The sequence below is a fragment of the Phalacrocorax aristotelis genome, chromosome 3 (genome assembly GCF_949628215.1).
Source record: "Phalacrocorax aristotelis chromosome 3, bGulAri2.1, whole genome shotgun sequence".
Taxonomy (NCBI): domain Eukaryota; kingdom Metazoa; phylum Chordata; class Aves; order Suliformes; family Phalacrocoracidae; genus Phalacrocorax; species Phalacrocorax aristotelis.
The window spans coordinates 117,692,158-117,752,081 of NC_134278.1; the positions used below are offsets into that span (position 1 = coordinate 117,692,158).

Here is a 59,924-nt window from a genome sequence, read left to right on the forward strand (position 1 = left end):
TCAGAAGCTGAAATGTTTTTTTCTTGTGAATTTAGCCAAGACCTAGCAGTGACATTTGTCTCCCAAAGAAAAAACAGCCAGGTCAATCAGTACTGTAGTTCACCAAATAGGTATCAGCTCCCCAGACATTGGTCTGACCTGCACTCCCAGTCTTCCAACCCATGAAAGCAAGTTGCAGGTCAAATATACCGTGCCACACCTCTGGTCCTTGCAGATGTTTGCATGCCTCAGTTAGATTGTGTCATCCCAGGAAAAAGTGAAAATGAGATAAGCATATCAATTTTACTGTCCTGGTAGCCCATTTTCTTTGTCCTTTTGTATGTTGCATGACCAATCCTAGTCCTTGACTTGCTAAGGTGTTCTTGTGCTTTGATAGTCATCCAGTGATCAGTGCCTTTCATGATGCTTGCCATGGTTTCAGCTAGGATAGAGTTAATTTTCTTCCTAGTAGCTGGTATAGTGCTGTGGTCTGGATTTAGTATGAGAATAATGTTGATAACACACTGATTTTTTTGTTGTTGTTGTTGCTAAGTAGTGCTTACATTAGTCAAGGACTTTTCAGCTTCTCATGCTCTGCCAGCGAGAATCTGGGAGGGGAGGGGACACAGCCGGGACAACTGACCCAGACGGGCCAAAGGGATATTCCGTACCTATGATATCATGCTCAGTGTATAAGCTGAGATGAGTTGGCCTGGGAGCAGTGATTGCTGCTCAGGGATGGGCTGGGCATTAGTCAGTGGGTGGTGAGCAGTTGCATTGTGCATCACCTCTTCCGTATATTCTATTATTATTATTAGTTCCTTTTCTGTCCTATTAAACTGTCTTTATCTCAACCCATGAATTTTACTTTTATTTTTTCCCCCAGTTCTCTCCCCCATCCCACTGTGTGAGGCAGGGGTGAGCAAATGGCTGTGTGGCGTTTAGTGGCTTACTGGGTTAAACCATAAAAATGCTCTACCCTCCCTCCTTTAGACTCCCTGTCCATGCCATCACATTAAGGTGTATTATCTGTCCAAGAACATGTATTTCCAAGAATGTCTAGCATCTTTTAAAGAATGTGTATCAGCTTTTCAAAAGTGAATGTTTTCCCCTGCCATGACTCCAAGGATGAGGAATGGTTTGGTAATAGCGCCTCGAAATTGTGGGGAGTTATGGGTCTCATCTCTGGAGCTAGGACTTAAACTTTCAAATTCCTCAACTGGTAGGACACATGATAATGCTGCTGTACTCGGCTGCCTTTCAGCAAAGGAAGCTGAGGGCTGGATAGTCAGGTAACATGGTATCAGTCAAGGATGAGCTAAATCCTGTTTTCCATTCCCTTTAAATCCACATATAGGCCACATGTTATCCCAGGAATTGGCTAGCTTGTTCTCAGAGAAGTTAGTTTTGTTCATTTCGTACAGCAGTTTACCAGTGGTACAAAGCATGCCAAGTGTTCACTAAGTTTCTCCCACTTCTCTGAATGTTATATGATATGAATCCATTTGAAATTTGTCTTTGGTGCATGGTAAGCCTTTGCCAGCTCACATCACCAAGACATGCTCGTACTCTCATTTTTGCTGCCAGACATTATTCTTGACTTCACGCTTCCTTTTGCAAATATTGTGGCACATGTGTCACACACTCAGGCGCCTCCTGCTTGGGCAGCTTCCACTGACCTTGTGCTGGACCCAGCAGATGTGCCTCCAGTCACATGCATGTCATCCAGGACCATCCCAGCTTTACTGCAGTGGTGGTTCTTTCCAGCAGCCAGCCTGGCTGGTGGACAGTGTCAACGGGTACTGGAGGCTGTCAAATATCATCGAGGGAGGGCATTCACTAAAGTGATTTCTGTAATGCCTTCCACTCCTGTTTTACTAGGTTACATCCTATTACATAATTAAATGCTGTGTGTTTTTTATCCCCAAAGGGCTTTTGTCTCATTCAATGAGCATTAAAGCTGATGGTTATTGGCACAGACAGCGGGTAGTTATTTTTTTAGTTTTATCATTCAGTGTGGTGCTGATTTTTGTATTAGTAATGGGATTATTACTTTCCATTTAGTAATTTTCTTGTGGTTCTGTGTTCTTATTGTGGTACTTTTCGGACGTCCTTTGAATCTTAAAATTATTCTTGTGCTTCTTCTGCACTTAAGAAGGAAGCAGTCTTGCTTCCCTTTTATGATGAACTATTGTTACATAGACAGATTGCAAAAAAACCCAAACCCAACCCAGAAAACAAACTTTCAGAAGTATGTATTAAACACGTATTTGTGTGCTCACAGCTGTAGACAAAAACATAGGCCCAGATGACAGGCTCCTGTTCTCTCCTGCAGTCAAAGCCATTCACTTAGCTACCTCTCTTGACCTGAATGTGGGTATATGAAGTTTTATAAGAGTCTTCCAGGCACAAAGCTTCTTGCAGGATCTGTGTATATGTGTATCCAGTTAGGACCTTTACTCTGTTCTTCTGAAGAAGATCCTGTTTTCAGCTTTTGGCCTGCTTCATTTGGAATTCTCTAACTGCCATCTTCCAGAAAGCAGGCGTATATACTAACCATGAGAACTTTGGAGGTGTTTTTCCAATTGCACAGACTGTAGTTTTCCATATTCCTAGATCATTGATGCAGGAAGGGATTGGAAGGCAGCTACTGTGGGGTCTTTGCTGCAGACAGATATTAGGCACTTCAGACCACATACCAGTCACAGACCCATTTGACCCTGCAGGTACCTTCACTTTGGTCTGCAGAGTTCCCAAAGTGCTTGCAAAAATCCTTCACATTTGTTGATGTACTGAGAAGGTTCAGACTCCAAGCCTTTAACATTTTGAGAGGTAGGCAGAGGGACACACACAGTATTGCAGGAGAACCTAGTTTGCCAGGCTGGTGTATCTCCAGGATAGTTGAAAATACAGACGTGGTAGTGTTACCCACCTTTTTGTTATTGCTGGGGTGAGAGCATTCACCAGGGTAGCAGGAGAACAATGTTCTTGTCCAGACCCACCCTCGGGAAGGGATTTTGTCTCCATCTCTCACTCTTGAGGGAAGTGCCAAACCATAGGCAATGCTTGGATGGGCATGCTCTGTATCTCTCTTATCTTGTCAGTCTGTGTAGCAAAGAATGAAGGCTTTGTAGGGGTGGGGAGCAAGCCTGCAAGGGGGTGCAATCCTGAGTAGTCCACACTGTAATAAAGTCACTGTCTTAAGGCGGGGTGGAGGGAGATTTCCTGTCTGGTCTCTGCTACAAAAAATACTTTTGCATAAGTCATTACATAAAAAGACATAATAGCATTGAGAACAGGGACCGGACTGCAGTAGGCTTATCCCACTCCCTCCAACTACACACTCAAGTTATTCATGTTACCATTAGAGGTGTCAAAGCTATTAAGAAATGTTGCTCTGTATTTCAGTGTGCTGACACCCTAAAGCAGAAGAATTGTGGGCCCACAAGATTTTCTTGGCATAAATGAACACATTTTTGCTATAACTCCCAGTCAGAGGAGCTTATATTTAAATGTGAAAATTGAACAGAAGTAAACCTGTGTTAACGTGATTGTTCGAACTGTGCAGCGCAAGTGAAAGGGTTGTGTCAGTGACAAGGTTGTTGGTAATCCACTTGCAAGGCTGAGTTGTACATGTGAGTATTAATAAATGCAGTGGTTATGGTATAATACTGATATGTTGATAATTATAAATAATATTGATACTAAGAAATAATCAAGTAAGAGCTGAGGAGATTTTGATACACATGTAACTACATGAATTGTGTAGCCATTTAGAACTCACCTGCTGACTGTTCCAATCAATAGCTGATCAAAACAGGAAATGTTTGGAAATGAATATGCAGAGTAGCTAAAGGCATATTTTCAAAGGTGACTTAAGGGCTTCAAGCCTTTTGCAGAGTAATTTTGCCTCGCTCAGGCATGTTATTTTTGCCAGTGTTTTAATAATGTCAACAAGGCTGTGAGTCCAGAAATGGTTAATGAACAGCCAGCAAGGTTTTTTTTGGCCAGGTTTCTTGCATATAGGGTAAAAGAGGGCTAACCTCTGTCTCAGATCCTGCTGGAACAAGCCAGCAAATGCTGAGCGCATCCTTTGGAACCAGTAGAGTTCCTCGGCCTACTGCCTTCTGCCAGATGATGCTACTTAGTTTTAGTGTATACACGAAACCAACCCCAACAATTGCAAAATCTCACAGTAACATCCAGGGCTGAGCAAGAGAGACAGAAGGACCCTACGTGCCAGAATTTCTACGCTAAAGGGAGGATGATCGGAATATTGTTCTCCTGCCTCATGACAAGAAACTATTTGGATGCCAGCAATAATAATGAGATCGCATTTGTACAGACTGGCACAAATTCACTCATTTCAAAACATACTGAAAAAGGCCCCTTATAGAGGTACTGGAAGAACGAGGCCCTATTAGCAAGCCCATGCTGCCTGCCTGCTGTGTGCCTGGCAGCACTAGGATGGGATGGCCTATCTCATGGAGATATGACATCTGGCCCTGCCTTTGGCACACCCATTGGCTTTTTGCATTAGAAAAATGTAAAAATATAGTGTTTCTAAAGAGAAAGCATTGGGAGCAGGTAGTCCTTTTCTTTGTCAAAGTAAGTGGGACCTCCCTCGTAAGCCTGTCTCAGGAGAGCAGTCAAAGCTGCGGTTTCCCAGAAAAGCATCCTTGTCACCAGAGTATGAGTCAGGACCACAGACTTCTTCCATCTCTGCTACTAAAACTCATTCAGTGTAAAAGAAAATCAGACACTGTGGGGAGCAGCAAGGTTACGGTGAGGAATAATTTGACTCCAGGACCCTCTACTTCATTCTTGCTAAGTAAAAAGCATAAAACCCCAACATCCCCCTTCAGCATAGCTAGGCCATTTCTATCTTTGCTGAGTGTCTCAAGCCCCCGAGCTCTTTGCTCCTCCCTGACTGGCAGTGTGGGCTCAGCAGGCAGAGGAGCCCATCTGTGGAGGAAGCAGCAGGGTTCAGCCCTGTCTGGGCGCGTGTGGGACCAGAGACAAGGGGAGGAAATGCAGGACACAGGCAGTGTTTTACGAATTCATTTGTGTTGCATCACATACTTGAAATACTGAAGCACATTTCCTTACCTACACTCAAGTGGTAATGGATTCTGGAACTTTTTTCTGCCTTCAGCCACTCGCTGGTGTTGTGGGTGCAGCTACAGGGCACTGTGCTTTGGGATTGGAAGCTTTTTAACCTGGGTAACTTCAGTGACAGATGTGCTCATGCTGTTACTGAATTTGGAGCACAGGTTGGTGCCTGTAAAGGCATCCATCCTCTTTTCCCCTGTGTAACTTGCAAAACCAGATATTCTGCTCTACATCTATGCAATCCCATGGTATTACTGTGTATCCACAAAGGACTGTAGCCGCAGGCCTTGCAGGAGGGAGGTCTGCCATGGTCCAGTCAAGGCTTTTTCTCTGTTGGCTGTTTCTAGTTGTCGTTCAGCAGGTATGCATCCTTTGGCTCCTAGACCCTCGCGCTCCTGCTTATCTGGTTCTCCCCTCTTATATTTTTCCTCTGCTCCTGTTTTGGTCCATTTTTACTGCTCCCTTCTCTTCCCCCAGTATAACCTCACTGTACATGCTCAGTGGTCTATGAACTAGTAGTGATTTCAGCTGGAGTTAGGGGGCACTTTTGGAAATGACCTTGTTGCTCTGCCTTCGCCCTTGCTCTTTTCACATCTTTCTACGTCAGAGTCTGAATCCTGCAGACCAACAGCATTGCTACAGTGCAGCAGGGCAAGAATTTTCCCTACCTATCCATAAATTACTGGAAATAGAGATTAAAAGCTAGCCTGGCATCTGTGGCCATGGAGGCTCTATAGGCAGGTGTCTAGCACCCCTTTGGTTGCAGGCACCTCTGAGAACCACTCTGATGGGGATGCATGGCACTCCTCTTTCTTTAGAGGAAAATCCAAGCACTCTCAGCAGTAAGAAGGTTCAGTCCAGCAGGGTTACCAAGGTGGATATTTTGCTACACCTAGAAGCTTTCAAAACTGCTCACTAACTTTGGCTAGACCAGCCTGGCTTCATCCAGCTGTGACAGGCTTTTGCCCTAAAAGATTTCATCTGTTTCTGCAGCCACAGCATGCACTTTTATCAGGAAACAAACTGTTTTCTTATTTGCTTTTAATTATTTATGGTAATGAAGTAGCACCCATATCTCAAAATTTTCCACAAAAATGAATACTCCTGTAGTTCAGCTCTGTGGCCATGAAAGAAAACACAGTTCCCCAGTGTTGCTTACAATGTTTATTTGTTTTTAACTTCAAAACACAGATGATTTTCTTAAAACAAATAGAGTAATGGGGGAAATGAAGGCAGGCTCTCTTTGTAACTTTCCCAAGAAACACATCTGGAAAAGCATACTTTTGCAAAACAACTACATTTTAGCACTCCTGGACAGTGAGATTCCAAAAAATCATAAATAGCAGTGAGGTTAGCAACCACTGTTGGCTGGGGGGTTTTCCTTCTTTTTTTTAATCCCTTCTTGTTTAACTTGCAAAGGGCAGTAAATGAACTCAGACTTTCCATGGCTGATACAGAGACATTTTAACCAAAGTTTCTGTGTATGCAGTTAATTTCCAAGATGAGGAATTATGAAGACATACCTCCTCACGTTGAATCTGTAAGATAAACTTGGTGGAATAATTGGGTATTATAACATCTGATAGTCTTGTTACTGATTTAAGCCTACCACTTAGCTATTTAAATCACTATCCTTAATTGCTACTTTTTGTTATGTTTACCAAAAAGTCATTTTTTACCCATAGGCAGGTACAAAAACTTTCTTTAGAAGCAGCAGTGATGTGTTGGATTATATTTTGTAAATAGCTCTGATGCCACAGTTCATTAGTACTCTTAAAACCTTAGTGTCATTTTTGGTTTCATTGTCTGTACATCATCTCTTGTTCCACCTTAATAGTCAGGTAGAAAAATAACGAGTTTGGAGACAGATCAGTAAAGTTAAAGGACAGCTTTCCTGAATCTGAATGCTACAGCCAGGCCCTGCTCACTGGGAAGGCTGGGGAAGAAGGAAATAATTCTGCAGACCAACGAGGAAAAGTATGAAGCCACTGTTCAGACTGCAGTGACTAGAAGATGCCAAGACCTACAACTCCTAGCACCTGCATAGACACACAGAGTGAGGCACAGAGGATCAGACACATACCCATGCACGCATTGGGCCTGGGAGCCCCACGGTGGGCACTCCTTGGTGCCCTGCAGGCACCACACAGTTTTGTCTACCAGCTCACAGCCATTGGAGCTGCAGCAGCTCCACAGCGATCTCAGCAAGGCGCATCTTCTCCTACAGCCTGGGCCGTGCAGCACCACAGAGCTCAAACGATCCTCTTTGGCTGGGACTGTTGAAGAGCAAATAACATATTTGGAAATGCAATCTCCTAATTAATAAAATTTGGATAGGAACATACTAGTTATTTTTGCCAGCTAATGCCTGCTCTTCACAAGTCAGTCTTCCTTTTCCTGCATGCATGTGAAAATCGAATGTTTCTGGCACTGGATGTGCTGCCCACGTTGTAATATGCTTCATAGCTTTTTGTACCTACATAGAAGGAAAATATCACTGTTCCATCTGATTTGCTTGAGTTGTAGAGTCGTCAGTGCTATAGCAAGGAACAGATGGACTGGGAATTAGGAAATCACTCAAGCGCTGATCTGCAGAGGGTCTTCCTGAACACAAAGTGGGTCCTTGTGTTAAGTGGCCACAAAACTTACAGTCTATCACATTCAATATCAGGGTTATTAGATGGTGTATCGAAAATACCAAAATATACTTCCCTGTTTGCTGGAGGTGGGGTATTGGTTGGACTTCCCACCCCAGAATCGGGACTTGGTGCAGGGTGCATTTCTCCTGCATACTTCACTTCTTTCTGAGAAGGCTCTTGTTGTTTTTGCTTGAGGTTTTTGAAACGTTTGAGCTTCACAGGGTCCTTGACTTCCTTGGCACAATGAAACAAAATGAAAATGTCCCTCCGAAATTTGGAGCTCATTCCGAAGTAAATAATGGGATTGTAGAAGCTGGCAGACTTAGCAAACAAACTGGCAAGGATGCTCGTAAGATTGGGCACGGGGTGACCGTAGGCAGACCATATAGAGATGACAGCATATGGTGACCATGCAATAATGAAGGCTGTGCAAATGACAATAGAAACCTAAAAGACAGAAGGATAGTCTTAAATCTATTCTGGAAGACTACATCAGGGAAGGAATACACTGGGAATAGTAACTTGGACACTTGGATGAAAGGGAAACATTCAGATTGTCCTGAGGGTATGGCTCACAGGACAGTAGAGGCAAGCAAAAGGCTAGCTTTGATGGAGCCAGGCAGACCAAGAAGCTATATATCTAATTTTGGCATGGTGGTGTGCTTGAGTAATGCCTCATCTAAAGAAATGAAAACAGCTACAGTCCCATGTATGTTTATATGAATTAAGAGGGTTTCGGGTAGACTTAAGTCAATGGTAAGTAAATTGAAAAATCCACTGTAACTTCTGTGTATGCTCAGAAGTAATGTAACTTCTAAAAGAAAAGAGCATATGCCAAGCCAAACTTTCATTTTTGTGCGGTATAACCTACTCCAATTATATTTAGATTTTTTTTTACATGGGATGTAGCACCAATATTTTAGCCAACTGATGGGGCAGGAGTTTTAAACAACCCTCCTATTCTTCGTTGATTTCAGACTCCATCACTAGAGATTAAAGAGAAATGAAATGTGACTGATTGTTTTGTACTGTTCTAGTTGGGACCAATTTCTGGAAAGACAGACTTCGTTGAGATAAATGCCACCCAACATGAAACGCAAGCTCACCCTGGTGACGTCCCGCTCCATTCTCCTCTGTCTGTCTGTGGGATCACCCAGTCCTGTTAATGCATGGCTTAGCTTGACAGTATTGATAATTGACACATATGAGAAGATCATCACTGTTACAGGTAGGAAAAAGCAGCAGATAAAAATGGACACAATGTAGGACTTGTAGATTGTAGAGAAGTTGGCTTTTGCCCAGTCTATCTCACATGTGCCGTACATGCGATCTGGAAAGCAAAAAATAAGTTGGTTAGCATTTTTAGAACATTTATATGTGACTAATTTATCAGTTCAAATGCTGTATTTTTCTCCTTTTAAGCACTAAAGAATGGATTGATCCTTCTCATTTAGTGAGCTGTGACATGATTTCTTATATAAACAGTTTTCCAGATCAACTAGACCATAACAAGTTTTAATGCATATTACAATTTTGCCCAGTTTAGATTTCAGTGTAAACCCATAATGCACAAACTGTTGCTTCAAAATAGGAAATTGTGATACTTTATTAGAAAAAAAAAAAGGGTATTCATTCAGTAGGTTTGATTTTTTTTGAGTGTTATCTACTCTTATTTGTCATAATCTTCTACATAGTAACTTCCTAAAATGAGCACTGTAACAGCACAACAAGCAATGGTAAAGAGACAACATGCCAAATCTAGAAAATCAATACTTACATAGGAAAGTAGGAAGTAAAAATACTGAGCTTTTTTAAATAAAACCAAAAAGGTAATGAGATTTTTACTGTAGTAAGAGCCATGAAAGCAAATTGATACAGCTAATGATAAAGATTATGGAAAGAGGAAACATATAAATACTTGGAAAGATATGGGACCTTTTGCTAAATGGGAAACACACAGTTCTGCAACTGCCAAAGAGCTGCAGGCTTCTAAAAATGAAGTTAGGCAGATTGCAGAATCTGCAGCTAGTGGGATTTACAAAAGGACATTAGCTGATCAGGTACTGAAGGGAAAGGCAGTGGGAATCAGGTGCAGTCTCTGCATAAATACTTTTATGAATAACAGTTGACTTCTTTAGACCCTCTGATGTGTTTGCAAATGTGTCCTGACATAAAACTTGAATGTGATATAGCATTAGAGGTTTTCTATAGACTATGAATTGTTGATTTTTCTTTTTAAGTGGAAAAAGCTGGTTTTTCTGACAGCTATGGCAGCAAATTGAATTATAAATAAATGACGCATGAACCAAAATTTTGTAAGTCAAGTATTAACAAGTCCTGGAGATAAAATACAGGAGAAGCCTGCATGATTTAACAACAGATCTCTCCCTGACATCCAGTGATAATTCTGAAGAAAAAAAAAAATCCCTTAATTCCTCACAGGTGATAGGAGGTTTGGACAGGATGAATTAAAGGAGTGAAGATTAAAATCTCTTTTATGATTCTCATCAAAAAGAGCTCTGTACTTTTAACACCAAAAGCTCTATGTGTTGCTGTCTGGATGTGTCAGTAATAGAAATAGTTTTTTGTCTCCTTTGCCTTTTTCATCAGTAGACCCCAAGATTCAAAAAGATAACCATAAAATCTGGCTTAATTCCAGGTTTCTGGTTTGTGAAAACTTTCGACTGAAAAAAGAAAGCAGCCTCCAGATGACATGAAAAGAAAATCGTGCAGATTTTCTGCAAGTCAGGATTCAGAGCTGCTTTTCACCCCTCCGCACACATACTGGCAAGTGGCATTTCCAAAAACCAGGAGGGTCCTGGGGACCCCTGCAGCTGCTGTGTAGAACTGAGACTTCCAAGGCAACCAGGTGTGATGTGCCATGGCCTGCTGTCGCCTGCTGCCTGCTCCCAGACTTGCCATTGCTAGGCTCCCAAATGTCCATGTGTGCCCTCAATGGTAATGTGTTTAGAGTCAGATAGCTCAGGAACCTGAAACCTCTGTCATTCTCAGTAAGTAAAAGTGCTCCTAGAAGTGGCCTTGAAGACCACTGTCAGGGAATTGAATCCAAAGTACAAATGGGATCCATGCGGGCACTTGGATGCCCTGACAAGGCAGTGATGCCCAAGAAGTTCCTGTCTCCAGTTTAAGGCCAAAAAAGGACATCAGAAATCCTTCTACAAATGAAGAGCTAATAAGATAAATGTGAAAATAAGATCACCAAAACATACACAGAAAATGGCCAGTCCAAACCCCAAAAGCTTATGACATATCCAGACTGCAAAAACATGACGTAAAATTACAGTTTCATTTTGTCTCAAACAAAAGATCCATTGAACCCAATATCCTGGTAACATTTTGGTTTGGGAAGGATAGAGGATTTAATTAATCATATAAATGGATGTTGTTCTCACACCCATACTTCAAGGGCCCAGAGGTACTTCAAAGCTTATGAATTTAACAAGTAAGTGGATATATTCACATAGCTGCTTTAATAAGTCTTCATAGATTTCATGACTGCTCAAAGAATGCAGATGCCTACAGGAGCCAGGCAGAAAACTGCTGGACAATTTCAGCCACATGATTTCAGTTGTTAAGACTCCTGGATCATTACTGTTTGTTCCTACAGATTTGTTTTATTGAATTTTTAGAAGCTAAATTTGAGACAATTTCTCCAACTTTTCCCTGCAAAGAAATCTTCTGGTGTAGGAATATCCCTTAGCCATTGAATTATCACAGCATTCACGATTAAAAAGTTTTCCTTTTTTCCCCCCTCCTTTTTTGCTATGGCCTTATCTTGTACCTTAATCGCTTCTTGGACGGACAAACTTTCTGACATCTTTTTCTTCTTCTGCTATGTTAGTTTTCGTATTTCCAACAAACTGTTTCACCAAATCTTTCTGGCTTGTCTTATTATAGTTTCAAGTTTAACTTGCTGGAACTTGTGTTCTTTTCTAGCTTCCTAATCTTGACAGTTTTTGAAGGATATCTTTTGACAGTTTCCTTTATCTCATTGCTTAACCATGCCAAATATTTCTGGCTTCTCTTTTTTCATAGGTAATGTGCACTTGGTCCAAGTCTTTCCTGTGATATCTTCAAAAAAATCTCTTTATAGCTGACACTAAAGCAGGCAACATTCTCTGCCTACGTCATGCATGATGAATGATTTTCTCAGTTGCACTGATAATCGGTCTGGTTTGTCACAAACAGCAAGAAAGGAAGGTAAGTATCTTTGTTCATTTAAGCGGAGAGGTGCCAAATAAATAAAACTGAAAGACACCTGTTACCTGTATAACTGCCCCAGCCAAGTAATGGAGCTGCTGACCAGAAGAAAGCTGCTATCCAAATGAGAACCAGAGCCACCGTCATACTGCTGTTGCTGATGCAGTGACCTGCAATGGCATCGTTTAGTCAGAAAATAATATCTAGAAAGGCAAACATATCTCTGAAATCTAAATGCACTCCTATACCAACAGCTAATAAGGAAAATACAACTATTTAAAAAAATATTAAGACAGAAAAGGCATATGCATAAGAAAAGCTGAAATTTGAAAACATTTGTCAGGCTTGTGTTCAAGACCATTTGTGAACAGTGGAAATGAATGGCTTTTAAGCAGAAGACAATGTGTTTGTTGAGCACTGCAGAATTAGCAAATTTTGTGTTAGACTTGTTCTGCAATTTTGTAAAAAGCAGGAAACAGGTTTTAAAATGAATTTTACATAGAAACAAACAAGATAAGTCTAAAGTCAGAGGATTTTCCCTGTTAAAAAGAAAATACATTAGATGCTCAGACTACATTAGCCATTCAATACAAAATATTAAATCTGTCCTGCTGTTGCCATACATTGTGGTTATTTCTTCATTTATGTGGGAAATATTTATATATACACCAATCTCTGTTCCTCAACACTTCTGTAAAGTTATACTGGGTACTTGCTCAGGTTTTCTCAGGAGGCAAACAGAAGTTATGCACACCCTCAGATGAACACGTGATACAACTTTGCAAAAGAGAAACGTGGGGTTTAAATATGACTTCATAATATGCAATGAATACAAGATGTAGAATACTTTACAGCAGTTTGTGTTGAAAATTAACTTCAACAAGTCTATCATTACAACAAACTGCAGAAGACCTTCCTGTGGAAATAAGGCCTCCCCACAGAAGTTCTTTTCACGATGAATGCTACTCATGCTGTTAGAAAGAAAAACTCCTATGATGCATCCAGTGTATTTATTAATGCTTTGCTTGCAGACATTAAGAGGTTCCTGCCTGAAAGATGGTGCAAGCCAGTCATAACAAAGGCATGAAAATTGACAATACATTATCTAAGGATGGGTGAAAGGAAGACTAGGGATAATTTATGGAAAGTGTAAGTATAAAGAGGAGAGATTACATAAGGCTTTCAGCGGAAGTCAAAGTTTGCAGCAGGCAGGAGGTCCAGGATGAATGGTAAGGAAAGGTTTCTACTGATCCTGTGAAAGTGAGTGCCTGGGGTGAGTGTGGTGATGTAAAGAGGCAGAAGGGGAAAGGGGTAGATGATGGTACATTTATATAGACTTGCTGATAAGGGCTTCACAGGGCAGGAAATGTGTAAAGGATTTCAGACCAGATTTGTACAGTGGGGCACTGATATGCTTTTACAGGGGCATTTATACCAAAGGTAAATAAAAAAAAGAAATTCAAAAAAACAGGAAAAGAGTGGTTAGTAAAAGGTTTCTAGCACTGGAGAGAGTAATCAACAGTGGTTGTCTGAGATATTCAGGTTACAGATCAACAGGGCAATAGAGAAGGAAGAAGTGTGTATGCAAGGCTGTGGTGATGAGGCTTTGCAGATCTGGGAGAGAGGCACCATCTAGTAGAGTCAGGTCATGGTCAGTTCTGGGGATGGTAGGCATAATTTTTGTCTCCCGTGGTGTGAAACTGTCCACTGAGGGGAGGCCGGAGAGGCATGTGGGGATGGTAGGCTGCACAGTGCTACGAAAGCCAGGGACAAGATGTGCAGACTGAATGCTCCCAGCACCACATAAAGCAGTCCATGATGCCCGCTGTGCACGAACCCTGGCAAAACACCCTGAAGACTGAAAATGTTTGTATGTAGGGCAGCCTTCTGAACAAGGGATCTTATCAATGACTGACAACTTCCCCAACATCGTCTCATAGAAGGTGAAATTTGTTGCTTACAGTATGATCCAGACAATGATGTGTGCTTCACTTAGGAATCATTTAAGTTGCATTTTGGCGAATACAGAGGGTCAGCAGGATCTGTGGTATCTTTAGTACAAGGGTAAATTTAACCCATGCTGACCAAAACATACTAGTAATAATTAGGCTGTTATTGGAGTTAACCCTGAAAGATTCTATGCAAACATGTTTGTAATGCAAACAGCTGAGTCATGTTCTGGTTTCCAATGCATCTAATTTGTATTTGATATAGCCTGTGCCTGAAAGAAATACAGATTTGCACCAGGTTCAACGAAGGCACAACTGGACTTGCCTTTATTCCCTACCTCTCTCAGGATGGCAGCCCTTGATGTAGCGAGTCACACTGATTACTGTAAGGGTATTAATGCTCGCCAGGCCAAAGAGAAGTGTCAGGAACCCATCAACCTGAAAAACAAAGCAGTGCAGGATGTTCTTTTACTGCAGAGAGATGAAGGGGAAAAGAACCACAGGGATTGCTCCTGTCATTTTCATGTTAATGCTATCAAAAGTTTTTCCAGAAACCCAGCTAGCAGGGAAATATAAACTGTCAGGTGCAGTTATCTTCTATAGGATCAGTGAGCAAGTAAATGTTCACAAATTATATAAGTGCTTTGTCATGTACATAAAATAAACAAGCAAACACACCCTTAACATCTCTGCTTCCCTGAAACGACTTGCCAAATGAAGGAGAAAAAATTGAACTGAAAAGAAAAGCCATGAATAGGCAAAAATGCTCTGGATGCAGCTGCCCTGCTTAGGCAGAACAAACTTGCAAACTGAACCCATGAAATTTACACCAAAGACGGAAGAACATAGGAGGTAATAGGCTTGACTGAGTGAAAAAAGCTTCTAAAAAAAATTAAAGAAAACCATCCAAAGCTAAATCGTTGATTGAATCTCAATGTTGGTGCTACTGATTGCCTGCTATTTATTAAGCCCTGATCCTCACCACCTCTGACTGACGCAGGCAGCGCCGTACGGCTGTGTAGGCGCCCACTGACATCACTGTCTCAGCGATACACGCACGGGACAGTTACAACTCTGCTAGCTTCTCTTATGGGTATAGGAAGGAAGTTGCTGCTGGCTGTAGTGGAGATGGATGTTGCCATCTGCTAGGGAGCATTATATGACTGGGAAATGATCCAGACAAAACACTGAAGGCAGTCCTTTTTTTGAAAGCCTGCAATGATATACCGAACTGGCCAGAGCAGAGGAGCTCTTGGAGGTGCCAGTTTTACACTGAGTGAAGCAGGAATATTAAGCAAGTGTCTCTGCACTGTAACTTGGCATTCAAGTGCTAAAATTATCGGCGGAAAGGCACATCATTATTCTATGGGAACAAACTCTGTCTTTGTGTGAATGGGCACAACTCCCGTGGAATTCAGTTTATCCCAGCACTGAATCTGGGGCTTTAAACCAGGCTTAAAGCTGAGACCATGGCAGATTGTATAAATTAAATTGGGTGAAGGCTTAAGAAAGAGCTGCTTCACCATTTCTTTCACTGGTGGTTTTTCTTGCTATCAATGCCCTTTTATTGACTCTATATACTTCTTAATGCCAACATTTACAGACCCACCACATTTTAAATGCATGCAAGACTTGCAGCTACAACAATCTATGTCCACCTGTGCTCCACTTCCAATCAACTCAGGCTTGGTGTATAAATACAATCATGTTTACATCAGAAAGCTGACTTCCTTGGATGTCTCAACTACTTGCTAGAAGCTGCACTTGGCTGAGTTTGGCCCCACTGTGTGCTGTGGAGATTGGTGAAATACCTGGATATGCAAATGTGCTCTGCATTTCATTAGCCTTATTGACGCAAACAGCTGCCACATCTCCATGTGCTCTAACAATGCTTCTTAGATGTGGAGAGCAGCGTGGCCAAGGACTACTGAGAAACCAGGTTGCATAAGCATAAGGTTGCATTAGTTATTAGATTAGAAAGGAGGCAGTATTTCAGCAACAATGCAAGTAAACTCTTTGAAATTAAGTCTAAAGATCTATGAGATTGAATACAAAAGCAGTGGGACAAGCTTCTTGGTGTGAATCATAGCCCTCCTATGCTGAAACTGGTTGAGTTTCTCTGAAATGCATCGGTGTATGTTTTATCACTTGCAGATGTGATCATTATTCTCCCACCCCCCTTCCCTGGCATCAGGCCAGAGAGACACAGTTATATTAAGAGATCAGTTCAAACAGCCCTTGAGTACACTTACAAGGGAGGAAAGAGGGTCTAAAAATATACTTTTGCCCATCACCATTTAAGATGAAACTCTATCAGTGTAAGAAAGAATAAGCCAAAATGTTTTCTTTGGAGTGGTGCCTTGCTAAAAAAAATGCAGTTTTACCTAAACCAGCGCAGTTCATAGGACCAAGCTATTGTCAGTGCCATGTCTTATTTTCATACTGCTTCGTAACACCATTTCAGCAGATCAAAATACTGTTGCTTCTTCTACTGTGGGGGCTATCATCAGAGATTTGACCAGGGCCATATGGTTAGTAAGTGGCTAAAGTAGCAGCAGTCTGCTGCGGTGGCTGTGCCTACTGCCCCCATGCTAGCCACGGGCTCGGCAGTTTAGGAACAGGTGACAGGGTGAAATGCCAAGGAGGAGAGGAAGCTCTGGGGATGTCAAGAGTGCCGGGATGAAATGAATAAAGGGGGTAAATGAGGTGGCTTTCAAGCTGTAGAACAGCCCATACAGAGGCCACGGCATCTGAAACATTAAAACACAAGAGAGCATCCAACAGGGTTAGGGCTGCTTTGGCATTAAGATCCTCAAACCTGTATTGTCCCTGCCAAACTTCTATCAGCGATGAGTTAACTCTGGAGGCTAGCTACGTATACGCCATTTCCTAGCAAGTCTATTGATTCTGCAGTACTTTTATATTGGTGTCACTTAGACATGTGCCTTCAGAAGAAAACGAGGGATCTTACTCCAGCTGTAGCCAACCTGCATACACCTACTGGATATGGAAGAAAAACCTCTGCCACTTTTTCTGCTCCTGAACAGACAACACTGACTGTAGGCAGCAATTCAAGTGACTGCTTGGAACCCAAAGTAGTTAGCAACAGAAAAACTGCTTTAGCATAATCCCGATTGCTATAGACAGAGATATTAATGTATGTAGGTAAAAAACCTCATATATTCTCAGTTTTCTGCATCCTTAAAGATATATAGAATGACAGCCAAGGAAATACTAGAATAGCATTTAGTAACATTTAGTTACTTTGGAACATTGATGCTCTTCTCTTCGCCCGGTTCTGGTTTTCCTTTTCTTTTATCCTACCCCCAGCCAGCTCCTTCCTTCCACAGTCATTGTATTTCCTCCATTTTCGGTAATGCAATTTTGTCCCTCCTATTACTAATTACAATCATATAGCAGCAGTGTTAAGAGGCAATAGTGAATTCTGACATAAATATAACTTTGCATGGTAATTTTAATCCACTAGGTTTCCTTTTTACCCACTAAGAAACAGGAGCAGATTATCAGATTTAAAAGCTTTTCTCTAAGCGCTATACCAATATTACTCCCTTGGCTATACAGTTACTCACAGAACTTGCTCATTATCTTTATGTTGCCTGGAAGCTAAGACACAACTGAAGAAACGGATGGGTTTTTTCTGCTTCATTCTTGTGCCTGATTTTAAATCTCACTAATGTTCTTGGTGTACTATTTACAACCCACAATATATAAAGCTCCTACTTCATGCAAATTAGTTTCTTAAGTTTTGCTTCAACACAGGGAGGGTCAGGAATCTCCAGCGCACTATCAAGTTTTTAGCTATGAGCTTGGGTGTGCCCCACTTTTACAACCTTCAATACTTATGCATCCCTCCTGAATTCATAAGGGTTATCTTCATTTAAAGCAGAGCAAAATATAACCTATTGTTCTTATTATTGGATTAATCAAGGTTTAATGGCACAAAAGCAGATTGCCAAAATAGTTATTACATTTCAGTTTAGGCTGAAACAATGATCTCACCAGCCAGAAAGGCTGCATCGCTCCCTCCTCTGGCCAATGGGTGAATCTGTTGCAATTTCCTGAAGTCCATTTGTTTCCCTTCAGAACCACAATACCCTGTCTTTCTCTTCTATTAAATATGAGATAATTAGCATACAAAGAGAAAGATAAACTTTAAACAGGGCTTATTTGTCCATTGCATATATTGAAAGTTATCAAAATAAACTCAGAATTTTTTTTTTAATACAGATCAGATTATTCCAAGATCATAATATAAACAAATAATGGCAATAAACCTCCTTCAACCTCAACCTCCAATCTCTCGATAGTGTGTCAACAGGACTATAGTAACTCTTCTGTCACATGGAAGAACCGCCAAGGTTCGTAATCAAAATCAGTCTTCAGAGGAAACTACTTAAAACTCCCAATGCAGAGCATTCCTAAAGCACTCAAATTGTTTCTTTAAGATTTACTATGACACAGGAAGTGAAAGAGACCTACCATTTACCACAGTTTCCACATCTTTCACTGATACGTTTCTCTGCCACAGTTGCATTCTGCCTTTTAAAGTGTCACAGCAGGCTTCAATCACTTCTTAGAGGTGATTGCATTAACCCAAGCCATTCTAGACCTCTGGCACAAACAGCACTTCTTTTACTAGTAAACAATGAAAACTGATATGCTATAGGATTATATAGTTTAAACCATTAAGTGACAGCATCAGACAATCAGTATTTGGTGATGTTAATTCAGAGCCTACTTGTTTATTGCTAGCAACACCATTAATACAAACAAAGAAATACAAAGACAGGTAAAAGAAGAAAACAGCCTTATGAATCACCCATCTCATCTTTACATTTCCAGAAAGCAAGGCTTGTCTTTGTGGCCTGTGGTTATCCTACCCCAATAACTAAGATCCATTAACAGATTAAAGTCATGCTTTTATTTTCAAAGTAAAGAAGTACTATCTTTGCCTTTTCAGAATATCATGGCAAATGTTTCTGGAGGCTTACACAGGTCTCAAGAGAAGCAGAGGTTCCAGACTGTTCACAGGCTCTGCCAGACAACCCAGAGATTACAAGTGACCCTCCACATTCTCCAGAGTACAATTGTCTACACTGTTTCCCAGCAAGAAGGAATCTGCTTACGTAGCCACCATCAGGTTAATACAAGGTCATCTCTGATTGCTGGCTGAATGGCCACCAGTGGAGTTATTCTGCTCACAGAGCTCCTAAGCACAAGGCAGTGCAGGTTAGTGATGGTACCAGTTCAGCCATTAAGTGGCCAAGACAAGAACATGCTACATCCCTGAAAGCCTGAAAAAGCTGCATGGCTACTAGGAGATCTCCTCTTAGCTTGATACTCTTAGCTCCTCTGGATCCTGTACCAAAATAACAAGAGAAACGGAAGATAACTTACTTATCCCAAGAAAATGCTTATAGTCCTAAAATGGGTATGGACCATAAGGGTCTTCACATCACAACTGTGAATGATAAGCTGGACTCCAAACAGGACTGTCACACACATTGCCAAGGAGTCCTAGTAGCCCAGGGAGAGCCTCGAAGGAAGTGTAAAAGATATAGGTTATTGTTGGCCTTAAATCACTATCTGGAAAGCCACCAGGTTCAATGTCACCTCTTCTGAAGGGACAGTGGGGTAGAAATACTGGATGTTATGTCATATGGAGCCCACTGCAAGCAACGGTCATCTTGTCATTGATCCTGTCAGGACAGGATTAGGGTCAGGACCCAAACAGGAATTGTTTCCTACATACTAGCAGTGAAGTGACTTAATGGAATATACATTTATGAAACAGGAGATGAATAAATGTGAGGTAGGACTATTTAAGATACTTCCAGATATTAGCAGAATTATTTTCAAGCTTCATATGAAATGTTGCTCCAAGTGAGTGAGAGAATGTGGCACACAGGGAAGAGCCAGAAAAGCATGAATTTTCAGCCCCGTGGCGAGGCCTTGAACAATGAAGGTAAGTAATGGGCAGCACTTTTTTGAGAGAAGACTTTTAATCTCTTAGAAACACACATCAGCACAGAAGAATGAGGAAGGCTGCTATTTTCTATATAAAGAAACAAGAAAAGGATGTTACAAAGACCTCTAAGAGGAAAACCTAGTGCAGGAATCTTAATTTAGGCTTTGAAAATCCTGGTTCTGAAGGAGCACTATCAGACAACAAATGCCCTCTCCAGGCAGCAGTGCGTGGTTTGATGGAGTGCTTGGGTGGCATGGAATGGGCTACGTCAGGCTTGTTAAACAAGGAAATGGATAGTTTGAGCATTCACAATTTTTCAAGTACCAAACACATAACTTCCCTAATTTGTTGCGTTTGGCTGCAGAAATAATAATTTGCAGGAAAATGAGGGAGAATTTACGGCTAATGAAAACTGGCATAACTTCCCTGCAGTAGCATTAGTTACACTGAAATGGTCTTCTGTGTTGCTAATGATTCTGTTTGTGCAAAGGCATAGTTTTTCCCCCCTTCCCTGCAGATGAAGTATTTTTCTCATTAAAATTTAGCTCACAGATGTCAGCATGAGTTGTTTTTATTTCTTTGACTGCAATGTGCACACTCTTCAGATTGTACCAAGGAAGACCAGAAATAAAGAAATGGGGAAGACTAATATCTGCAACTTTTTTTTTTCAGTATCCAAAACTCAGTTATTCAAGAAAACAAGAATGAGGATATATTCTATTGTACATAATATTTGAGATATTAAAATTGCTCAGAAAAACATATCTGGGAGAGGAAGATATATGTAGCACAGCACAGGCAAAATAAAGGACACTATTTTTTTAAAGAATTTGCATTATAGATCAGTCTCCACATCCCGCCTTTCACGGTGAATCAGGGTGTTAAGGTGAGCTGAATACAGAGCTAACATTACGCAGCTTTTCTTCAGCACCTAACACCTGTTTTATCTGTTAATGCTCTTAATGCCAGTTCTGTGATTTGACTTTGGGTTATTTTCATCTTACTGAAATGTCAAGAATGATAAACTATATATAAGTAAAATCCCAGCAATATCATACCTCAGTACTGTGCTAGGATAGTATATTTTCACTCCCTTTTTACATTTGGTTTAATTTCTTTTAACATCTTATTGGTAGATAGCTGAACATTTTTTCAACTAAGCAGACACTAGGCCACACTCCTGTGCTATTACGATTTGAGAAAGAAAGAAAAGAAAGAAAAGAAAAGAAAGAAAAGAAAAGAAAGAAAAGAAAAGAAAGAAAGAAAAGAAAGAAAGAAAAGAAAGAAAGAAAAGAAAGAAAGAAAAGAAAAGAAAGAAAAGAAAGAAAAGAAAGAAAAGAAAGAAAGAAAGAAAGAAAGAAAGAAAGAAAGAAAGAAAGAAAGAAAGAAAGAAAGAAAGAAAGAAAGAAAGAAAGAAAGAAAGAAAGAAAGAAAGAAAGAAAGAAAGAAAGAAAGAAAGAAAGAAAGAAAGAAAGGAAAGAAAGGAAAGAAAGGAAGAAAGGAAAGAAAGGAAGAAAGGAAGAAAGGAAGAAAGGAAGAAAGGAAGAAAGGAAGAAAGGAAGAAAGGAAGAAAGGAAGAAAGGAAGAAAGGAAGAAAGGAAGAAAGGAAGAAAGGAAGAAAGGAAGAAAGGAAGAAAGGAAGAAAGAAAGAAAGAAAGAAAGAAAGAAAGAAAGAAAGAAAGAAAGAAAGAAAGAAAGAAAGAAAGAAAGAAAGAAAGAAAGAAAGAAAGAAAGAAAGAAAGAAAGAAAGAAAGAAAGAAAGAAAATCTGTTTCTTCTGTCCCAGCCTCAACTGTAGAGGTACGTGCTTAGACACTAGGATAAACAGTGATATTGCAAGACGTTTTTACACCAAGCAAGGTTGAGCTAGCTCAGCCTTTGGATGGGAAACCTCTTCCAAAGTTAGACACAGCAGAAAGCCATGCTGAGGATGAAGGTACTCTTGCAGCATGTGTTCTGGCTCCACTGCATGCGACCACTAGTGAACTCAATGTGAGTCTGCACAGACAGTTCCCCACAGGGAGAGAGAGGCGGAAAAATGTGGAAGAATATTCAGGTGCTCTCACATATGGGCAAGAACAATAACAGCAACTGTCTGTATGTCTTCCTGTAGTCAGCTGGGAGGGAGGGTGAGTGGGAGCAAACCTTTATCCACCTTGACATATGTTGCTAGGGGTAAAGATGAACAGCTTGTGGATTTGTCTGGGGTTCATAAGTGAGACACCTGTGGTAAGGTGCTCACACAGACAGCTGCTGGGGACAATGAGAGGCAGAGAGACATATGCAAAGGTGTGCTTGTTACATATGGGATGAGCTGAAAACAGGATGATTTTGTGAAGGAAAAAAAATGAATGGATGATGGAGAAATGTGAATGGGTGGTTATGCTGGAAGAAGTTTGATGAAGAATACATATAGATACCTCAGCAATCTTCCAAGTTTGGGGAAGGAACGAGAAAGGAAGCCTGCCAGCTTTCATTTCAGTCCTTTCCAACTGCCGTTGCTTTTATTACCTGGTCATGCTGACTTCTGAGCTACCACTGGTCAGTCATCTCACCCAGAACATGAGGGAATACCATATCACATACAGCAATACATAAACGCTGTCTTGGCATTTACAAATGCATAAAATCACAAACTGAGTCAACACAGTCAATAGTCTAGCTAAGTTGGTTTTACCAGTTATATTAAATGGAGAGAAATCAATGCCCTTCAAATCTACCCTAAACAGATAAATATAGAAGAACATAAATGCCTTTAAGGTTTTTGATTTATCAGACAATTTACAGAACAGTTTGTTAAAAGAAGAAGGTATTAACCTTCTGTTTCCTCCTCAGGCAAGATTTATCAGTATTTTACAGTCTGTGTACAGGAAAAGAGATAAATGCATGTTCTGAGAAAGCAAATGCCACCAATAAAATATTTTATTCAAGATTAGAAGTCCTCCCCTCAAAAATTCTGAAAAGGCCTCATATATTTTCATCGTTATTGAGCTCAGAATTTCCTACTGTTGCAATTTTCCCTTTGGTGTTTCAGATCCCCACCTCTAATTTTTACAAAAGACAGACATTACTACTTCTCAGAAATGTCATGCTAGGAGTCTAAACATTTAATAACACCAAAAATGCTGGATTTTTAAATGTCAGCAAGAGGCAGTGACTGGAAGTTGAATCTACAAGAGGGAGTAAGGGCCACCGTGCTCGGCTTTGCAGGGCTGCATCTCTTGGTTGCTTGCCTGGTGCAATAGCAATTGCGGCTCTGAGCTTGACTCCTAGACTGGATGTGGCAAAACTAGTGGGCAAATAAGGCTCCTGAAGTACCCAACAGAACAGGGTGAGGTGCATATCTCACCACCCTTTTGATTTTTAATGCCTTACTGCAGTCCGCAATAGATTAGACTTGCTTGGTATTCACAGCCATATCCTCCCCTTAACTGTGCAAGACTGTTCAAAAATTAAGCAGTGTCACTGTGAAAAGCTGAGAGATTGCTGGTCCATGCTCCCTTTTCCCCATGGACGATGGAGGAGAGCTGGATTCACTTTCTCCATCCAAAGGTGCTCAGATCCACATCCCCTCCCTAGGAAGATAAGCCCCAAGACTATTCAACATCACAGAATCTCACAGAACATATGGTGATGCTCCACTGTCCTTACAGCAAACAAATACCAGGCACATAGACAAAGAGAAACTTCCCTACGTGAGTGGTCAGACACACTGGAAGGAGGGGAACCCTCCTTGTCCAACAGCAGCATTGTTAAAGCAGAGCTACTTGCACATCCAGCCTTTCTTAGAGATCCCCATTCGTCTGGGGTTTCAGCTGGCACCTTGACCAGCTACACCACTACAATTTGGAAAAGCCTGTTAAAGTGCAAGGAATCCCAGACATTTCCATGGGTCACATCTTCCTCAATGTGCACGCACTGACTTTGGCACTTCTAGAAAATTTTGGACTTCCTAGCCACACCATGCCTTTTCAGGACGCACATATACCACAGGTCTGGTGCTGTCAGGCAAACTGTGCACAAAAGAATTAGGGATAACAGAGTAAAACAATACATGCATGCAACGTGGGGCTCACTGCTGCTCACTACATTGCCAGTGTTTCTGCCCAGGGTATGCCAGACAGAAATACTGTATAAAACATCAAGGCATTAAGCAGTGCAGGATTCAAAACCAGATTTCCTCACTGCTATGTAGCAAACTCAACCACAGGGTGAGACAGTCACGTCTTTCTCTCCAGATCCCCTCTGTGGCTTAATTATTCCAGACAACACAAAGCAAACTCAGCAGAAGAGGGTAAGGGCAGGCCCTTCCAGGCTGGCCCTTGGTGGGATGGTGAGGGCAGGCTGCAGGCACAGAGGTGATGTGGGCTGAATCCTGTCAGGCAGGATACTGTCATGCTCACTAATACCTCAAAGCTGAACAGATTTTTTTTGGTTCCTCCTGAGGCTGTCTCTGTGCAGAGCCAGATCTGCTGGGGATGCTCTGGCACCATCTGGCTGGACAGATGGACCAGGGACACCTAGACTGACAGTGAGGTGAATGCATCTGTGATAATAGCATCAGTTAGCACATCGGTGGCAGTGGGTCTGTCTGTGATGGCCTGGAGATAACTACGTTGTGCTCTGTTGTGCACAGTGGAGATACACCTTATATGTAAGAAACAGTCAGAAATAAGTAACTTTTTTTGTAAAGAAGCTTATAGCAAGCAGAGTAAGCACATGATAAAAGCAGTCAATTTTCTTGACCCTGGTAGTAAAGTTCTTAAGTATTTATAAAATTAATGTCAAAATAACCAAACCATGCTCTAAAAGAAAAAAAAAAAGAAAAAAGAAAATAAGAATAAGAGAAATTAGAAGAGTGAATTTGCAGAAACAAGTTTTAACTGAGGTACCAGGATTATGAAGGATTTTAAATTCAAAGGCACCCCACAGCCCATCCTTGGTTTCTGACATGACTACAGTGCACCTACGTGGAGCAGATAGGTTATAATACTTCCCCTATATTTAGAGGCTTGCTGAAGCCTGCATTTTTTGTATTCACTACATGATTAACAGACAGAAGAAAAACTTTCTGTTGGTTGATTAATAAGGTTTAGAAGAAACTGTGCTGTTTACCTGCAGAAAATTAACATTTCTCTACTTCCTACATGTAAGAACATTTGAATGCAATGTTATTTACAGGTTTCAGTGCAACTTCTAATTCAGCAGAACATATGAATAAAAAACATATCACAGAATCCCAGGTTAGAAGGGACCTCAGGGATCATCTAGTCCAACCTTTCCAGGAAGAGCACAGTCTAGACAAGATGGCCCAGCACCCTGTCCAGATGACTCTTGAAGGTGTCCAACGTGGCCGAGTCAACCACTTCCCTGGGGAGATAATGGGAAGGACAACAATATATCCCGAGGTAGCTTTTCACTAGAAATATGGTCAATGGGGGATCAGATGGCTTTTGGTCACTGGCTTACATTCCCTGACATGAACTTTATCAACTGCTTTACTTACTGATAATATTACCAGAGGCTAAAAAATTAATATGCTAGAGACTAGCTGTCCTCCCTCTGTCCAGATCATGACTAAGACACAGTGGTAGAGCAGGGAAGGGATAAACAAGAAGTGAAAACAGAGTCCAAAAGCCACCCTTGGAAAACCATATCCGTAACACAGTATTCAGCCTTTGGATACAGACCTACTATGTGACCTCATTCCTGAGGAGAGCTCTGTCAGATCTCCAAAAAGAAAAATAATGTTTGGCATGGGGAAGAGTAGTGGTGTTTCTTCCATACAGAGGAGGAAAGCAGGAGGACACATTATCTGTCCCATTCAGCAGGTATGCCATGAGATGGTGCTTTTAGGTGGAGATGCATCTTTTGTTACAGAGTTTTCACAGGCTAGACTGGTTTGAGAGAGAAGTAGTATCTGTCTGACTTCTCCCCACTCCCTCTAACTTGGGCAAGCAAGAATGGTGAACCTTAATTTTGAAAAATATTACCTGAAGGCACAGAAGGAGGCCCGAGTCAGAGAAAGGGAAAATAGTTAGGTGGATTAAGTGAGGTGAGCTCATGAAATTTCTTCATAAACAGAAATGACAGGCTAGCTTGGGAAAATAATGTTTCCCTAAGCACACCTGACAGCATAAGCTAACTGATCAAATAGGAGCAAATGTGTAGTGAAATGGACAATGACAGAAAGTCAAGTAAGGCCATTCTCTGGACTCAGCAAAACAAACCAAGGCAGGGAAAACACAGGGGCCATGCTAAGGAAAGAGCCATGCTAAGGAAAGAGCCATGCTAAGGAAAGAGCCATGTTCTTGTGTGCAGCAGCCCAAATTTTCATCCCAGCTACTCGCAGAGGAGCCTGGGTGCAGTGAGGGGAACAAGAGACACTGACTTCGAAGAGCCATGTCAGAAAGCATGGGCTTTATCTTCCTGGCACCAAGCTCCTCACTCCTCATGTGCCAGATGTGAGACCCATTCTGGTCAGACTACGAATGCATCATGTTTTACAAATACCAAAAAAACAAGCAAACAAAACCCTACAGCTGTTCAACACTGAACATTTTTAGAATGACCTTTGTGCTGGCTGTCCACACACATACAGAAATGTTCATATCTTTTTTTATGCACAGAAGCTTCTGGCTACTTCTGCACAATATTCTTCCTAAGAATAGCCACTCTACTTCTATAAGTTACTTCTTCATCACTGGCTTGTGTTTTGCCAAACTTAATAATCAAGAAGACAGATGTCAGGGATTAAACATGTTTTTAAGACCCCCCAACACAGAATAACCTTGGTGGAAACAGGAATCCTACATGACTGTCTCTCAACAAGCCACAGCCAGCTCAACCACTCAATGACTCACAACCAATTCAAACTATTCATTCAGAGTACAAATTTACGTTTCCCTATTACCGTGAATTTTTAGTTAGCAGTAATACAGTATCAGTTCCTATTTTAAAGGATAAATGTTACCTTTTAAAGCCCACAGAGGATTACCAAAACAGAAACTTTAATACTTTGCAAATCAGAGTGTCTAGAAAAGCCAATGCATCATTAATGACCTGAACAAGATCTTTGGATCCCAATACCTTAAAACTTTGCTTGATATCCATATTTTACAAACAAATGCTCTTTAAAAACGGGAGATCCAAAGAGGATTACTTAACACACCTTGACCACAAAACTATCCGGGTATCCCAAAAATGTGAAACTTCTCCTTGTAAAGGGAGCTCAAGCACAGCAAGATTAAGCACTCCTCCATCACATTAAGATGTTAAGGTCAAGCACACCTCCATCCCAGTCTTTTTACATCTTAAAAAAACCCAAACCAACCACAAAACAAAAAAACCAGCCAGACCATTGTAACGAGACTCTAAATAGCTCGAAGTCAGCCAAAGAGGGACTCCCAGGCAGAGGCATTGTGGAAGAAAGCTGTACGGCTGCTGACAGAAGACTCGCATGTAAATCAGGAGGTATGGACATGGTGTGCCATGCCATGTAGATTCCTGTGTGTGCTGTTTTTTACAGCCCCAAAAAGGAGACACAGCATAGATAGGGCTCTGGAAAAGCTTTGACTGGGGAGGCAGAAGGATATTTAATGTTACCTCTTTCAACCTGTAAAATTATGCCACAGATCTTGGTTCAGGACTTCACACTGAATGCCTTGCCCTGTCTCACACAGGAAGCCTGCAGCAAAGCTAGAACTGAACCCGGAGATCCCAATTTCACCTTTCCTTTCTTAATCATAGCCCCAGCCTTCCTTGAAAGAGGAAAAATTGGGAATCTGTTTAATTCTGAGTGGGGGCGTGAGTTTTACAGTTTGCAGGTATGTCTTTATCTCATGACTTCAAATGTTTCCATTAATTAAAAAAAAAATAAATAAAAAATTTAAGAGGTGGCCTCAAAGTTTCTCCTTACAGGCCTTAGACTGCAAATGCTGGTGTTCTCATGAGAGAAATAGTGGGATTTTGCTGAGGAAATAATTAGCTTCATTTTGATAAATCCTTTTCTACCAAATGGCTAGACATACATTTTAAACAAGAAAATAGTTTTTCAGATCAAGCTACAGCTCCTAGGTTAATCAGAGTCTTCTGTGGGAATTCTTCCTCTCTGCGTAAACTGAACCTTTATATTGAAAGAGAGAGGACATAAGCTGTAAAAATTCTTTCATCTGTGTTGCACAATAGTTCAACTACCTCTTAAAAAACCCAACCAACCAAAAAAACACCACCAAAAAAATAACCCAGAAAAGAGGATTATTTCTCTATCCCTTCTCCTTCATCATGATCTTTCTTATACCTTGCTATAGGCTAATTCTGTCATTTTCAGAGCCTTGATTCCCTTATGGAACAGACACACCAAGTATAGTCTCTTTCACAGATATTACCAAAAGCAGTAGGGGACCAGGCTTGCACCTATCTATCCATGGGATGTATTTATATTCTGTCTATGCAGGTATGTTTCAAATTAACAATAAAAACCATATTAAAAAGCTGCCTCCAAGTTCAGGGATGACTGTGCCATAAAGTTAATTCACTGATCCTACAACAGGCAATGAGGCAACCAAGAATTTAGGAGTAAGATTGAAGAGTTATGACTGATTTAGTACAAGAAGTCATATGCTAAAATGTATGGGTATACCCAAGTGCTGTGAAGAGGCTTTGCTCTACACTCCTTGTCAAGTAGGAGTCCACATTACTTAAAGTCAAATGTTAAAGTGCCAAGAACTAGGCTGACTTCAGGGGGGCTGAAGACAAGCACAGCCTACACCTTAGCTTTCCAATACACGTGGGAGCTATGACATGAAGTAAAAAACCCAAACTAGTAGGAACTATGCAAATAGATAGAAAAAAATCCCAGAAAATTGGTCAAACACTGATCAAATGCATAGATTTATGGGTAACAAAAGAGAACACTATCCTTTTGGAAAGTCAGGCAGTGTCTCTTTTCACTCTTTTGGGCCTGTCTGGTTATTATATACAGCATATCAACAAAACCAGCTACAACTATTTTGTCTAATTAAGTGTAACCGAGTCTTACCTGGCAAGTCCATATTGACGTGATAATGAAACCATCATCTCTGAAGACATTGAAGATTTCAATGATCCCCCGTGAATAACCGAACACAGAGATACTAGCATCTGATACTGCCAAGTTAAATGTGAGGTAGTCGGTGGGCTGCAGAAGATGTCTTTGCTTATACAGGACAAAAATCACAATGCTGTTTCCAAACCAAGACAGCCAACCTGGGAAAAAAAAACCCCAAACCCATGAAATCAAAAAGCAAATAAAGCAAGAAGCAGTTCAATGTGTAAGTGTGCAACACCTCTTCTAAAATTACCCTTTTGTTCCATTAGAAAGAAATTAAACCAGATTATCCATTGGAAAACCTATGCATGAAGCCTTTTTAAGTAGCTGGGTACATTTCAGAAGTAGGAACAAGTGAGTAGCCAGCAATAAAACAGTACAAACACAAAAAGCTGCTGCTGCGTGTGGTGAGGATGCACCATTTAAGGGCCTAGAGAAGGTGGTTTTTTTTCTAAGCAGGCAGATAAAACTCATGAAATGTAACACCTGGGGAACAAAGGAAGGAAGAAAGATTGGTAGAATGGAGCAGAGACTATAATCTGCCAAAAGCTGCAACTGTTTATGTACATTGTACACAGTAATGGATACTGAAAGTTCATGCATATAGCCAGAAAGCTACTTTACCAGTCCTCTCCTGAGAAATGCAGCTAGTGAGATTAAGGTTCTCCTAGAACAGTCTAGGATCTCCTTGCAGCAAAGCCTGTCCCAGATGGCAATATTTTTCAGTAATATACCTGATAATCTATATGAAGAGAACATTTAGAACCGACCTTTTGGAAGCTTTAGAGTATTTTAAAATTTATATTTAAAGAAAGTTGTGTCCCCTCCTACTCTCCAGGAACAGAGATGCCTGACATGGACATGTCTAGTTACATAAGGAAAATGCAAGCGAGATGACTGTAAATCTGGTGAAATTCAGCCACTTATTCAGTTGGAGAGACCTAGAGTTTCCAAATGTGCATGGCTGTTGCTCCACCCATCGTTGCAAGACCTTGGTAGTTTGTGTCCCACTTTTTGGAATTAGGTAGACATGTAGAAACGAATTACTTTTAACAAAATGTTTACTCACAAGTATCAGGCTCAGTGTTGAAAATGGGGATTAGCCAGTGAAGGGGATGGCTCCAGAGTGGCTGCTGGAGTGGGGCTGAGCAGCAGGTTGGGCAGCACCCAGCTCCCTGTTGGCTCCCATTTCCACCCCCCAAACCAGCTCTGCCACTGCCAGCGTAAGTGGCCTCACTTCACCTTGGCAATCTGGAGCAAAACACCACCTCTTTTGAATGCTTGCAGCCTAGGACAGGTTTAGGAACCCAGCAGCTGCTGATTTTGTTCCCCACAGTTGACGCCAGGGTACAACATTAACTACCAGGTGAGGGAGAGAAGAGTTGATCCAGAGCCCTCTATCCAGCCACAAGCAGCAATCCCAGAGTGAGGCTGCTGTATATTGACACAGCACGAGGTGAATATATGCATCGACGAGGGACGTGTTACGATGTCATTGCACAGCCTATTCAAAGGAGTTCACAAGATGAAAGATGGCTGATAGGTTTAACGCTGTAGTAAGAGGGCTGCCGCCTTCCTTCAGGAGCTATCAATAGCCCTATATGTCAGGAATCCAGCACTTCGCCGCCGGGCTGCCTCGGCTGGGCAGGGATTGGATGAAATTGCCTCTGAATCTCCAGGCCATCTGGGAGTATCATGAGCTGAAATGCTAAAGAGCAACGCATTCATTCTCGAAACAGAAAGGTTGGCTACTTTCTGCCTGGTGAGGTGCTCTGTGTAATCTAAAGGGAGGGGAGGTGGCTGATGGGACAGTCTCTGTACAGCACTATGAACTACTTTTTCTGCAGAGCAATTTCCTTTTAAGAGCTTCTTTTTACACAACTGCCAAGCTGCTGCTGCTCTGGCTTGCTTAGCAAACACGCATGGTTTACTAAAGAGCTTTTGAACTGGGAAGAGCTGACATGTCAGCATATGGTATTAACAAGAACTAGTCACTGCTGCAATGATAGAGACATACATATATTTTATATATATCTCGTTATAAGGATGAGATCGACAATAATAAATGCATCTTATTCTGGCCACTAGGTGACAATGTTTCTTAATCATATCTCATTTCCAACAGCTGCATGCTCTTTAAGTCAGGAACTGTTTCTGACTTTTGTCTGGGTCTAGGTATTAGAAATAGGCACAGCAGGGCACTGGAGGAGGGTGATTTTGGGACTGCATCAGGATAGTCTGCAATGCAAACATGGTGGTAGTGTTGTTTGTATACATCAGCTCTACATTCTGTAAGGTAAGACAGTTTTTGAGGCAGTAGGCATGGAAATATTTTCCCTGTCAATATGAAGGCATATTGCTAAAATGGCAGACAAAATAAAATGACACCTCCATTGTAAATAGCAAAATTCTGCCAATGCAGTGTAATGGATAGCAGGGCTACCCTTAAAGTATCAGACAAGTGTATTTCCTGGGAATATGCAGGTCAAATTTCCCCCAGCCTGGAGGGTAAGGGTGTTTCCAGTTGAAGTGTCTTAAGGAAAAAATTGAGCAAAACACAATACACATTTTAGATGGAGGTGACAGTATTTGTGATCATTTTCTGGACCTACATTCACACACTGAGGGTGGGGATGAGAGAAGCATTGAGGGAGATACGGTTATAGAGCGAGCATGACTTCAGCAGGTAGGCATAACCTTTTTAATCAAAGCAGATGGAGAACCTGCACTAGCATATCCAGTCCCTAAAATGTCTGAGTGGTAGACCTTATTAATACTGTGATAAAAAAAAACTGGAGGAACTCAGTTCTCAGTAAAATGTGGAGTAACAAAAACAGTGGTCACATAAAAATGCTATCAACTAGAGCAGTGACTACGGGACACTGGATCTCTGCACCATCAGATAGATGTGGTGGTCTGGGATTGCTGACTATATTGACTGACTGATTTTAAAAAAAAACCAAATCAAAAAACAACAAAAGCCCCCAACCCCCACCAAGCAACCCCAAACCGAAAAACTAACCAACCTCAACCAAAAGAACACCTCAAACTAAACAGCCTCCCTCTATCCGTCCCCCAAACCCTGACAGCACTACAGGAAAAAAAGGTTGAAAATGCAATGCGGAGGAAGGCCAGCAATAGCTCTGACACTCCCAGTGAGGGTAGGGACCTTCTCAACTGCTTTGCAGGCAGTCTGTGCCTCAGGGTAGATCACAGGCAGATGAAGTGCCCAGAATGAAACCTCTGAGGTTCAAAGTGCTATAAGCCCTTGGTGTCACTAGGTGGCATCTCAATAAAACAGAAGATAGAAAAGAAAACAGCGGGAACTAGTTTCATTTTTTTGCAGGCTGCCTACAATATTCATTAACAGGTGTATACGAAAAAACCCCAAAGCCAAAATCCAACCCCAGCATCCTAAGGTAGTCCTAGTGAGAAAGGACAGGTTCCAACTGAGAACAAAATGTGGCTCAGAGAGAAAAGAAAAAGTGGGTAGGATGAAATTTAAGCGCTTCCACCCCACACAACGTTCAGAGGGGAATCACCACATTTCCCCCGTAAGCTGTAACGCTGTCTGATATGAGCTGCCCATCATGAGCAGCTTCTGAAGTGGCAAAATACACAGATAACACACAATTACTGAAGTTCATTAATGCAGGGCAGGACTGAGAGCAGCTGCTGTGAGTCAGGCAGCATCACAGTAGAACAGGTTAAATGAATGTTGAGAAATGCTAAATATTGAACAGCTAAGGCATCACCTTTTCTTCTCCAACACCCACAGAAAAATACTTGGTACCACATTTGCAAATATTGGGAGGTAGGAGGAATAGGATGGACAGCAATATTAAAGAGGTTGTATTGCCCTTATGTAATTCAGTAGTAATCCTTCCCCTAGACTAATATCCCTAACAGCACATTTTAATCCAGAGATGACAAAAGTGCTCCACAAAGAAGGGTGCTGCAGTTATCCATGATTTCTGGGGGAGGTACAGGAAGGCTGCCAAGCAAGCTGGTAGTAGGCAGGAACCAAGACCCTATCAACAAAGTCCTGTATCAGCATGCTGTCTGCCAGCCTGTGCAAAGAAAGCACTGAAAAAGTAGCCAGCAAGAGTGACTAAGGATATTGAAAATCTCTCTGCTGAAAGTGACTGGGAACAGTGAGATTGTTTAACTCCAGGAATAGCTAAGAGGGAACTTTACTAAGATTTCTGCCAAATCACTGAAGCCTGAGCATCTAGACAGCCCCCATTTTTCTCTCATGTACCTGAGATGGTCTTTGAACAAGCAATAAACACCTGAGGCTGCATGCTTTTTCATTGTTAACATTCAATTCATGTTTTTGTGGAGTCAAATTTGGTATGAGGGAATTGATAGCTCCAAGCTGGTCATCCACATTGCCAATAGATGACTGCATCTGTACCCAACCGAGATAGGTTATTATGCTTTGCACTTAGACTTGTTCTTATTAGACATTGTTATATGGCCTTTACTTGTAAAATCTGACAAGAATGAATTAGAAGAATGTGTGTTACAACTCCACCCAGATGCAGTTTAAAATATATATAAAAGGGAGCCTTAAGTGGAAGAATTCAAGGAATGAGAACAAAAGGTGAAGGCTCAGTGTCACAATACAAGCTACGCTTTTCCCTCAGCAAATAACTTTATCTCTGGGACAGAATTGGATTGACCATCTAGATATAAGGCAGGCATGAATGAAGTCAATTACTGATTCAACTACCTGTACACAAGCATAAATGTCTATTTGAAGAGGTTTGCTGTAAAAGATATTCAGATTAGAAAACTTTATTTAAAACTGATAAAATCTAGAGAATTTGCAAAGCTGTCATTAACTACTGCAACTATGAAGTGACCCTGCTGCGTTTTCAGCCTTCGCTGCCAATTACACATACACAATAGCCTATCTGGGGCATACTGCCAATTTTGGCAGGAAGGAGAAGAGTCATCATGTTTTAGACTTGACAAATCATGGAGAGATTATTTGTTCAATAAATGTGATCATTTTGCAGATGGATGTTTTGTGAATAGCTTGTTTCCTTTCCCACCTTCTCAGATTTATCTGTCAATGTCTCAAAATAAGACTGATTCTGTCACTTGTCAAATAACAGTTTACTGTTACCATTCGGAAATGTGTTCCATAGAAAGACATGTTTGGATCTTGTGATCTGTTCCAGTTTTCTGATGGGATTGGTAATGCTTTCAGCACACCATTCTGAAATAAACACTCACGAAAAGTTAGAATTTGTCCTCTAACAAATATTCTCCTCTACTGACTGAGAATTTCCTTTTATGCTGAGCATTCACTCTAACAGTTCCAGTTAACTGTGAAACTAGGGAATATGAGCAAGAACAAATTTTGTATAAATGCAGAAAAGAACAATTTACTTAAGAATGCCAATTAATAATTATAAAGAAAAAAAAAAGTTTCATTTTTATCCCCCAGGTCTAATTTTGACTTAGCTAGCAGCTGTGGACAGTACTTTTAAATTGCACCTAATAATTTAAAATACACAAGGATTTTCCACATTATTATACCACTTAGAGCATAGGCAAAAAAGAGGTCAGATGTAATGCTAGCAACAGGACAAGCTCCCACCTGCCTGTGAAAGACAGTTCTGAGCTCATGGAAGGGAAGGCCGAAAACAGAGTGCTGCCTTCAGAAAGGGGATGCTGACACAGCTGACCTAACAAAGGGTAACACAGTGGCTGCCATCACCTGCAGGTAGTGCCTCTAAGCAAGCTATGATGGCTCACCTCTACGGGATTAGCATTGCAGTTTTCTCCCACTTAGCTGTCCCCTGGCCAAAGCATTAGCAAGAATGGTGGAACAGTGACTTGGATGCCAAGAAGCAGTGCAGTGATCTCAAAATCCATCAGCCTTTGCAAAATGCACTCATGCACTTTGATGCTGGTTTGCTTGTGGTGTAAGTGTGCAATACCTATTCCAGTGTGGGCTTTGAGCTCTGGTTTATGTGCAGTATGCTAAGGACCCGGCTTTCTGGATCTGATACAGCCTGGCTGGGGATGATGTATGACACATACAGTGTCCTGTCTGTCATATATGACACCCACACTACATGTAACATGTGAGAATTTCCAGAAGGGGACAAGCAAAGAGGCCTCAGCAAAAGGCGTTAGATCATAGTTCTTGGATATTCACATCCTCTGTCAAGATGTGTGACTGTGGGAAGACTTGGCAAAGATAGTTTTTTTGGACTTTATCACGCGAAGGTGAAGAGATTCAGAGAAACCCCATCTTCTGGGTAAGTGCTAATACCAATCATATACATCCCTTTGGTGTTGGAAATGAACACCAGAATTTGTGAAAAGCTGCACCGGTGTACTTAAACTCAAAAGAGAAGAATATATGTAGCATTTACAGAAGTGTAACCAATTAAGCCATTTTCCAAGGCATCAAAAACCTTGAAGTACGAATGAGAGTATCTTTGGGACTTTGTGTAAGGAAGTACCCATAGACTCCTGCAAACACTGATTGTCCCTCTAGATCCCTAAAGAAACGCAGGTATGGGAAGGTAATGCGTGGACTGGCCTTTCTCCTCTGCTGCCAGAAGGGCAAGAGGGTATCTGCATACAGAGTACTTTGTTCTGCCACATCACTGCTCCCCAGACAGACTGTTATTGGTGTACATAAAACTAATAACTGTAAATTGTTATGGTTGGTGCTTGCAGAAATGCAGCAGTAGACCTTTGAGGAGAAAAAGACATGAGGACTTTTCTGGTTTATTTATTACCAACAGATTTTTTCAAAGGTTCTTATTGCAAAAAGGTATACCTACCTCCATCACAATTTAGCCAGATCCACACTACACTTAACTTGGAGCAGTGCTATTACTGGTTATATTTACTCTGCAAGAAATGCAACTTCCATTTTGAATTGGCAGATAAGTTGCAAGTATAGCAGCTACCACATGCCAAGCACTTGTAAGCTTGGCAGAAGGACCTGGAACAATCAAAAACCAATAGACATACAACCTAAAAGCTCAGGCACCTAGGTACTTTAAAAAGTATTTGCTAGAAGACGTTGGGTCACTATTAGGAAGCAGCAGAGGAAAAAGACCTCTGTTGGCCGACTGATGGAAGTTTGAACTACCAGTGTGATGCAGAGGCAACACTAAGAGGGATCAGTAGACCTGGGGAAGTGTAAGGATTAATGTGAATGGTGATGGCAAGACCTTGCTTGGATGCTGTATTCAGTCCTGTGGCTACAAGTTTGGGGGGGGGGGGAGGGGGGGAAAGGAGTCCAGGTTCAAAAAGACAAAGTAAATAAATTATAATACCCCCTCCCCCAATCAATGAAAAAAACACCCCAAAACCCTCACTTGCTTAATACAGGAATACAAAGGTACACCACAGGTTATGATTGTTCCTTCAGGAACAGAGATTGAACATAGGATGTTAATTGCAGGCAAAAAAATTATTTCTATTAAAAGGAACGACAGAAAGGGTATGAAGTTGGTGTGGTCACGTTAGCTAAGAATTTAGGGAAAGGCTCCTACCCAACAGAGGAACTAAATCAGGATCAGGCTGTCAACTGGAAGAGTGGTGGCAACACCAGAAAACCCCTAGCCAGTTATATGATGGAGCATGATAGCTTCATAAGTGAGCTTATATATTGTCACAGCAGGGGACTGGCCTTGCTGACCTAAGATGTTCTTTCTCATCTTAAGTGCTGCTGATTAATTCATTAGCTGATGGTGCAGCCTTTTCCCAGCCACTCATGAAGGGATATACAGACATGAACAGATTGGGGATAAATTGGAACAACTCTATTTATCTTATGGCCAGTCTTCTAATTAAATCTCCCAAGACAGAAGCCATACTTTCTTCTACTAGAATCTCTCTTTTTATTCTAAACACAACTTTTTTTCTCCCTAGCTCCTATAGGTGAAGACCAGAAAGTGTCTTGTAAACATATTAAAATACTTAGCATTTTACATTGTAACTTCCATAGACCTTTCTCAAGCATAAGCTGAGGGCTAGTAAGCTACTTGTAATATGTGATAAGCTTAGAAAAAGAAAAAAAAAAAAGTTTAGATCAATCATTTAAAACCAGAAACATTTTTGTATATGCTATTTAGAAGAACGGATTTAGGTAAAGTTACATTTTCTTGTATTTTCCTGTGAGGTTTTATGGTTGGAAATTTTTGCTGTGGTTGGAAAACCTAGCAAACCCACATTCTTTAAAATTTCATAAAGCTTCCCTGTATCCTGCAATAATTCTGCCCCAAAATAGACAGTATTTAAACAAACAAAAAATTGCGCTGGGACCAAAGTTCATCCATATTGGGTGCCGTGTTCAAATCCATATTATACACTTGCAATAGCTGCCTTGCAGCAGAACCAAAAATAAGCACCCAGTATTGTGGTTGCTAACACAGGATTATGTTCTAGTATTTAGATCTTTTGTAGATTGTTTGAAGAAGTTTATTTCTTTGTGCATCAAACATTTAAGTCAAGAGCAGCACAAATAGTTAAAATTTAAAGCTGTGGAACTGTATTTTCTGTCTCTGCAGAACGTAATTTTAGGATGCCAACTGACAGGCAGCAGTCAAAACTCTGGAAATCATAGAACATTAGTTCAGCACTACTGAGACAGGAGAATACACAGAAATATCATGCACTACTGATAAGGTACTTCTTTTATCTTCCCATAGATTAAGTTGAGTGAAAATTAGTTAAATATTTATGGGCTTGACTATTATTTTCTCAATATTTCTGCATTGATTATACAACTCTTTTTAACAAAAGAAAGCTGTACCTCTTTGATCTTGTAATAGCTGAAGAAAAAAAAAGTTGCATTTTCTAACATCCTGTTCCATTAGGGATGAAACCCAAATGAATCACTTTAAACTTTATACCAAACTCTACTTAGGAGCTTCCTTTCACATCCAAGCTGAGTACATACCTAAAGCCAGCAGGTAGAAACCTATGATAGTCTCTCCTTGCTCTGTTACAGCTGACTCTCTGGTCAAAAAACTGATGTTGTTGTTCCTCCAGGGTGCCTGTGGAGAAAACTGGACAGACATTTTCAGCGGAGCTTATAACCCAGAAATTGCTCTTTCCCAGTTTGTCTCAGTGAAATAAAATTATCCCAGCCTTTTCCTCAGTTTCTGCTCCCGGTATTTGAGGGAGCTCTTCAATGAGACTAATGATCTAAAGAAGGAAATCTCAAGGGACAGGAGCTTTGCAGCCTTCTGACCGGTTCTTCTTCACTAATCCTATCTATTAATACAGCTGGTGAATCTGTGGCCAGCCCAAGACAGCAGGTTTCCTCATATCCTTATTACTGCTCTGTGCAAAAATCTTTAATGAAGAGCATGTATCTGACAAAAAGATGACTTCCTTTAAAATAGGGTGATACCGCATAACCTACAGGCTCACAGGCACACCCACAAACATAGTGCATATTGATATATTGCTAAAATAGCAGTACTTTTGTCTATTTGTGTTCACTGAGGACCAGCAAAGTTTTAGTTCAAATAAAATTGAGGGAAATCTCACACAGATTAGGGAAAAAAAAAAAAAAGGCACAGTAAAAAACAATGGGGAGACATCACTGCCTGAAAATGTGACTTTAACATAGCAGAAGAAATCATCTATGAAGTTACTTTATCACCAGGATAGTTGTTAATTTAAAAAGAAGGGAAGATAATTCCAGTACAGGTTGAAAAAAATAATTCTTTAAGTCCTTTGAATCATATTTTTAGACTGCTAAGCACCCTCCAATCTAGTAAGCTCCAAGCACAGTTGGAGTTTCCCACATTGTTGAAAATGAGATTGCATCGTGTTGAGAAGACATGTTACATGTGATTTAAGTAAGTCAGTCCAGAGTATTTTCAGTCTTTACTGAGGTATTGATGATTATATTTCAGATATAGCTTCTCTTACCAATCAAGCCATAGCAATAATTGAAAAAGTTGAACCTGAATTAATTCACCTGGAGCAGAAAAGTTTTCCTGTGAGCAACACACTCTCACTGCACAGAAATCCCTGTGTCCCTCTCCGCACCCCAACTGGCTTGTCCCTTCTCACCCCTGGCAGCAAATCAGCCCCGGGGGTGGCACATGGCCAAAGGAAGCAAAGCACCTCACTGGGAACCTCTGCTGCCCATGGGCTGGTTTTGTCCCTCCTGAGGTGGGTTAACTCCTCCTGTCAAGCTTTTCCTGTGTTTGTTGTGACAGCCTCACTGTGAGAGAGGAGAATAAGGGCAACGTGACCAGAGTAAGAGGGGAGATCAACTCTTTACTGTGAGAAGAAGGGAGAAATAGCTGCGTTGCGGTGAAAGACGGGAAGCCTCTCACCTGCCTGGTGAGGACAGTGACTCACACACTCGCTTCACTGAAGTCTGTTGCAGGGGTGCTAAGCTTGACTTGTCCCCAGCCATCACACTCTTGTACCAGTCACTGGAGTGCTGCTCTCTCTCCAACCTAAAGTCTGGCAGGTCCTGCAGGTCCCATTTAAGCAGCCAAGTGGCCTGATTTTCCCAACTGCTAGCCACAGCCCACCTTCTACTGACTTTTTGTAGAGACCTCTTCCTAAGTCTGTCTATAGAGAGCTAGTTTAACCCCAACAAGCCTCCTAAAACATGCCGCTTAGCAGACTGTGAAAGAGTGACCTGGGACTTACCAGCTCAGTGATTAAAAATGGCCCTAGCAGCGTTCTCAAGGCTGACGTCCTTCACTGCTGTGCTCCTGCAACAGTCCCAGGTTGCCCTCGATATTCTCAGCATGAGGCCAGCTTTGGGCACCACTTGACCACGTGCACATCCCTCACAAGGCTGGCCGGCATGCTGGGCGCACGCGGCCTTTCCTCGGCTGTGATGCTGCTCTCCGAGGTTGCCATTTAAGCATCCTGTGGTCCTCAGCAAAACCCTGGAAGTGCATCATCTTTCCCAGGGAATAGGGGCACAGTCACAGCTTTTCAACATTGAGTGACAGCAGCCATTTCTGCCTGTAAATGGATCACTGTTCAATGGAGGATTGGGATAAAGTTGTGGCTGAAGGCAGTGCTCAAGGACATTAAAAACTGCTCCAGAAGGCCCACAACAAAGCCTAGCAATATCACCTACTCTTCAGGATAAGGAACCTGGGTCAAAGAAGAGGTCCTCAGCTGACAACCCATTACAAAGCCTCTGCCCATGGATGCACGTCTTCTTTGGAGTGTATTTCATCACCTACCAAGAGAAAGATGCGGGAAAGGATGACACTACACATTAGGCAAAAACTGTCTCCCTGGTCTATGCTCCCTCTTCTGTCTCACTGAAAATGAATCAGGCACCCAACAGCCCACTTGTGGGACAAGTCCAAAGCCTCTGGGTAAGACCCCTCAGCCTTGTGAGAGGGAAGAGAAGAGCTCCTCGATGACGTTTCTCCTGTGATGGGGCACATCTCACCCCCAAGTAGGTTGCTCCTGCTGTGCAGCCAGGACCTGGTGTTGGTCCACACCTCACTGGAAGCCACGCTCCCGGCAAGTGGGGGGAGTGTTGATCTCGCCCACCACAGGCAGTGCTGAGGTGGCAGAGCATGCTTGCTAATCACTTCCCTTTATGCACAAGCAGTTTTTCCATGGCTTTTGGCACAGGCCTGAACTTCCAAGTCTGTTTGGAATCTGTTGTCACACAAATGCCAGTGCCCATGACTTTGATTAAATAGGGACAGGGACCAGCCGCCATTATTTTTCACGTAAGCCATTCAAGGAAACTAACATGTTACTTCTTTAGGCATAGCACTTTAAGCAGTAATAAAATAACATTGATCATTAGTTCCCTTTTGCTACAACAAAAGGCAAATCATATTATTTGTCTTGATATCCTGAACTTGAATCTTGACTTTTCCCAGCTGCAAGTTTCCTTTGGTTTCATATAAATGCCATAGCTCCATGGGTACTTCAATTAAATTTTCCATTTCAATGAGAAAGTGTTCTGCCAAGCATTGCAGCTTGCAATAATAAAATGAAAAAGAAGTATTTTTATATCAAGGAAAAAAAAAAATCAGGGTGAACTGTTGTCCATGGTCAAGCATCCCTTTTGATGATTTCTTTTTCCCCTGGTCTTCACGCACTACACTGAGTGACTAATATCTTGGCCTGTTTGCAGTTTTCTCCTTACTACCTCCGGTGGCATCCTTCCGTAAAGGACAGAGGCTTTTCAAACTCCTGTGGTTTGTTTCATGTGTCCGCAGGTCACTGTACTTCCAAAGGAGAGGAAGGCTCCCTCTCTGCAGATTACAGTCACCTCATTTCATGTCTCTGAGCGCTTCAGTGGTGACCAATTCACTGGCCTCACAGAGATTATCCCTGCATGCCTCTACTATCTTTGCAAAGTGCTTTGAAAAGATTAGAGCAGTATATGCTGTGGGCAGTTCTATAAAAAGGAAAAGAAAACTAAACTGCTGTGGTGGTATGGAGAAATTACTGTGTTCTACATAGCTAGGATTGTGGGAAGGCATGTGAAAAAAAAACCAACCCTGATTTGGACATGAAAGGGCCCTAAGTTGCTCTTTTCCAAATACGTAGGAGCTACAGCGTGGCTCCACAGAAGAGACACAAGCAATCCAAATGCGCCTTGGGAGACTGGTGCCGTGGTTCCTGCTATAGGCTCCCTCTGCTCACCCAAACCTCTTATGTGTGCATTTCTCCCTGCTGTGACCTGCCTGCCAGGTATAGCAGAGCCATGCAACCCATCTCCTGTCGTCTGCGGGAAGAGGGGCTGCAGCGGTACTGGAGACCTGGCCGTAAGGGCTTTCTCTCGGCAGATGATCTTACCCACACCCTGCCAAGTTAGGCGGGGAGCAGGCAGGTACCCATCATGCTGCCGATGCGCAGGTCTGGGAGCAGGAGGAGCAAGCCCTGTCCGTGCACAGCAATACCCGTCTGAGCTGGACATTTCAGTCCTGCCATGAACTGCTCTCCACAGACCTTCGAGGAACGGACTGCACAACTGGCACGAGCACGCTGGGGTCAACCCCGCACACCACCCTGCCAGCTGAAATCTAATAACCTCACTGATGCAAGTAAAAGCAGAATTTGGATTTTAAGACCATCAGTAAGTCGCATTTTCAAGTCTAACAGAAGCTGAAACTTCTATGATAGATATAAAAGAATAAAAGAACTTAATACTTGTGGCTGCACTTAAGCGTTTAATGCAGCTGTTACTGGAAGGTTAACAAAGGAGGAATCCCTCTGAAACCACTGACACCTCAGAATCCCTGATTAAAGTGAGTGATGAAATGACTGGGTTATGACATGACAGGTTAATAAAGCCCATTTTATGGATGCTCCAAACCAACCAATGGTCTCTGAGGTTGCAGGTAAAGCCAATTTAGAGCGGATATAAGCCAGCAGGTACCCCCGATTTGGGCTGCTAAAAATGTGCAACAGCCTTTTAATCCCTACTCACCTCTATAAATGCTTTCAAAGTGACATATATACCAGCACAATAAGGCAAGTATCACAGCAGCATTAGCTGGCCTGAGATACTAATGTAACAGGCTAGTTACATTAGAGTTTACTGACTGTTTCCACTACATCATAACAGAAAAATCGTAAGAATTAAAATGTGCGTGTGACAGAAAATGTATGATATATGTTTCTAACAAGCACCTGCTTCCCTGGGAAGCACTGATAATTTGCAGTTGCCAAAGGAATGATTTTGTCAGAAAGCTAACGTAAGCTCTTGTAGCACTATTTTTGCATGATACCTGTTACACGTGGATTAAATAAAGGCACAAAAGAGGGAGGAGACAAAAGGAAAAACATGCAGAAGGGGTGGGTTAAAAATAAAACATAAGCAGATAGAAATTGGCTCTGTGGAATAAAAATACAATTTTGTCTCTGGAAGGCATAAAATTTTGTGAAATTTTACAGAAATATGTATCGGGGATTTCAAGGCAAATCCAATGTTATATTAGTGGGAATATCTCTACGTAGACTTTTAATAAATTTTCATTTCTACTTCACAATTTTCATTAGACTATCCACTAAAAAAGAGAAAAATCTGTTCATATCTACCAAGACATCACTTAATCTTGCAAAGAATAATCATGCAATGATGACTTATGCCTATGGATTTCATTGAGGTAGTCAGAAAATACGTTTCATATCAGTAACAGACAATTTTTCCAAAATCAGATCACGTATTTGTTCACCACTTCCAAGTTGTGAACCAACTTGTTGAAATGATTTGCACAGGGTGTTTTCTAATCCCCACTGAATTAAAAGAAAAATGTCTTATAAACAGATAAGGTCAGTAATGCTTAAAACATGTCAACAGATGAATGGGAACGGCTGTGTGAGCTGCACACCACTTGGAATAGCTTACCTGTAAGAAAGCAGAGCTGAAGCTGCTCTTTCGTTGCTGAGGTTCAACTGGTGGTAACATAGTGACCTCCAATTCTATAGCAGAAAAACACATCTGAAATATTTAAATTGAAGAGTGATCATAATATGAACCATGCTAGACCATTTATGTTTCAAAATATGCCCATTTAACCCCATGCTGTTCCCTTGCTGTGACATTTTAGCATGAAAACAAATGCACTCGATGCATTCTCTAGTTGCGTGTCCAAACAACATTTCAGCTCCTGTGTTAGGTTACTTGCCAAATTCAGTTAAGAAAATTATTACATCATATAATTAATATATTGTAAAATCCATGCTTTTGCCATGATTTTAATGGAGTTTAGCTTATTCTGGTTTATACTTTACTCTTATTTTCATCAATCTTGAAAGCTAATATTCCTCTGAGGAATTGTGTTTGGCAGCTTGCAACAGATCTAGAAAATTACCTGTCAGAAAAAATGCTTGGTTAGCGCTTATTCCTGCAGTATGCAGTTTGAAATTAACAATTTCTCAGGGAATAGTGTTTAGATTGATGTTAATATGAAAACAGGCTATCTTCCAGCTTCAAATATATGCTACTTTCTATTGAAAGATGATTCAGGAGAAGGAAAAACTGCCTTGTGCAGATTAGGTGCTGACGCCTTGTATTATTTAAACTCCCCACTCTGAGCTGAACTTACAGCGAGTAGGTTAGGTGATGCTAAAGAAAACAAAAACCCGCTGGGCAGCTGACTCAATTCACGAGAGACTGAAGTGAAGAGCATGAAGTCCTGCTTCTCAGATGACAGGAAGTGTGGTCTAAGGGAGAGGGGGGACCAAGAACTCTTGGCAACTACTGAGAAAGAGTGGAAGTTTGGCTGGAAGGCGGGAGCCTCTCTGTGGTATGGGGGAGTTAAAGACTGGAGCACTTTTATTTCCAACTTGTCTTCATGAATTGCGCTGATTTTTTTCTTTTCTTTTTTGTATTAGAAAACTGTTACTGTAGTTCCTGCTTTAGCAAAACTTGGCTTTTTGGCTTTAAAAGCCTTCCAGTTATCCTTGGCGAGCTCATTGTAGCAGCAAGTTTAGACAAAACTACTTCAAAGCAGTGGCTGACTTGGTGTTCTGACACTGGGGCACTTTTTCTCTCTGTGTTGCAGCAGCACTTCCGTGCTCCAGTTGAGAGGGGAGCCCAGCTAGAGTATAATTTTTTCCCCAAATATGGGCTTGCATCTATGCCTGCAATCTCATGCAGAGTCTATGGACACTGCAAATATTGTGAACCATGAAAACTGAAGGAGATGCTACAACTTATGAACAGGATCAAAACCCAGGCTACCCTTCACAGTCAGATATGTTCAATACAGAGCATGCTTGCTGGTTGCTAATAGTAAATGACATTTTAGTACAAATTATTGTGAACAAACATTTTTTTTGAGGACTTGAAATTAATTCCTTAGGTGTTGGTTCAAAGAGGCAGAATGTACTAGGTCTTTTTTTCACTTAGGAAAATTTGAAGTATGCTATAAGGAGGCAGGTGCACCAAATGAACTGTCACTTTGACTCATGTGAAGAAATCACTCTCTGCAGAAAAGGCAGAACAAAAACCCCAGCATTTCGTGTATCAGCAGGACTTTAATGTCAGGAGAATCTTGAAGTTGCATTCTAGGGCCTAAGCAAACTATTGCAAATTTGGCAAATTAGGGAATTATACAGGGGAAAAAAAAGCGGAAAAGTATCTCAAAATGTATTTAATTTATGACAAAAGAAAAGAAATAAAGAAAACTAACATGGGAAAAAGTCTCAACAATAATTCAATAAAAAACACACTTCCTAGCATCTACCCTTCTCCCTGGTGTTATACTTATCCTTCCACTCTTTCTCTTTAAGTCTTTGGGTTGTTAGCTTCAGTCAGGGGGAGGGAACGGTTACAGGGAGCCATCAGCTTTCCTAGTTTTTTTCTGGGGGGAGTATGATGGCAGTGGTAGAGGTTTCTTCCTCTCCTTTGCCAGGAGGAGCATGATGAAGCTGGTGATTTCTTCCTTCTCTTTCTAAGGTCCACTTGGATCTATTTTTGTACATTTTCTTTCATTCTTTATACCTTGCCCTTTTTATTTGGTCTGCAACTCCACATTATGTCTGACTATCCTATATATAAAAAAAAAAAATCTCTTACATATGTTGTATACTTCTTACCTATTTTCTCTTCTACCTATAAAACAAGTAAAACAAATGGGGAAATAGTCACATGATAATTTAAAAAAAAAATAAATGCTGTCACAGCTAAGTCAGCTAAAACAAAGTTCCAGGCAGGCTAAGGCAATTTGAGGTAAACCAAACGTGACGTGCCTTAATACCGCAATTTTAGTACATAGCCTGTGGCATGTAACTAGCAATAGCAATAACTGTATTTGTTGGGCTACAGGTTACATGGATCAGGCAGTAGCTGGATAGAGCAGTGTTGGCTTCAGTGAAGTTTTGTTCATTCATATAAAAAATACAGAATGAAGCAAACCTTCTGCTTAACTCCGTCTATTCTTGTCCTGTGTCAAATTATGTACAGATTGATTCTGGCCCCTTTGAAAAAAGCGTGGGTTTCCTTTCTGAGGATGCTTTTGCTTTACATGCTCAGCTCCAACATCCAAATGGGCAAAACAACACAAACTTTTATCTTAATGTGTTCATATGAGACTCTGTGCAGGCAGCATACATGAGACCAAAACCCAAGGCACTGTGCTTTCATTCCACTGCCTTTGCCATCATGCCTAAGAAGAGAGCACGCAAGGAGTCTCTCTTCGTTCCTTTTATTTAATTTGTGCTTGCCTTGCACAAAATGTCCAGAAATGACAAGGTAGTAAGATTCACACCCCACAACTTCCTGTTCAAACCTCCCATTCAAACTGATGGGCTTTCCAACGACTTAGACATAATTAGAATTTAATCCTGGATTAAGAGAATACAACACAGGAGGAGGAAATCACTGAAAACATAAGTAACCTTAACCTGGTATTATGCTTCCATCAGCTGAATCCACTTAATTGTTTCCAGGTGCTGGTTGCTATTATAAAATATATTCCGTAGACTCCTGTGAAGTCTTTAATACCAGCATTCCAGCAGGTGTGGGAGCCGATAACAGAAATGTCTCATAACAATGACCAGTCTAGGCGACTGTTATAGCAGAGGAATCCTAGACATGCTGGATTTTTCTGCTCTTACCTTTCTGAACTTTTTGTTACATCGTTATTGTTTTTCTGTAGCTGGAAATCAGAAAGAATGCATCTTCTCAGGGTGCTGAAAAGGAAAGATGCTTCTGCACAACCCACGGACTAACAGGACTAATGGACATTTACAGAGTACCAAGAATGTCACTCCCCCAAATGAGATTAGGGCTTGGAAACAGTTACAAGTGGTCAGAGAACTCTCCACGAACTATATAGCAATACACAATCAAGTCAGAATTATGAAGATTTTATGGAGAACCGCACATTGCTTACTTCCTACACATTGTTCCTTAACATCAAATACTACCCCTTTATTTTCCTCCTATGCCAGGGTTTTGATTCATATATTAAAATATCAGCACCCACAAGCCTTTATGTCTAAAATTCCAAGAGAAAAAGGAAAACAGAAAACTCCTTCCCACTACATGAATGAGTTTACTTCACAAAAATGCATTTAAAAAGGCCCATATATTGTACTCTTTCTTAGATAATGGTAGAAGTCCATCATTGACCAGGATATATGAATTTAACATTAGTATCCATGTTCTGGAAAGTTAGTAGGACCACTATTTTTGGACAAGCCACTTCATTTTTTCTTCCAGACTTGGGGAAGGAATCAGGAGTGCAATTTCTGGAAAAGCAAACTGAGGTTTGGACTACTACTGCTAGGTACCTACTGGCTCTTTTGTGTGACTGCCAAATGAATTCTGTATAAATCCCAGGTATCTGGGCCACATGGTGAAGAACATGAGTTTTATCACCAACATTATTTCCTCACATGAACAGTTTTAACAGAAGCATCATTATGTCACAGAATACAAGTGTTTTGTGCAGGGACTCCATTTTGGCTCAGAATTTAGGTTGACATTTTATAGCAGACAGCTTTCTGCCAATATACTGTATATACAGTATTTTATAACCAAAATTAAACTATACTCACTCTATTAGAGAAGAAAGAGTCACATATCCATGTGACTTTTATTTACTAAAGGCAAGACTTATGCTGATTTGCAACAAGACAGGCAAAAGAAAGTGAAAAATGTCACAATCCCTGCATATTTTGTAATGCCAGAAAGCTCTGTCAAATGTGAGGGTTTAGGCTTACCTACATCTGCCTAAGAATATTTTGGAAGCACTATAGGTACCTTATAGACTGCTCTATAGATAAAACACAACCAGGTGATGATTATAAACCAGTGCACCTCAGAGTCAGGTGAAGAGAGCATTGCTGCTCCACTGATGTTCCTACACCTGAGCCCCATAAACCACACCACCATCCATGCTTCACCCTGGCACCTGCAAACAGCTCATGCCTCGCATATTTGCAATACAAGAGCTCCAGATTTTACCTTAAAGACAGATAAAGCATGCATGCAGCCATACATGTTTGCCAAACATGTTTGCCATGCCCGTAGGGGATGGTGAGAGCACAGAGGCAGATGTCTGTCTGTTGAAGCACTTCAGCCCGTATCTCCCCCCGTCACCACCACCTGAGCCACTCTCTCACAGAATGGTAGGGGTTGGAAGGGACCTCCGGAGATCACCTTGACCAACCCCCTGCTTGGGCAGGGACACCTAAAGCAGGGGTCCAAGAATGCATCCAGGTGGGTTTTGAATGTCTCCAGGGAAGGGACTCCACAGCCTCCCTGGGCAGCCTGTGCCACTGCTCTGGCACCCGCACAGGGAAGATGTTTCTTCTCATGTTTACATGGAACTTCCTGTGTTCTAACTTGTGCCCATTGCCCCTTGTCCTGTCATTGGGCACTAATGAAAAGAGCCCGGTCCCATCATCCTGACACCCTCCCTTTATATATTTATAGGTATTGATGAAATCCCCCCTCAGTCTTCTCTTCTCCAGGTGGAACAAATCCAAGCCCCTCAGCCTTTCCTCACAAGGGAGATGCTCCAGTCCCCTGACCATCTTCGTAGCTCTGTGCTGGACTTGCTCAAGCAGTTCCCTGTCCTTCCTAAACTGGGGCACCCAGAACTGGACACAGTACTCCAAATGTGGTCTCACTAGGGCAGAGTAGAAGGGGAGGATAACCTCCCTCAACCTGCTGGCCACACTCCTTTTAATGCAGCCCAGAGCCCAGCCTCTCTCTTCCCAAGCCTTCTGCTTGTAGGGGAAGGCTGATGTTCCTTATGGTCTCTTCTGTAAGGATTTCATGGAGCCAAAATGCTCATTTATTTTCTTTCCCATCCAAAACCCAGGACTTGTATGAATACAGAAGGTAGATTCTCTCACTTCACTGGGTTACTTTAAAGCTGGCTGCTTTTCAACATTGTTTCCTAAAGAAAACGCATGCATGCCATTCCTCTATCAGCCTGTCCCTCCCTGGCAAATTTGAATCTATGTGCCAATCCCACCCACCTGCAACAGAGGACAAGTAGTTTCAGATGTACGGATCGCAAAAGGTTTCAGAAAAAGCTTTCTCAGCCTTTAATAATGCCAACCAAGAGTTACTAACGTGCTTTCTTAACCTCTTCTGTTAAAAGGATACTAAGAAATGGCAATGGTGGTATCTCTCTCTGTCCTTCATCACAAGGTTTGGATCAACAGTTTTACAGAAGATAGACACACCATTATCTCAGCAATCTTCAAGATTCCATGGTGGTACACAGAAAGGCTATAGATGCCAGCCTTTCTCATGGTAAACACTGATGCAAACCATACCTAAAGATAAAAATGTTCCTATTTTTTTGTTTTTTAAGCTTTCAAACATTTCACATTTCTAAGTTGATCTACTTAAAGGATATTTACACTCTAATTTCAGATCCTAAGGCTGACCACATCGCCACCTGAGAATTGCTCACATTAGTTTGCCAGGGCTTTGTTTAGGCTAGGTAATCGGTGTCAGTAGCTTCTGCTGAAGAACCATACAGGGCTACAGCTTTTCCAGATGGCTGTGTGCCTGCATAAAGTTAGCATTCCTACAAGAGAAAAAGATTCAGCACAACACAAGCCCTATAGAAGAGAAAACATTGTCTCTTCTTTCCCTGGGAAGTCTTAAAACACCAGTACTCTTTGCAGGGACTCTGCTCTGACAACACTTTAGGGAAAGGATGGAAGTGGACGGCTTCGCAGAGAAGAAACAGGAGCAAACAACTCCAGTGGGGATTTAGAGTGGCTTGCCTGAAAAATACAGCCTCTCTGATCTTACAAATGAATGGCAAAGTTCTTCAGCACTTCAGAAGGCGCAGCATGGGCTTTTCAGGGCTGTTTGCCTGGTGTATAAGTAAGCGGGCTGCTTATTTGGGCAAGAGCTCACACTGCCAAATGAGGTCAGAAGAGGTGAGGAGTTACTCACATCAAAACTGCTCAGCTTGACAACATGGCTGAGGAGTCAGGCACTGCACCATGTTGCCCACTTTCGCTCCTAATCCTTCGAGCAGGTCAGCCAGGGCTGCATCTGCTGAGGGGAAAACAGAGACCATCACTGTTCACAGATGCACAGAAAGTGAGCTTTCAAAATGCTGTCAGCCGATCCTTGAGTCACTTTACCAATGCAAACTGGAAAAATAAAGCCTAAAATTTGAACAGCACTTTTCACCGTTAGAGTGCCAAGGCTTTCCACAAAGGATATTTTATTTGCCCAGGCAAACCCAACAGATCCCTGCCAAGCTCAGGGGTTGGTCACACATCAGCTGAGTGATTTGAGCCTTGTTTGCACTTGTGGTGAGTTTCAAGGATCTTTTCTGATATTAGGTCAGAGATCAAATGTATTTGCTCCCTTATAACATTTGCAGTCCTATTCTGTCACTTGAGAAGGAGAATTGTAAAGCTCAGGGCTGCTGAGAGTTTCCTCTAAAAGCCTAAAAAAACTGATCCTTTAACAGCCTGGCTGGAAAGAGGAGATAGTAGAGCTATCCATACTGTGGCAGTACTACTACTACCACTCTTCTCCCAAACATTAATTGAAAGCTTTTATTCTTTGAATGAAAGCCATGTGCCCTCTCCATCCTTCCACAGATCTTCAGAGCTGTTCTTCTGTCACCATACCCCTTCAAAACACATCTGCATGCACTGCTCACAAGATCTGCGTTTGTGCTTTAAATTCAACATGTCCTCTATTTAGAAGTTGAAAAACATGGACAGCCAGCTGTGCCCCATTGCTGTGCTCCCCAGAAAGAGCATATTGGCATTCACTGCACTTGGGGCATGCATTAGATATCTCAAAGTCATCTTTAAGCAAGGAGTTAACCATGAGTCAGGACAGTATTTTCACAAGTCAGAGAAATAAACAGGTTTATAAAAACTGTGCCTTTATCCATCTACATGGACCTGTATTTGGGGAACCAGTGTGACACTCACAGCTACAAGAGCTGGTTCAGGATGCCAAAACCCCCGCAGTCTGTAGGACAGGACTGAAGAATTTATTTCACCTTCAAGTTTACTTTCTGTTCCCATAAAGAAAATATTAAACTTTGCCTATGATGTCATGCTATGCCATCACACTATGGCTACCCACAAGCATGTTGTGGGTTTTAGCTGCATTAATTATAAAAAGAAAATAGAAAATACACCAGCATAGGAAATCTTTAAAAGAGTTGGCTAAATGCTTTTCGTCAGAGCAGAATTCTTGATTTGAAAACTCTGTTGATAAAGCAATGTTCACTTCCACTAAGGGCAAGACAAAACCTCACTGAAAGACATCCAGGTTATTCCAAGTGACAGAGACAAACTCACAAAAGTGATTGCGATTGGTCATAGCAGAAGGTTGTGCCTCTGGTCTCTGAGAGGTTCCTCCTCTCCCCACAGCAAAACAACCAGCCAAGTCATTCATGGCACAGCAGCTGAGGCAGCTCTCTGCAGAAATGCTAGATTTTTCACCCTCTCTGGGATTTCTGGGAAGAAAAGCCATAGCCAGCAGGAGACTGAGAATGGATGAATACAAAGACCATAACCAGCTGTTAGACAAGAATGAAAATCTTCTGACCTATGTGAACATCAGAGGGAAAGCATCCTTCAGACTCTCAATGCTGTCCCTGTGATGACGCTCATGAGTCTGCACGGGCACTGAGGGAACGAAGGGGAGAGAATTCTGACTGAACACATCTAATTCAGAATCATCCTCCTAAATCTGTAAATCTATAACCTAAATCTGTGTCCCATATGAGATCATACAAATCCTGCCAACAGTTCATTGCTCTCTCTCCTCACATACACTTGCTAAAATCTCAGGGATAAGGAGGAGGTATGCTTTGATAAATAGATCCTTGATCCTACCTCTGATCTGACACCTCCAATGATGGCAGATCTGAGCTGTGTCTTCTTCCCCACTCAGGGCTTTCCACATGCGATTTTGTTTCCTGATGCCAAGCACCCCCACACCAATCACCAGAGAGTATGCTGTCTCTCACCTTAGGCATGGATGTGCCCCAGTCTACCCCCATCACACACAGCCAATGCTGGGAAGGAGGCTGTCTCCCACACCATGGGAAGAACAATTCTGCAGTAAAGAGGAGCAGAAGTGCTTCTTCTCTAAGCAATGTTTCTGGCACAGCCCCAGATTATGCACCTCTGTGATATAAAAATGTGTCATCCTAGTATCATACTGTCTCAGGATATTTTCCATCAAATACTGAAAATGACTTCTCAGACTCCAAAGGGGCATGATGTCAAACAGCTGGGCAAAGACACTCAGGACACTTTCTAACATTTGTGCAGGGAAAAGTATGCCAAAAAATATGCTTGTTTTTGCCCAGACTGCTCCAGAACAGCAATTAATACATTGCTATGTGGGCAAGCCAGGAAAGTCTACCTGCCAGAGTGCTATTAACAGCTTTGAGAGTGTCTCATGTCTTGTCTGGTACTAGGGTCTCCAATACTGAGTCATACGGGCTTATTTTAGCCAGACACTTGAAATTTATAGAACCCTTTTTCCACTCATTGTGAGGCTGAGATTTTCCTTCATGTTACTCTTCTACTTTGCTACCTCTGTCACTGTGAAGCTGAGGACCCCATCTACAAGCTGCCTGAAGGAGCCCAAGTCTGCTCTCCTGAAGTCCAGGGCTTTCTCTCTGACACTTGCCTTCCCTCAAACCCCCTTTCATTCACATCAGACACCATGTTTTTATACCCTATTGGGAGAGTTTCTGGTCTCTGGTGCTCCCTAGGTGTTAGGTAAGCCTCCTCCCCACCAAGAGGACATGTCTCTTGCTGGTTTGCGGTTCCCAGCCGAGGCTTGCTCACCGCAGGCGTGCCACCACACATGCTGCACACTCCTGCCTCCTGCTCTTTGCCCCACCAACACGCGTCCTGCCTTTCCGACTCGACGCAGAAGGGCTGCACCTGAGGCATCTGCCAAATATTCCAAGTTAAAGGAGGGAAAGGAAAAAATGGAAAGAGGGAGACTTACAAAAAACACCTCGACCAAAAGAGAGAAGAGACTGAGTTAACCTGTGACTCGCACTGCAGATATCCACGCTAGTAAGAAGAGGGGCTGAAGCTCTTGCTGTTTCCCCCACTGGTTCTGTGAGCAGCACAAACACCTCTTCAGCAGCACCATCTCGATTGGTATGACTCATGTTTTAAACCTTATTAGTCTTGGGGGCAAGAGAGGCTGGCCTGGCACTCCAGCGCTGCGGCAGACCCCTGGCTGGAGGCAGCAGGACATACTGTCTGCCAGGGCAGAGCCCTCGCTGGCTACAAATCCTCTTTCATGCCTGCACTGTTTGATTTTTAAAATTGTATTTCCTAACAGAAAGGCTCAGCTTTCACAAAGCAGAACTTTCAAAGAACAATTTAATTTTACCAAACCCTTTACATGGTAAAGGCTATAAATCCTCTTTGGCTTTCATATAGAGTCTTACTGAATGCAACGCTTCTACCATTCAGTGCTGGGGCAGGTCACTGATCATATTGACCACAGAACCAACCAGGGACCACTACAAGTGACTTAAATTAATTTTTACATCCAGGGTTCTTTTACTGTTTCAGATAAGATGACAGCAAACTAGCTGTAAGTAAATGTACATAATCATTAAAATGCTAATGACTGGCTCCAGGCACTGGATGCCTTCAAACAGGCACTGAATACCAGGGAAACTGAAGGTACTTCACAGCTGGGCATCACACTGCAGTGATGCATGGTTTAATTTAGTTGACCTCAGGCACTGGGAACCCAGGCCTAAAGGTGGAAACCCCTCAGATTTTGGTAAGAATTAAATATGTACTCTCTGGGAAGCATTAAAAAGAGATTACATACCTCACCCTCAGTATTTAATCCCCCAAAGAATTATCTCCCATACAAACTACTATATGATAAGGTATTCAGAGCTCATCCCCTGGGCCAGCTTTTGTAGCCAAGCAAGTTATCATATTATAATGAACTTTGTAAACCACAGTTTTCATTAATAATTAATAAGAACACACAAAGGCTTTCCTGTGTTTGTTGCATCATCTTCTCAGAGTTATCTAGCGAGACTTGTTTATCTTTGGACTTCCATCTTGAAACGTAATACTCGAACCGAAAGAGGATGCTTCAAAGGTGACTGATTGCTGCCATCCTGTGGCAGACACATGTATTTCAGACCGACACTTGCCAGAGAGAAAATATTCCTTTAAAGGTGTCATTTTAGAAAGAACCCTTACTAACTCATATTATTCTTAAATGCCACAGAAGGAAAGCTAGTCGTCTGTAAAAGGCAATCATCATATCTTAGAAAGCCATGGGCCGTTACAGCAATTGTAGCAGAAATGACTCCCCCAAGAAGAAGACAAGCACCAGATGAGAAGGGGCTCATTTCCCTTTTTCTAAGTGGGGAGGTATTGCACTATTCAGTGGTCTAACTCCAGAAAGGATACTAACCCTAACCCAGATCTAACCCTAACCATATCAGACTGCCAGTTCCAGAATGCACATAAATACAAAGATCTCAGTTTTCTGTAACTCTGCTGGTGTCCATAATTGGAAAAGCCATGAGATGGCTCAAATAACATGAGACCTCTGCTAAGACTACATCCAAACACAACACAATAGCATTGTTCGTAACACTGAATCTAAAGGTGGGGGGTGGATGGACCAATGGGCTGTTACTTTCCAAGAATCTATTTCTCATATCTTGTCCTCAGCTTTAGTCTTTTGGGGGAGAAACACAGTTTTCTGTAACATGGCTGTGAGACCCAGGTACCTGGGAACACATGTGAGAACTTGCAGACTGAGAGCAACATGCTTTTTAACTCCAGATGAGCTGGAGACTCCAGAAACAGGCAAACTGAAGGCTTAAGAGATCTCAGCCTAAACAAACCTCAAACTCCCTGAAACAGTACAGTGATCACGCAAATCCTGGAGAGGCTACAGTTTGCAGAAAAGACCCAAACTGTTGAGGTGTGGCACTTAAATCTCTCTTGCCCTTGGCCAAGACTAATCATGATGTGGGACTGAGACATGAAACCTGACTGGAACAGAGAGAATCCGAGAATCTTCAAGAGGCCTGAGACTCTGCAGGCCCTGACAAACATGGCCACAGCTGAGACCCAGATTTCCAGAACTGTATTCTTGTTAGAGAGCCAAAGACTTCGCAGCGACTGAAAACTAGCTGGTATCCTATGCAAGGCTGCTGTGTCCTCCAGCAGACTGTGCTGTGTCCTTGGAATGAGCCCTGGGACAGAGTGGACCCCAGGAGACCCTGCACCTAGCCACCCACAGTCTCCTCTTGCAAGACACTCTGCACGCTCATGCGCCCCTCATGGGCAAAATTGCATCCACTTGTTGAAGAAGCCGTGAAGCCAACATACTGAATGAGTCACAACACTATTTAGCAACCTTTGCAGGACTCCTATGCATCCTGCAACTAGACAGGCTCCCACTCTTTCATAATACAAGCCCTTAGACACCATCAGGAACAATTCACAAACACCAAGGTTACCTGTACCAGTCCTGCCTTTGATGACAGATTGGAATGCTCCGATCTCAAAGAGTGAGGGCAGAGCCTCTTCCACCCTGCAGATACCAGGTTCTGTGGGGGTCCAAGCCCAATTCACACAGAGGAAATAACACTTACCTCCTGATAACTTCACCTGAGCTGCCCAACACCTCAGCAGAATAGGCATTTGGCCAGATTGTTAAACCTAAAGGACATGTGCACGCTAGGAATGTGCATTATCTCTGAACTATGAAGTGTGTGAAAAGACGATGAGAAGCCATTACAGACCACTGCAGGACTGTGCCCACAGATGCACATGCAGCCCAGCCTTGTTTTCCCCATAGCACATGACGACAGAGTGGGCAGAAAAAACAGAGTCCCTCCATACCCAGCTGAGAACTAGACCATAACATCCTCCACATATGAGTTTATACCAACACAGACAACATGAGAGTTTGTCTACCAGCACACTCCTACTCTCCGAGTCATGCAGTGACCACCTCCTTTCACCCAGACCCGCTCCTTCTCAACAGCCTCTTCCCTTCTTCTGGGCTCAGTACTCAATAGCTTACAGCAGACAGGCAGCCAGCGTTTCTGCCCATCAGCCTCACACCCATTGCGTCAGCGACTGCCTCCGGCTCTGTCAGTGCTTCTTTATGCTAGCAGCTCACCACAGCCAGCCCTGCAACTCATTTGCCCTCAGTGTTGTCAGCACCAGCTCAACACATACTTGCTCAGTTTCTGAGAGGCTTCTTTATTTACTTGGACACAATTTTCACAACACTCAACTTCCTCATTAATTTCCCCTCTTCAAAGATATGAGTCTTAACTACTTACATTCCATGGGGTATTTAAAAAGGAGAAGAGGCTTACAGCTGGTAACACAAATGAAGGGCCACCAGGCTGGGAAGGAGGGGGAAAGAAAGAACTTCGGTTTGGAGTAGCAGGGGCAGTATAGTGCACCCATCATGTTCCTCTGAGGCATGGAGCAACGGTTACCATAAAGGTAGCCTCAGGCAAACAGGGAGGAGCAGGTGTAGGAAGGAGCACAAACAAGGGAAGGGACAGGAAGGGCCACTTGGAAAGGAAGATGGGCAGAGGCAGGGAAAGTTGGCCACTGTGGGACTCAGCACTGCCCAGGAAACACAGGCCAGAAGGAAGCAAAAACCTTGCAGTTGGTCTTGCTGCTTCATTTCCTAAGTCAGTAAGGCACTTACATCGGCAACACTAAGTATCTGGTCTTACCTTCTGAGGTCCATCCATCTGCAGCTGATTTCCACCTGCTCCTGAGCTCTTCCGTAGCAGCAAAGAACACAGCTATCTCCCGATCTTCCAACACCTTGCGATGTCTCAACTCCATGATTGCTTTCAGCTGTGAGAAGGGAACTGTCTCTCAGTCCAGGGAATAAAGTTTCTACAAGAGAATGCTACGGTATGGTCTGTGTGCTATGTTCTCATCTCCATTCCTGGTACTGCTTTAACTACTGAACCATGCTTGTGAATTGTTTAGGGGTACTAATGCGAAGTCCACTGAAATACATTCTGTGTTCTTCAGACGCTTATTTAAATAAACTTTTCAAAACTCTGAGCTCTCCTCTGAAAAAAACTTTTGGCTGCATAGGTGACCTTTGTCCTGGGAGCCATTTGTAAGGCAGTGCAGAATTCTCTGTAGGCAGCCAACAGAGCTGTTGATCAACACTTCAAAAGAAAGTGTCACTATTACTATTTTTTATGTCAAAGAGTACATGACAAAGAGTGATCATTAATAGTTTTCTAACCCAAGCATGCAGGATTAGAAACAGGCCTCTTAAAATTACCCTGGAGGCTATTGGATTTTACTTGATTTTTACCCCAAATTTGAAGACTTACTGTTCTAAGCCAGCAAAGTCATACTTCAACTCCTTAAGTCAGTTCAGAGCAGTACAAAAATTTACGAGGCACTGGAAAAGCAACATCTACAGAAACAGGGAAAAAGACCTCCCTGTCCATCCTTCATGGCTGAAATGCCTGACACAAAACTTAGAGTATGTCAAGGGCCCTGTCCTACTAAAGCTGTCACCACTGTGAAGTGCAGTGGTTCTCCAAGCCCATCCTTCAGTACCAAGTGCTTTTGCTGCACAGCTCCCTCTTCTGCTGTTTGGTGTTACAGGCAACTGCGGTGCCACGCTGTGCCTCCGTGTCCAGGATGTTCAGAGGGGAATCGCCCGCTGCACCGAATGCAAAGCGAAGCTTTCCAGGGCTTGATCTTTTATGATCTCGGATATGCATTGGAGGAAGCAAATGTTCAATTTTAGGCAAAAGCTCTGTGGTTCTGGTGACAGTGAGGTTTAGATCAGGCTGATACGACTGCTCCCTCCATGCATCAACGACAGGTGCACGCAGAAGGAAGCAGCCCTCTACTGAACTATTTTCATGCTATTGCTAGCAGACAATATGAACTTCTGGAACTGAAAGCGACAGAGGTTCTGCATTTGTCTTTTTCAAATTTATCTCAAGGACAGCTTCTATCCCTCAGGTGGGAAAGAGGTAAATGCAGGTAATACTGTAGATATTTTTTTTCCCCATGAGGAAATAGCTGTAAGGTGTTTTGAGGGACTTCCATGCTGATTTAGGCACCTTCCAACCCAGATTCCAAAATACGCAGCTAAGCAGCACGATCTATATGGGGCATACTTTACACAATTAGTTTTCCTGTGACGGCAATATAAGCAGAACGAGAAACATTCCTGGGAACAGTCAATGATTTGTCTACAGATAAAAATGAACTGACATTTTAACAGCAATGCTGCCATTCCACTCAAAAGACTGCCTGTACACCAGCCTGCTTGAGTTGGGCAATCGAATACTCCTGAAGGCCAAAAATGCAGTCAGTGGGAAAGTCTGGATGTTTTCTTTGAATAGGTCAGCCCCTGAATACCATCAAGCCATCGAACTGTGCAGGATTGTATATTGACAGAAACAGATGTAGGATCAGAATTTGCTTTCCACAGTTTTGAAAGAACTGGAGCATTCTCCAAACACTTTCCTCATCAAGAAAATCCACACACTTTACCTTCTTTGTTGAGTTTTTCATCCCATTGTATTCAGCCTACGTTATAACATGTTGTTTCCAAGAAACGTACTTGAATTCAAGAATTGGCATGCAGCACTACACAAAATTAAAATTAGTATTTATTACATAAAGTTAACACAAAACCCAAACAGAAAAAACGGTTGGAAAATGAACAACAAAATTATGAGCTCTGTTTAAATTAGCATTCAGTGCAAAGAGAGGCTTCTATCCAACTTTTGTGGATTGTAAAAGAGAGAAAACTGAAACACAGTGACAAAGTTCAGTAACTAGTTCTCCCAGTTCATACAGTTTCTTCAACAATTACTGTTAGGTCTGGACGCTGATCAGCTAATCCAGAGAGCCAGTGCTAATCGATACATACAAAAAGTCCTGAGTTAGGCCCTGATCAAAAGAACATGAGCAAAGGAACACCACACTCCCTTTCACCAGCAAGGAAAAAGCACTGAAAAAATGAAAGCATTCTTTCTAATTCTTCAGTGATAAGAAACTCTCTGCAAGGACAGTATCTAGCACTTCATCATTAGATGTGCCCTAAAACACCCTCCAGCACTCACTGCTACCTGCAAAATTGTAGACATCTTGAGAAGGAATTGTATTATCTTAATGTTGGAACCGGTATATTTCCTATATGACACTAGTTTCTTTTGAGGCTTAAAATAAACACTGCTATGCCCCCAAGAGAAGCAGAACACTAAATCCACCCAACATGATTCAAGATCCATTTTGTTCTGAGATTTCATTTTTTACTGGATGACAGATTTTTTTTTAATGGTTTCTGGAGTTACTTTATAGCCAGGGATAACTGGGAGGTTCATCAGAAGTTTTAAAAGTTAGGATTTATATCTGAATCAGAAAATAATTCCAAACCCACATCGATTCTGTTACAATACAGCACCATTGCCCAAAACACTTTGCAGAATGAGATGAGTCAGTAAGTTCAGGCTCAGGTGCATCGGAGCTGAGACCGCTTCACTAGAAAGCTTTGCTTCTAGGCCCTTCCCAACCAGGTGGGGTAGATGCCATTCGAAGTGAAGCAAGCTACTGATCTCCCCTGCCCATTGCTGCCACAGCTGGAGAAGCAGGCTTCCTGCTACACAGACTCTGTACCACCTACAATGTCAGGAGTTAAAACCTGTATCTTAAGTTGTCCCCTTGGAAATGAGGCGGCAGCTGCTGTGAACAGTGCTGTGCAGAGACACACACTTGATCATCAACACTGCTGCCAAGCGCACAGAGTGCCATTTCTGGGCTAGCGGCAGTTTCCAAGTGACACTCATGCATAAAGAATGCCAAGGTATTCCAGGCTGGAAGCCACAATGATGTTAACTGCAGCAATAAAACCACCACTCCAAGTTAAAGGCAACAATTACCTGGCACAGTCAACAGCAGATGTTCTTTATCACCAATTACCTATACCAGCTGAGAGTCCAGCTA

At 41.9% G+C, this 59,924-nt stretch overlaps 1 protein-coding gene across 1 annotated transcript; it reads right to left on the minus strand.

Moving 5' to 3' along the window:
* Positions 1-6,246: 6,246 nt before the first annotated feature.
* On the minus strand, positions 6,247-38,127 carry LOC142055824 (visual pigment-like receptor peropsin). Its single transcript, XM_075089891.1, has 6 exons — positions 37,918-38,127; positions 28,929-29,134; positions 14,239-14,338; positions 12,017-12,121; positions 8,837-9,060; positions 6,247-8,177 (listed from the first exon to the last, which is right to left on the minus strand). Exons 1-6 carry the CDS (start codon positions 38,036-38,038, stop codon positions 7,737-7,739), a joined length of 1,197 nt encoding a protein of 398 aa, XP_074945992.1. The 5' UTR covers positions 38,039-38,127; the 3' UTR covers positions 6,247-7,736.
* Between the last annotated feature and the right edge of the window lie 21,797 nt (positions 38,128-59,924).

Coding starts and splice junctions, on each gene's coding strand:
- LOC142055824 (XM_075089891.1), bottom strand. CDS start 38,038: ATGTCTGTCCAGTTTTCTCCACAGGCACCCTGGAGGAACAACAACATC. Junction 29,135..37,917: donor TTTCTACCTGCTGGCTTTAG/GTATGTACTCAG, acceptor TTTTTTTCCCAG/GTTGGCTGTCTTGGTTTGGA. Junction 12,122..14,238: donor GGGCTGCCATCCTGAGAGAG/GTAGGGAATAAA, acceptor ATGCCATTGCAG/GTCACTGCATCAGCAACAGC.